At 41.1% G+C, this 72,089-nt stretch overlaps 2 protein-coding genes across 5 annotated transcripts; both read right to left on the reverse strand.

Annotated features, from left to right (window-relative positions):
- Window positions 1–24,492: 24,492 nt before the first annotated feature.
- On the reverse strand, window positions 24,493–38,294 carry TRMO (tRNA methyltransferase O). 4 transcript variants are annotated; one of them, XM_069474464.1, is made up of 5 exons: window positions 38,212–38,294; window positions 35,981–36,155; window positions 32,355–32,512; window positions 28,522–29,175; window positions 24,493–24,968 (listed from the first exon to the last, which is right to left on the reverse strand). In XM_069474464.1, the coding sequence occupies exons 1-5, from the start codon at window positions 38,285–38,287 to the stop codon at window positions 24,706–24,708; spliced, it is 1,326 nt and encodes a 441-aa protein (XP_069330565.1). In that variant the 5' UTR covers window positions 38,288–38,294; the 3' UTR covers window positions 24,493–24,705. The 4 variants fall into 4 exon arrangements, with proteins under 4 accessions (XP_069330565.1, XP_069330567.1, XP_069330564.1 ...); XM_069474463.1 differs by having other exon boundaries at window positions 24,561–24,968; window positions 28,513–29,175; XM_069474465.1 differs by lacking the exon at window positions 38,212–38,294 and adding an exon at window positions 30,495–30,560 and having other exon boundaries at window positions 24,561–24,968; window positions 28,513–29,175; window positions 35,981–36,073.
- A 4,699-nt stretch (window positions 38,295–42,993) lies between these two features.
- On the reverse strand, window positions 42,994–52,680 carry HEMGN (hemogen). Its single transcript, XM_069474467.1, has 4 exons — window positions 52,602–52,680; window positions 50,756–50,849; window positions 45,700–46,841; window positions 42,994–43,100 (listed from the first exon to the last, which is right to left on the reverse strand). The coding sequence occupies exons 1-4, from the start codon at window positions 52,678–52,680 to the stop codon at window positions 42,994–42,996; spliced, it is 1,422 nt and encodes a 473-aa protein (XP_069330568.1).
- Between the last annotated feature and the right edge of the window lie 19,409 nt (window positions 52,681–72,089).

The raw sequence follows: 72,089 nt of genomic DNA on the forward strand, positions 1-72,089 counted from the left end.
ATTAATGTAATCCATTATATTAACAGGCTAAAGAAGAAAAATCACATGATCGTATCAGTCAAAGCAGAAAAAGCATCTTACAAAATTTTTTTTTTTTTTTTGAGACAGAGTTTCGCTTTGTTGCCCGGGCTAGAGTGAGTGCCGTGGCATCAGCCTAACTCACAGCAACCTCAAACTCCTGGACTTAAGTGATCCTACTGCCTCAGCCTCCCGAGTAGCTGGGACTACAGGCATGCACCACCATGCCGGGCTAATTTTTTGCATATATATATATATATTTTAGTTGGCCAGATAATTTCTTTCTATTTTTAGTAAAGACGGGGTCTCACTCTTGCTCAGACTGGTCTCGAACTCCTGACCTCGAGCGATCCACCCCCCTCGGCCTCCCAGGGTGCTAGGATTACAGGCGTGAGCCACCGCGCCCGACCAGCATCTTACAAAATTAACACCCATTCATGATAAAAACCCTCAGAAGACTAGGAACAAAGGGGAACTTCTTTAGCTTGATAAAGACTATCTACCAAAATCCTACAGCTAATGTTATACTTAATGATGAAAGTCTGAATGTTTTCCCCTAAGATCAAAATCAAGGCAAGGATGTTCACTCTCATCACTCTTATTCAATATAGTGCTGGACAATTAGCCAGTTCAAAAAAGCAACAAAAGGAAATGAGTCATATATATAGGAAAGAAAGAAAGGAATCTGCTCCTATTTGCAGATTACCTGATTATCTACATAGAAAATTCCAAGACTCTACCAAAAAAAAAAAAAAAAAAAAAAAAAACTCCTAAGAACTAATAAGTGAGTTCATCAAGGTCATAGAATACAAAATAAACATTGTTGATACAGACAGGATAATCATAAAATTTATTTAAAGGCTAGAATGTAACTAGAATGGTTAAAGCAATTTTGAAACAAGAATAAAAAGGAATCACTTACCCAATTTCTAGACTTGTTTTATAGCTACAATAACAAAGACTGTGTGATATTGGACAAAAATATGGATCACTGAAACAGACTAGAGAACCCCAAAATTGACCCATAAAAATATACTCAACTGATTTTTTAAAAAGATGCCAGATCATTTCAATAGAGGAAAGATAGTATTTTCAGCAAATGGTACTGAACAATTGGACATCAACAAGCAAACCCCCCTACCCTGAAAAACCAACAAACAAAAACCCTTGATCTAAGTCCCACACTTTTTACAAAAATTAACATAAAATAGGCCGGGCACGGTGGCTCACGCCTGTAATCCTAGCACTCTGGGAGGCCGAGGCAGGTGGATCGCTCGAGGTCAGGAGTTCAAGACCAGCCTGAGCAAGAGTGAGACCCCGATTCTACTAAAAATAGAAAAAAATTATATGGACAACTAAAATATATATATACAAAAAATTAGCCGGGCATGGTGGCGCATGCCTATAGTCCCAGCTACTCGGGAGGCTGAGGCAGTAGGATCGCTTAAGCCCAGGAGTTTGAGGTTGCTGTGAGCTAGACTGACGCCACGGCACTCACTCTAGCCCGGGCAACAGAGTGAGACTCTGTCAAAAAATAAATAAATAAATAAATAAAATTAACATAAAATAGATCATGGATTTAAATGTAAAATGTAGGACTATAAAACTGTTAGAAAAAAACATGGGAGAAAATCTTTGGGATGTAGGGGTAGGCAAAGAGTTCATAAAATTAACACCAAAAGCACAATCTATAAAAGGGAAAATTACTAAATATGACTTCATGAAATTTAAAAAATTTGTTTGTGAAAGATCATATTAAGAGAAAGAAAAGACAAGCTGCAGAATGAGAGAAAATACTTGCAAACCACATATTTGACAAAAAATTCACATCTAGAATACACAGACAATTCTCAAATCTCAACAATAAGAAAACAGTCCAAGTAGAAAATGGACAAAAACCATGAAGAGATATTTTACCAAAGAGGTTATACAGATGGCAAGTAAGCACATGAAAAGATGTTCAACATCATTAACCATTAGGGAAATGCAAATTAAAACCACAATGAGAGATCACCACGCACCTATCAGAATGACTAAAGTAAAAAATAGTGACACCACCGAATGCTGGCAGGGAGTCAGAGAAACTGGATCACTCATACATTGCTGGTGGGAATGTAAAATGGTACAGCCACTCTGGTAAACAGGTTGGCCAGTTTCTTAAAAAGCTAAACACACAACGATACTACTCATGAATTGCACACTTGGGCATTTATCCCAGAGAAATGAAGACTTATGTTCACAGTAAAACCTGTAAATGAATGTTTATGGCAGCTTTACCCATACAGTAATAGCAAAAAGAGCCAGATGTTCTTCAATGGGTGAATGGTAAAACTGTGGTACATCCATACCATGGAACACTACTGGGCAATAAGAGGAATGAATTATTGATATACGCAATTATCTATAATCTCCAGAGAGATTGTGTTTATGCTAAACAAAAAAAGCCAGTTCCACTAGGTGACATGCTGTATGATTCCACTTATATAACACTCATGAAATGAAAAACTTACAGAAATGGGGAACAACTTGGTGATTGGCAAGGGTTAAGAAAGGGGTGCAGGTGGAAAGGAAGTGGGTGTGGATATGGAAGCACAATAGGAGGTATCCTGTAGCAGTTGAAATGTTCTGATCTTGACTATATAAATGTCACTGTCTTGGCTGTGATATCATACTGTTGTTTTATAAGATGTTACCATTGAGGAAAACTGAGTAAAGGATACACAGAATCTCTCTGTATTATTTGTTACAAGTGCGTGTGAATCTTGAAAGTAAATGTTGAGCATAAAAAAGAAAGTCGCTGATGAATATATGCCTTAAGATTCCACTCATTAAACGTGCCACATGGAAGGAACTCAACGATATCTTTTTTGTTTAGGGATTCATCCCTCTAGGAGTGATATTAGAAATATTTGCTGTCTAGTTCAGCACAAGCACCAACCGATCTGAGTAGACGCCCCGCCAATCAGAACAGACACTGGCTATAAACAACAGGAAATGCTCCAATGTACATGAAAGGCTCGCTGAATGTCAGTCCTCCATATACCATCACGGTATAACTATAAAGAAATATGTAGGAATAGTTACACAAAATTCTGGTTGGTGGTTATCTCAGGCAAGGAGGAATTAGGAAGCAATAGGGAAGAGGAGCCCAACGGGGTCTATGGTGATGTTCTGGTCACTACAGCAGAGTGGTCATGATCATCATCATCTGAGGTGGTGGCAGTGATAGTGAAGTATGTTGTATTTATTCCCTCTTTTACAAAGTGGGTAGATTTCAACAAAAAACTTTTTTTAAGGAATGCTGGACATCTTACTAACTGAAGATCATAGAGTTTGACCTCAGTGCCTGTGGTAACTGGGTCTCAAACCTAGCTGCCTGACTCCTAATCCAGTGCTCTTTCCTCTCCACTTGATTCCATGACAGAGCATCCTCTTGAGCATGGATGGCTTGTCAAATGTTACAGGTGAGGCCGGGTGCGGTGGCTCACGCCTGTAATCCTATCACTCTGGGAGGCCGAGGCGGGTGGATCGTTTGAGCTCAGGAGTTCGAGACCAGCCTGAGCAAGAGTGAGACCCCATCTCTACTAAAAAATAGAAAGAAATTAGCTGGACAACTAAAAATATATAGAAAAAATTAGCCGGGCATGGTGGCGCGTGCCTGTAGTCCCAGCTACTCGGGAGGCTGAGGCAGGAGGATTGCTGGAGCCCAGGAGTTTGAGGTTGCTGTGAGCTAGGCTGATGCCACAGCACGCTAGCCCAGGCAACAAAGTGAAACTGTCTCAAAAAAAAAAAAAGTTACAGGTGAGAGTTGTTGAACTCTCCTGGACTACCAGGGTACAAAACTTCAGGGTTACCATGTATACACTGCGTAAGTGGCACTTCCTCTGAAGACAATGGAGTGGGGAACCTGCAGCCTTCTAATTTCAGGGTCCTTCTTTTTCAAGCACCAAAGGAAGCAAGAAAGCTTCATCTTTCTCTGTTGCACCCTTTTTAATAAAAGGATTTGTTCTGTAAAATTTGGATTCAGTCAAAAGGCCGCACTTAAGGACCTAGAAGGCCACATGTGGCTTTAAGGCCGTGGGTCCCCCACCCCAAGATGGGTACATAATAGCTGTATATCTTTATAGGGTACATGTGATGCTCTGATACAGGCATACAATGCAACTTAATCAAATCCAGGTAACTGTGATATCCATCACCTTGGGCATTTATCGTTCCAACTCCACTCTTTCAGTTATTTTAAAGTATACCATAACTTATTGTTGACTAGAGTCACTTTGTTGTACTATCCAAAATTGTTCATTCTATCTAACTAACTATGTTTTTACACCCAGTAACTATCCCCACTCCATCCCCCTCCCTCCTTACTACCCTTCCCATCCTCCGATAACCATCATTCTACTCTCTGTCTCCATGAGATCAATTATTTTTAATATTTAGCTCCTACATGAGTGAGGACATGAGATATTTGTCTTTCTGTGCTTGCCTTATTTCAGTTAATGTAATGTTCTCCAGTTTCATCTGTGTTGTTGCAAATGGCAGGATTTCATTCTTTTTTGTGGCTATATGATATTCCATTGTGTATATGTACCACAATTTTTTTATCCATTCATCTGTTGATGGACACTTAGGTTGATTCCAAATCTTGGCTATTGTGAATAGTGCTGCAATAAACATGGGAGTGTAGATATCTTTTTGATATACTGATTTCCCCTCATTTGGGTATATACCCACCAGTGGGATTGCTGGGTCATATGGTAGTTCTATTTTTAGTTTTTTTGTGGAACCTCCATATTGTTCTTCATAGTTGTTGCACTAATTTACATTCCCACCAACAGTGTACGAGGGTTCCCCTTTCTCCACATCCTTGCCAGCTCATGTCTCAGGTGTCTGCTTTCACCCCCAAAATGTCCCCTCCAAGCACCCTACCATCTAGGCCAGCTAAACCACCCAAACCATTTCAATGACAGCGAATGACACACCTCCAATGTAGTCAAGAAGGGGCAGATGAGGGAAACCCTGCCTACAGTGGGTTCTCAGATTGGCATGCCTACCCCAGCCCTCCCACCCTTTGTCATTAGACAAACGGTGAAACCAAGACAGCAGGAAGGACCTACTCAGGATTACCCGGCAAGTCGGGAGCAGTCTAGGACTCTGGCTGCCTGCACGAGGCTGGCAGCAATGGGATCCATCTGCCCACCTTTCGTGGAAGCAGCCCAGGGCATTAGTCCTGATGCTGACGCCTGGCGCTGTAGTTCCTGACACCTCTTCTTGGATCTAGGCCCTTTCAAAAGGAGCATTTCAAATAGGAGCCATCAACACTTACAGAGGGTGCGTCTTAATCCACAGAGGATCATTAGCTTCACCCAAGTGATGGGCCGTCCATCAGCACCTCCCATTCTTCCACCAATTATCTATCTGCTAATTATCTGGGATTAAGAATTGACACAGAGCGACATGGTTATTAACCACATATTTGCACAGCTTATTCATGTTAGTGGGGCTGCTCCGTCTCACCGAGTCCAATTGGACACGCCCACAATGCTGCACAACACATTTACATTGACCTGGCTGTCAGCAGCCAATAAAGGACTGCAGGATGTGTTTACTTCCACAGGGACGTGGCCCTTGGCAAAAGCTTGTTTGCAGGCCAGCTGGGTGTCTTGGCTTTCTGGTGGTATAGACTATGGCTTAACCCAGAACACACATTCAATCATTTGTCAAACATTTGGTAGTTCAAGCTCTGTACCAGGCACAGCAATGGCCCCAGGAGGTTCTACAAAGATGAATGGGACACCGTTTCTACCACCTTGGAGGCTTACTTCCAGTCAAGGGAACGCAGGCAAGCAGAGAGAGCTCAGAGCCGTGAGAGAAGGAAAAGTGGTGTACCATGGGAAGGCGACACAGGGAGAGATTGGGGTAGTCTGAGAAATCAGGGGAGGCCTCCCAGAGGAGGTGGTAACTCCAAACAGCCAGATAAAGAGAAATTCCAGGCTGAAAGGACAACACAGAGACCCGTAAGGAGAAAGGGAAGTGGCCTGGTGGAAGGCACACATGCCCCAGGCAAAAAGGGGTGGCCTGGTAGGCTGCCACACCAACGAGACCTCTGAGTGTTCTGCTAGGATCTGGAACTTTCTCCTCTGGCTATGAGGAACTATGGGAGAGATTTTGTTTTGGTGTGTATGTGTGGGTAGATGTGTTTTAGTAAACTTTTCATTGAAATATACATACAGAAAAGTGCAAAATTCTTCAGAAACTGATGACACCTATGTAAATAGCACCCAGATTTTTAAAAAGTTTTTTTAAATTATTTTTTTAAATACTAAAACTCCAGTGACCGACTTTGGCCTGCTTTTCAGGAACCACCTACACACAAGAGAAATGACTATCCTGACTAATACAATAAATTAGTTTTTCCTAATTTCTTCTTATGTGGCTTCTTTCACTCAACATATGTTTGCAAGACTCACCTATGTTGCTATATGTAAATGTCATTTGGCCTTTTTCATCGCCGTATAATACTAATATCTCATTGTATGGATACACGACCATTGTTGACGAGCATTCTGTAGTTTCTAGTTTGGGGCTGGAATCCTTCCTGTGTACAGCTTTTGGTGCTCATATGGGGTATATCTGTTGGATACATAGCTAGGAGTGGAATCGCTGGGTAATGGAGTATGCATATGTCTACTTGAGTAGATACTGCTAATTTCCCAAAGTTGTTTTACTCACTTACACACCCACCAGCAGTGTACAGGTGTTCCACTTGCTCCACCTTTATCAACACTTGGTATTGTCAGTCTTTTTTTGTGTTTCGTGCTTGTTTGTTTGGAGGGGAGTGACCACCTGGGTTGAAGTATGCCCTCTCTAGCAGGAGTGTGGAGTGTGGTGGTTAGGAAAGAGGGAGGCTAGGGCAGAGGGACCAGTCACCAGGCCAGGCTCAAAAGCTCAAGAGATGGGTAATGAATCCATGGTAATAGAGCTGGAATGAAAAAGAGGTGCCACAGGGTTAGAGAACTGGACTGAAGAGAAAAATCGAGGAAGGTTTCTGTATGGGGTGGCTGGCTGGGTAAGGGATTTCAGATTTGAAGGCGGGAGAGAACATCTCAGTTTGGAACACATCGTGTTTGAAACATAAGAGAATGAGATGAAGATGTCCAGCAAACTATTGGCTCTATGGTCTGTTCCTGAGGGATGAGGTCAAGGCTAAAGATGCAGAGTTAGGAGTTATCACATAGGTGGAGGCTGAAGCCAGGGGTGCGGTTGAGATTTCCCAGGGGGTTGTGTGAAATGAAAGAGAGAAAGGGTGAAGACCAGACGCCTGCCTTTAGGGGATGAGCGGAGGAAGAGGAACGAGAGACAACATCGCTTCCCTCTGAAATGCTGGCAGGGGCTGTGAAGCGTGAGTCAGGCCCCTCCAGCCCCAGCAGCAGCCGCAACAGCCTAGGGTCCATCTCACCAGCCACAGTTTTCTCCTGAATGAACTTGCATCACTAACCTCAGAAGCTGCGTTGCGAAATCCGCATCAGATTGCATACCTCTGGCGGCGTCCTAGGGACAATGGGCACCAAAGACTCATAGCATCTTGGGGTTGGAGTCCTCCTCCCCACCTCCACAGCATCCCCGCCAATTAGTTATCCGGCACCCCAGGCAGAGGCCGCATAACTTCCCATGACAGGCCATGCCATCGCTGGAAAACCTTTTCTTACAAATGCAATCTCATGATGGAAGTCAAAGAAAAAGATAAAGCTCTACTCCAATGGTAATGACCCTGGATAGAATAAAATGCCAGGATTCTGAATTCTGGAAAGTCTATTTCTACTAATGTACCCACCAGCATCTTCTTGTTGGGGTTGGGGTCACAGCATTTTGCTCCCCACAGGAAGCTGCAGTGATTTCATTACCCTTTGCACACGGGATGGGAATGTGCTCATCCGCTGCAGGCATTCCTCTGGCTTCATCAAGCAGCCAGTACAAGGGCCCTGGAATCTGGCCAGTCTCTCAGGACTGAAGCAGTGCATGCTGCAGCACAGACCCACCAGGCTGGACACGTGGGAAGAATGAGCAGCTGCTAGATGAGAGTGAACCCACTGCAAGCAAAGTGGGCATAATGCCATTCTGTTCAACATTTTCTGCCAGCACGTGGCCTCGTGCGGGTCTCTGCAGAAGAAGAAGGAAGACGGATCTGATTAAGAAACGTCTCCCACTTTTGGGGAGATTGACGGAAGAGAGGCATGCAAGAGGAAAATGTGGCTGAAACTTTTTTTTTTTTTTTTTGGTTTCTTTTTTTTCTCTTGTACAATATTTATCTTGTACAGATAAGATGCTTTATTTTTATAAATTTATTTATCAGGATTTTTTTGGCAAGGTAATATTTATAAATAGCTTTAAAAATAAAATAGTATTAAAAGGCTTCTTTTAACAAAAGCCAGTGGTCCCCTGGCCTAGCTTGCTCTACCTTCCTCTCTTGTTCTCTGGAGATAGCAACTTCCAACTCTTTAGGTGACCTTTACTGTTGGTTACCTCCATATTCCTAAATCATATGCTATGTCAGAGACTAACAACAGCCCTCCACAGTCCACATTCTCTTGTTCCTAGGTGTACAACTAGATCCCATTCCTCAGCTCCTGCCCCTGTCTCCCTGCCCCCACCAGCCCCTCCATCCCTGGAGTGGGATGCAGGCATGTGCCTGACCCCTAGCCAAAGAAATGCAAGCAGAAGTACTATGCCACTCCTAAGCCTGGCCCAGAAAACCACCACGTGCTCCTCTGTGATCTTTCTCTTTCTGGCTGCCTGGAATGGAAATCAGCTATGATCACATTGTACGTTTGCACTGGAGCCTGAGTGACAGAGTGAGACCCTATCTCAAAAAAAAAAAAAAAACAGGCCGGGCGCGGTGGCTCACGCCTGTAATCCTAGCACTCTGGGAGGCCGAGGCGGGTGGATTGCTCAAGGTCAGGAGTTCGAGACCAGCCTGAGCGAGACCCCGTCTCTACTAAAAATAGAACGACATTATATGGACAACTAAAAATCTATATAGAAAAAATTAGCCGGGCATAGTGGCGCATGCCTGTAGTCCCAGCTACTCGGGAGGCTGAGGCAGTAGGATCGCTTAAGCTGAGGAGTCTGAGGTTGCTGTGAGCTAAGCTGATGCCACGGCACTCACTCTAGCCTGGGCAACAAAGTGAGACTCTGTCTCAACAAAAAAAAAAAAAAAAAAACCAAAAACAAAAAAAATAAAACAAAACCAGAAAGAGAGAAAGGATAGTACAAAGATTACAGCAGTCTCTATCATAATTGCAGTTTTAATTTTTTAATTTTAGAAGGTATGTTTTGAGTTCCTACAGTAGAAGACAAGGATTTGCTTCTGTACCCCCCTTTTTCTAGTTCACCACCACCACAGTCCACAAAATAGTTATACCACAATTCATAGTTATTCAGTGTTTACTATATTTTGGTTCATAAAACTTGTTTTCTGATAAACCAAGTGGAAAATATGTGTAAGTTCCCTTTCTTGCATAATTTTCATTTTTCTTAATTTCTTTCAACATTTATTTTTTACCAGAATAAGGCAACTGCATTGTTTTAAAAGTCAATTATGAATAATCAAAAAGTGAAATTAAGGAAACAATATCATTTAGAGTTTCATCAAAAAGAATAAAATATTTAGGATTAAATTTAATCAAAGAAATGCAAGACTTGCACACTAAAACCTATAAAATATTGTTGAAAGAAATCAAGAAGACCTAAATAGATGGAAAGACAATTCATGTTCATAGGTTAAAAGACTTGATATTGTTTGAATGGCAATAATACCCAAATTGATCTACAGATACAACAAAAACTCTATCAAATTTTTAACTGCATTTTTACAGAAATGGAAAATTCAATCATTAAATTCATATGCAATTTCAGGAGAGCCAGAATAGCTAAAAGAATCTTAAGAAAGAAGATTTTTTTCTTAATTTCTTTCAACAATATTTTGTAGATTTTAGTGTACAAGTCTTGCATTTCTTTGGTTAAATTTATTCCTAAGTATTTTATTCTTTTTGATGCAATCGTAAATGAAACTTTTTTCTTAATTTTATTTTTTAATTAGTCATAATTGACTAGAGAACCCACATGTCCAAATTTCACAATCTGCTACAAAGCTACAGTAATGAAAACAGTATAGTACTGGCATAAGGATAGACATATATAGATCAATGGAATGTAATTAAGAGTTCAAGGGAAAAATATCTCTATAGTCATTGATTTTCAACAATTGTGCTTTCAATGGGAAAAGAATTGCTTTTTCAACAAATAGTGCTTAGACAACTGAGTATGGACAAAAGAATGAATTTAGATCCCTACCTCACACCATATATTAAAATTAACTCAAAATGGAATAAAGATCTAAATGTAAGTGCTAGTCCTATAAAACTTATAGAAGAAAACATAAATGTACATCTTTGTGATGTTGGATTAGTCACTAGTTTCTTAGATATAACACCAAAAGCACAGTGACAAAAGAAAAAATAAATAAATTGGACTTTATCAAAACTAAAAGTTTGTGTGTCAAAGGACTCTATCAAGAAAGTAAAAAGACAACCCATAGAATGGGAGAATATATGTGCAAATCAATTATCAGTTAAAATTCTAGTATCCAAAAAATATATATTTTTACAACTCTCACAACTCAATAAAAATGCAACCCAATTGAAAATGAGTAAAGGACTTGAACAGATATTTCTCCAAAGAAGATATACAAATGGCTAATAAGCAAATGAAAAGATGCTCAACCTCATTAGTCTTTAGGGGAATGTAAGTAAAAACCGCAGTGAGAATTTGGAACCCTTCTGCACTTCTGGTAGTAATATAAAATGGTGCAGCCACTGTGGAAAACAGTTTGTCAATTCCCCAGAAAGTTAAACATAAAATTAGCAGGTGAGCCAGAAATTCTATTCCTAGGTATACACCCAAGACAAATGAAAGCATATGTTCATACAAAAACTTGTACATGAGTGTTCACAGCATCATTAATCATAATGGCCAAAAAGTAGAAACAACCCAAATGTCCATCAATTGATGAATATTCAGCCACAAAAAGGAAAGAAGAACTGATACACACTACAACATGGAAGACCCTTGAAGACACTATGCTAAGTGAAAGAAGCCAGACCCATAACACCACATATCGTATAATTTCATTAATATGAAATATCCAAAATAGGTTAAATGCACAGAGACAGAAATATGAGTGATTATTCGGGGGTGAGGGGAGGGTGAAATAAGGAGTGACTGTTCATGGGTACAGGATTTCCCTACGGGATGATGAAAAGGTTCTGGAATTAGACAATGGTTATGGTTGTACAACTCTGTAATTACACTAAAAACCACTGAATGATACACCTTTAAATGGTGAATTTTATGGTATGTGAATTACATATCAATTTTTAAAAGTCAGCTGGTACAATAAATCTTTTAACAAAAAACAGCAGTGTCTTGTCCCCCACCTCCTTCTGCCATAAGTCTCCTTCCCAGAGGCTATCACTTCAACCCCTTTTAGCTATTTCTTGTGTTGTTCACCTTCGTATTTTTAAGCAAATGCTTTCTTTAACATTTCTTTTTTTTTTAGAATTTTTTATTTTTTTATTTATTTATTTATTTATTTTTTGTTGAGACAGAGTCTCACTTTGTTGCCCAGGCTAGAGTGAGTGCCGTGGCATCAGCTTAGCTCACAGCAACCTCAGACTCCTGGGCTTAAGCGATCCTACTGCCTCAGCCTCCCAAGTAGCTGGGACTACAGGCATGCGCCACTATGCCCGGCTAATTTTTTCTATATAGATTTTTAGTTGTCCATATAATGTCTTTCTATTTTTAGTAGAGACGGGGGTCTCGCTCAGGCTGGTCTCGAACTCCTGACCTTGAGCAATCCACCCGCCTCGGCCTCCCAGAGTGCTAGGATTACAGGCGTGAGCCACCGCGCCCGGCCTCTTTAACATTTCTTGATTGACTAGTTTAGACTTTGTATACTGACCCCTTAATCTGGACAATGAGAATTTGGCTTTCACCGCTACCCCCACCCTCTTATTAATAATAGAGCTATATCATAATTTTGGGTTAAATCTGTGTTCAGTGTCCACACTAATATGACTACATAACACTTTTTTTTTTTTTTTTGAGACAGAGTCTCGCTCTGTTGCCCAGGCTGGAGTGAATGCCGTGGCGTCAGCCTAGCTCACAGCAACCTCAAACTCCTGGGCTTAAGCGATCCTACTGCCTCAGCCTCCCGAGTAGTTGGGACTACAGGCATGCACCACCATGCCCGGCTAATTTTTTCTATATACAGTTTTAGTTGGCCAGATAATTTCTTTCTTATTTTTTTTTTTTTTTCCAGTAGAGACGGGGTCTCTCAGGCTGGTCTCGAACTCCTGACCTCGAGCTATCCACCCGCCTTGGCCTCCCAGAGTGCTAGGATTACAGGCGTGAGCCACCGCTCCCGGCCCATAACACTTTTCTTAAATGCCTGGTAATCTTTGGCTTTCCGGTTATATTTAGAAATAAGGTCTCAAATGGGAGGCTGCCTGTGTGGGGGGCATTTCACTGCAGAGTGAGCTGAATTTTATGGAGAGACTCTCACGTGTTAGTTTCTGGAGTTCATCACACTAGAACCCTTCACTCCTCCTCGAGCTGGATGCTGCAATCCCCTGCCGGGAGTTATGTGTCTAGCTGATGTCATTCCTGGCACAAGAGGTAGCAACAGTGGTTGCTGGAGTGGGACCCTTGAGAGGGGAGTTCTATTGCTCTGTGAGAGGACTTCTAGTTCATTCCTGCATTTCACCCCACTCTGCTGTGCTCGGATCCCTGAGCTCAAAAGCTCTTGAGTTCGACCTCTTCAGGCAGGGATAGAAGAAGTTCAGAGAAGGAAAGTAATTTAATGTGGGTGGGAATGACCCAGACTTCTAACCAATCCCCCAGTTTTTAGCTGCATGACTGATCTCCACTTTCTTCTTTAATTTGGTGTGTCCCAGGCTTGAGTATTCCAGGATTTGTGGGGTGCACTGGCTAACCTCTGCTAGCCCCCTCTGCAGACACTGAGCTTGGTGACATTCAGAGCTCTGCTAAGGCAGTTACCTCTCCTCTAGCTCATTCCCACTTTCCAAAAGCTTGTTGGCATCTTGTTTATCATACTCTCTGCCCTTCTAATCATCCCTGGGGCCCGTCCGTCTGTCCGTCCTTCCTTCCTTCCTTCTTTCCTTTCCTTTTACTTTTTGTGGAAAGTCGGGAGGGAGAGGAGAGAAACAAGTGTGTTTGATCCATCATGTTTAACTAGAATTTCAAACACTGCAGAGAAACACAAAGTCACACAAGAGAGAAGAGAATGCTCTCCTTGTCACAATGGTGAACTCTATTTACACAGTCCTCTGGGAACAGTTTTATATTATTTCTTGGTGAACTTGCTATCTGGTCTCTAACACCTGCCTCTATGGCTGTCTGCTTTCTGGGACCTTGAGTGTCAATGAGAAGAAAGCTCTGTAGGAAGAGGACAAGGAAAGATCCAGCACGGCCTTCCTCAAGCTAGGCCTGGAGGTTGAGGAGTTCAGAAGTTCTCTTCAGATGGCATCTTTTGGCTAACCTTTGCCTTGGGTTACCATTTTCAAACCTTACAAGGACTTCTTCCTCAGTCTTATCTTTGTGTCCTTGGGGACTACTTGGTTTCCTTTTGTTTATCTAGAACCATGCGTCTTCCCAGCTCCTAGTCAGTGACAGTTGACCAGGACGCAAGTTCCAGGACACAAATTTGCATAAGCACCATCCTTAGGGACCATTGGCATTCTCATGGGGTCTTCTTAATCAAAACTGTACCTCCTCCAGGCCAAACACCTGCTTCTTGTGCAGTTTCTCACTGAAACGTTAGTTTGTACGTATCTCTCTCTTATGGGCACAATTTGCAGCTCTAACCAGGGACAATTTGCAATTGCAACCGACATTTAGGGGAACTTTTTTCTTTTTCTTTTTTTTTTTTTTTCCGTTAGACACCAGGTCCCACTACGTTGCCCAGGCTGATGTGCAGTGCCTATCCACAGGCATGTTCATAGCGCACCGCAGCCTCAAGCTCCTGCGCTCAAGCTATCCTCCCACCCCAGGCGCCAGAGTAGCTGGGACCACAGGTGCACACCACTGTTGGAGAACTTTTGTTATGAACAAGATTGTTCATTTGAGAGGTAGACTAGAAGAAAAAGAAACCTTTGTTTACTTATTTAAAAGATCATTTTGTTTAACGTAGGAAGTACCTTTCTCCTTTTTATACTCCAGGGATTGATAAGTGTTAGCTTTTTAGTTGTAGTGCTTGATAATATTTCAAGGACTTGAGTATTGTCTAAACCAGGTGCAATCCTCTCGTGTGTGTATGTCAAATGGGTTTTCTTACAGCTATGCTTTCTTCCCTCTTCTAGAAAAGGGACTATAATTAGCCTTTACTGGAATCATTTTTTTGTCTAATAGTCTGAAGCTGGCTCCCTCTCCCCCTTTTTCCCCCTGTCCCACTCTCTTTGTTTTTCCCTTTCTTATGGCATTTTAAAGTTTAATTGGGCTGGGTGTGGTGGCACGTGCCTACAGTCCCAGCTACTTGGGAGGCTGAGGCAGGAGGATTGCCTGAGCCCAGGAGTCCAGGTTACAGTTAAAAGACAAAAATTGTATGCCTGTATAGGGCACTTACCATGAATGGAACTTGCAGGACTGGAAGTTGCCCTGGGTGAGTCAGTGAGTGGTGAGTGTATGCGAAGGCCCAGGACATTACTGTGCACTACTGGAGCCTTTATGGACATTGTACACTTAGGCTACACTACATTTATTTAAAAAATCTTTTCCTTTCTTCAATAATAAATTAACTTTACCTTACCGTAACTTTTTACTTTATAAACTTTCAAAAATTTTTAAACTTTTTGACTCTTGTAGTAACACTTAGCTTAAAACACAAACACCAGTTACAACTACACAAAAATATTTTCTTTCTTTGTATCTTTCTTATTCTATAAGCTTTTTTCTATTCTTATAATTTTTTACTTTTTAAATGTATTTGTTAAAAATTAAGATAGAAACACACACGTTAGCCTAGGTCTACACAGGGTCAGGATCATCAATATCACCGTCTTCCACCTCCACATCTTGTCCCACTGGAAGGTCTTCAGGGGCAGTAACACACATGGAGTTGTCATCTTCTGTGATAACAGTGCCTCCTTCTGGAATGACCTCCCTGAAGGACCTGCCCAAGACTGTTTTACAGTTAACTTTTTTTTTAATAAGTAGAAAGAGTACCCTCTAAAATAATGATAAAAATTATAGTATAGTAAGCACATAACCTGTCACATAGTCATTTATTATCAAGTATTATGTATTGTACGTAATTGTCTGTGCTATACATTTATACTATTGGCAGCACAGTAGGTTTGTTTACACCAGCATCACCACAAACAAGTGAGTCATACATTTCGCTATGATGTTACAAAACCTGGACGTCACTAGTCACTAGGCGATAGGAATTTTTCAGCTCCATTATAATTTTATGGGACCACCATCGTCGTATATGCAGTCCATCGTTGACTGCAACGTCATTATACGGTGCATAACTGTACTTTGGTTAAAGATGATAATTACTATAAATGGTTGACTATTCTAAGGAAAGTAATTATAGATAAATACAAACATGCATGCAGTAAAATGGATGCAATTGTTTATTTTAAAAGCTATTTCAGCTTATTCAGCTAGTAAACTTAACATAATATGTATCTTGTTTCATTTAATATACTGATACCTTAATTGCGTTTTAAAGACACAATTATAGACATAATTAGCTTTGTTTGGATCTTTGAAAAAATAATTTTAAATAAAGCTAAAGACATAAACTTTAGATTTAGTCATCATTTGTATATTTATATAACAGCATATTTTAGATACATACTATAAAGGATATTAATAAATTCTTTATTATACACCATTATGTAATTTTTATGTGAAATTACTAAAATATGTCATGCCCATAGTAGTAAATGTTCTTTATTGGTTACCAAAATATTCTTTTAATGCCTGGTGCTTTTTAACATACTTAGTTCAGTTTCTCATAATCATTGTTCCTTATTGCTCTGTTGTTACAATGTTTCCTGCTTTGTCTTTAGATACTTATGATTTATATAGGCATGCCTTGTTTTACTGCACTTCAATTTATTGTGCTTTGCAGATATTGCGTTTTATACAAATTGAAGGTTTGCGGCAATCCTGCATGGACCAAGTCTATCAGCCGTTTTTCCAATAGCATGTGCTCTCTTCATGTCTGTGTTAGCATTTTTTAGCAATAAAGTATTTCTTAATTAAGGTATGTATAATATATTTTTATACATAATACTATTATTGCACACTTAATGGACTACATTATAATATAAACATAACTTTTATATATATATTGGGACACGTAAAAATTTGTGTGATTCTATTTATTGCAATATTTGCTTTATTGCAGTGGTCTGGAATTGAACCCACAATATCTCCAAGGTATGCCTGTATCTTGTCTCTTTTAACAATCTTTTCTTGGTTTTGCCCTTCCCAAATTTGGGTCCCAAATTCAAAATAATAAAATTGTTAAAACGTTTTTATATCGAAACAATATTTGGGTTTTCTATAGTAGTCACTAGGTAACACAAAGATTTGTTCCTCTACCACCTATAAAAGGAAGGACAAAAGGAACAATTAGATTTGCCTAGAATATTCCAAATTTATTCATAACTGTTATGAGAGCGCTTTCATATATCAAACAGTATAAAATAACAAATTTAGAAGATAATTTATCTTCCTAGACACATAAGTCAAATATTTTAATTTAAATATTTTAAAATAATCATGTAGTTTTCACATTAATTTTTTTGTTGTTCTGTTTTGTTTTGGTTTTAGATACAGGGTCTTGCTCTGTCACCAGGCTGGAGTGCAGTGGTGCAATCATAGCTCACTGCAGCCTTGATCTCCTGGGCTCAAGCCATCCTCCTGCCTCAGCTCCCCAGTAGCTAGGACTACAGGTGCATGTTACTGCACCTGGCTAATTTTTTCACTTTTTTGTAGAGATGGGTCTCACTATATTGCCCAGGCTGGTCTGGTCTTGAACTCCTGGCCTCAAGCAATCCTCCCACCACAGCCTCCCAAAGTGCTGGGATTATCCATATGAGCTGCTGTGCCCCAGCTCAAGTTCAATATTTATGTTTAAGCATGAAGACAGGTACAGTAGCCATCTACAAAAATATTTTATTTGTCCAGGAGTCTAAAGTCACAAATCTTTTTTCTTTTTTGTTCATGAAAAGTCTGAACAAGCACTTGGGATACTGATTCCATTACATGGGAATCATCAAGGGACTATTGCTTAGTTCCGTCCTTCATTAGGTTCCATAGCCCAGGCTTAGCCACCTTGTCTGAGAGCCATAGGAGCAATAGCAAAACAGGTGAAAACTTCAGTTGATTTAACTCTGGGGTCTCCACTAAATTTGATGATCCTTCATTCTGTGCAGATTCTTCCACTGACAGCACTGGGCACTTTCCAGCCAGTCGTCCACCTCCTATTGCTTCCCCCTCACATGCCTCTGTCCTGCTGTAGCATTCTAAACCTGGCTCACGCCTTCCCTCACCGGAAGAAGGAGAAGCCCGGGGCTGCTTACCTGCCTTAGGGGACTATCCATACCCTGCACTGACCTCTAGAGACTCCCCTAGATATCTTTAATTTAATTGTATTTGTTGATGATACTTCAAAATTGTCAGGCAGGCTATGCCACCACAGACTTGAACTTGCCCTTGAAATATAACCTTCCCATAGAAATTAAATCAGCTCAGATGGCTAAATGAATTGTCTACATTCAGACTTGTTAGCTAACAGAAAATAAAAGAACAAACATTTAATCAATCATAGGTATAATTTTGGGTTAATCCAAGACATTAAAATACTCTGGAAACAAAAAGACTTTCTGACCTTTACAGGAAACGCTATAAAATAGATGGCAAGTTAAAGAACTTTAAGATGTTTTACTATCTAAGAAGATAACTATAATAAAAGTGGAGTCTAGCAAAAATGCTCATGAAATGACCCATGATAGTGGAGATAAATTGGCAATGACATTGAGCTAACACTGGGGAGTGGGGTAGTTTTAAGGGTATTTCTGATGATGCCTGACCCACCTGCCAATGACACAGTCCTGGCAGCACTGAAGAGGTACAACCTGGGCAGGAATAAAAGCCTTAAAGTCCCTTTAACACTTCCAAACCTTGATGGCAACAAGACCAATTTCCTCTAGGACTCATAAGTTGTCTCATTCTCAATTAATAACAGCCCTATGCATTTGGAAATTGCAACACTTTCAAAGGCTGTGGAATTGGTGGGGCTCAAGCTGTGATCTCAAGGGGCAAAGGACCCAGTTAGTATCTAGGTTCTGGGTGGCAGAAATAGGAGATAGCCTAAGGGATGTATCTGACATGGTGAAGAGATGGAGTTGGAGAATAGGAAGGCCCAGAGCAGAGGGGACAGATTCAGAAGAGGCGGGAGGGATCTCCTAGATGAAACTGTGGGGGGAGGCTATGAGTTCGCCTTGCACTCTTTTTCCCCCTCCTCGTCCCACCCTAGAGAAACTGAGGATCAGCCCCCAGCAGAGATTCTTTTTTTTTTTTTTTTTTCTTGTTCCTCTCTCCACTTTTCTAAACCAGTTAGTTATGTTAGTCCAGAGACAACTGAGATTGGAACTCTCAGGAAAGAAGAGAACATCGCCGTTCCGGACAGGGAGGGGAAAGAGTCTAGACTAAGATTTCTGTCTACTCTCACAGGCCAAAGGTCCCAATTGTGGGACTGATGGAGGGGCTGGAGACTGGATTATTAAGAGAGTTCAGGATAACTGAAGGGGAGCAGAGTCCATGCCCTGTTCATTTGTCCCCTCCATTTGCGTGTGTTTGCCAAGTCTCTCCTGCATGTTGGGGCCGATCTAAATAGCGATGCTGAGCCTCTGAGAGCCCCACGCGGTCCTGGTGGAGCCAGACGCCCAGAGCAAACCCTGCCTGGGATGTGCCCTCTCCACAGAGGTCTGCTCACTGGAGAAAATCAATGGAGAATCCCACACAGAAAACCCTTGTTTGATGGTTTCAAAAGAAGAAAATAGAAAAACTTTTTACCTACTTTACAAATGAATAAAAAGGAAGTAACATAGAGCTCCATTAACTCAATGGGGAACAAACAACTCTCCATGAGTAATGATCTGCCTAGAGCGAGAGAGGGTTAGATCTCAGCCCTCCTTCCCTTCTTGTCTTTCAGCTTCAGTGAGGAGGGAGGAGGAGGAGCAAACAGGGAATATTTGCAGGGAATTGTTTTGGTCATTTGGGCTGCTATAACAGAATACCATAGACTGGGTGGCTTATAGACAGCAGAGATTTATTTCTCACACTTCTGAAGGGTGGGAAGGCCAAGATCAAGGCACTAGCAGATTCGGTTTCTGGTGAGGCCCCCGTGTCCTCATACGGTGGGAGGGGCAAAGGAGCTCTCAGGGGGCTCTTTTGTAAGGGCACTAATGCCATTCCTGAGCACTCCATCTTCATGAGCTAATCTCTTCCCCACTTCCTAATACCATCACATTAGGGATTAGGATTTCAACATATGAATTTGTGAGAGACATAAACATTAAGTCTATTCAGTAAGGTTCTGCTTATTCAGCCCAGAACTCTCAAGGGTTTATCTTAATCTCTTCTCTCCATGAAGGCCTAAACATTCACTTGGAGGAGAAGTTGGGCAGATGTCTCAGGGCAGAGCCCTGTGGGTGTGCTTGGTTCATAACTTGTTGCCAACCACATATCGCCCCCTCCTGGGAAGTCCTGTAGCCTCTCGGGAATCGGGAATCGGGCGCCCTGAATGAATCAGAACACTGCTTGAATACCTCTCGGAAGCTTTCCTTCCCGATCCAGGCACTACACAGGCACTAGAAGTCCAGATGGTGTGGTTTTGAGTGTGGCACAGGTAGAGTTTACCTCTCAAGGTCTTTGAATCCATAAAACTTAAGGTGAAAGAGGCCAAGTGGTGGCCTTCCTCTGTCCACCTTTCTCTCTCAGCCACCCATGTTTCAGAGACGGCTATGAGTTCGCCTTGCACTCTTTTTCCCCCTCCTCGTCCCACCCTAGAGAAACTGAGGACCAACCCCCAGCAGAGATTCTTTTTTTTTTTTTTTTCTTGTTCCTCTCTCCGCTTTTCTAAACCAGTTATGTTAGTCCAGAGACAACTGAGATTGGGACTCTCAGGAAAGAAGAGAACATCGCGGAGCTGAGGTTGCTTAGCTTCCTGAGAGGCGGCCTTGGGCAGGTTGCAGACAAGCTGCTCACAAAAAATTCAGTGCCCACTCTGGATAGTCCTTTCCCTGCCCCCTCAGCTGTGAGCAAGGAAGTCCAGAGGGCTCTGAGATGTGGGCCACGGGCTCACGGCAGGCTCTCAGTCCAAGGAGGAGAGCAGGCAGGCTTTTTAGCTCCTCACGACATCATCATGGACAAGTTGTGGGACTGTATGGGGGAAAAGAGAGGCAGCCCAGAATCACTGCAGGTCAGAGCAGGGCAGGACATGCCCCAAGGGATGAGAGTGGAGCTGTGTCCCAACAGACTCCAGCTGTGGAGGAGCAGTGCCCAGAGGCAGAGGACAGAGAAGAGAAGGCTGGAGGGCTCACCGCAGAGGGGAGCATCTTCTGGGAGTCTCTACTTTAGGGAAAAGATGCTGGACATTTAGGGATTCCGTCAAGAGCCAAAGAGGCCAGGGAGATAGTGAAGTCCAAGGAGACTCCAGTTCCTAAACCACAGTTGTTAGATGTCCTGAAAGCCAGTGAGCTGGGAGATGTCCAGAAGCTAAATGGCTGTCTGAGTGATCAGGGGGCATGGCAGGGCAGAAAACAGGGCTCTTCTCATTTCCCACCCTGCTTCCCAGGGGGCTCCATGCAGATCTGCTGGGAATGGGCATTTCTGCCCTTATTCCTCCCCACGTACCTCATTTAGTGGCTGGAGTTTCACGAACTTCACTCTGCTAATGTGTCCTGTGCTTTAGTATACAGAACTGCTGACCTTCAAATACACCGGTGTGATTGGCTAAGCATCTGCATCTGTAGGGGAAGGCAGTAGAGCCAGGCTGAGAAGAGAGCAGACTCAGGCCAGGCTACTGGGCTGAAATCCTAGATGCGCAGCTGACAAGCTGTGTGAGCTTGCGCACGTTACTTAACCTCCGAGCAACGTACAAAAAGCACATAGCCCAGTGCCAAGGACGTGATAAAAGCACGGTAATTGATGCAGACTTTCTGTATTATTGAGTCCTCCTCTGCCTTCTTTGGGACTGTATCATAAAAAGAAAACTACCAATAAGAGGTTGAATCATGTCAACTTCATTTTCCACTCTCCAAGGAAAAAATCACAAACACATAAACAAGAGGAATGCCTTGTCCACCCATGCCCAGGGGTTCAGCTAATGAGTCTACCTGGTTATGCAGAACTCCACATGCTGGAATAATTGATCCCACCCCATAAGCCAAGCTTATACTTAAGAAAAATTTAATAAATGCCACTCATCCTTCTAATCTCTTGCCAAGCATCAGCCTTTTCTTGTAGAAGTTACTGTTCTTCAAAGCTGGGGCAGGTGGACTAAAAGCCAAAATTACCCAAACAGCTTAAACTCCTCAAGTTTTCCTCCAAACAAGTAGGGGAGGTTGGTGGGTAGGGATGGGGAATCTGCTATCAAGGGCTCCCCCTATAGGCACCAAAAAGCAAAGGCTAAAAATTAAAGTTGGTATCATTTACGCCTAGTAGAGAATTGTTTCCCTTCCTTCTTTTGGAAAAGTTTCTAAAACAGTCCTGAAACTGCAACTTTACTTGTGACATAATCCCTTTTCCAAAAATCTGGCCGAAGAGTCTAACTATTTAAGGCATCAAGAATCAATCAACCTCTTCCTTTTGATGTACTCCCCCCACCCCACCAAGTAAAAAGGACCTCCCAAATGTGATCGTGATGCAAATGGAACACAAAACTACTCCCCAGCTGCAACACTATTTTTTTTTTTTTGAGACAGAGTCTCACTTTGTTGCCCGGGCTAGAGTGAGTGCCATGGCGTCAGCCTAGCTCACAGCAACCTCAAACTCCTGGGCTCAAGCGATCCTACTGCCTCAGCCTCCCGAGTAGCTGGGACTACAGGCATGCGCCACCATGCCCAGCTAATTTTTTTTTATATATATATATTTTAGTTGTCCATATAATTTCTTTCTATTTTTAGTAGAGACAGGGTCTCGCTCTTGCTCAGGCTGGTCTCGAACTCCTGACCTTGAGTGATCCACCCGCCTCGGCCTCCCAGAGTGCTAGGATTACAGGCGTGAGCCACCGCGCCCGGCCTGCAACACTATTTTTGATAGTCATAATTACAGCACTTTGGGGTTATTTTCTTACAGTTTATTTCCATCTCATTTTCAGGATTAGTGTGTATTTGCGTGTATGTGTGTGCGTGTGTATGTGTGAACATACACATAGCCACAGAGGAATACCAAGAGAACCTTGATTCAGGACTTAAAATCAATGACAATTTTTAAACTACTTGATGGAAGGTTTAAGAGAACTTCTGATTTCTTTTGTTCTACAAATCAAGTATATTTAATTCTCTGTTTGTGGAATGAGCTTGGATGGAACAATGCAAACAGTAAAGGATGAGACTAAATTCTCTTAATAAAAAAAAGTTTCCAAGATGAAAAGGAACAGACAGCTTGTTTCAAATTTGTGCTTCAAACTATTTCTCTCTGAAAGATGGAGGTTCATGAACTCCAGATACAAATTTCCTAACAGAGGACACTTGAAGTACACGTCCACAGAGACAAACACTCACATGGGGACCCAAGAAGGACTGGGGTGGGGAGAGGCTTGAGATCACATTACATGAGAAACAGCTGAAGAAATGGGGGTGCTCAGCCCAGAGAAGACCAAGGGGTGGGGTGGTCCGACAGGCTAACTTAGGAGGGTGGGCAGCCTCATTCTGAGTGGCAGCACTAGTGGGTGGGGTTATTGAAAAACAGAGTTGATCTCATTTACAGGAGGAACATTTTAATAATGAGCACTACCCATACAGAATGAGTTGCACAGCTCAGGGTGAAGACCTAATCTCTGAGGGTGTTTTGGCAGGGCCTGGACGGCCAATCACTGGGAATATCGAGGAAACTCATGAACTGGCAGAAAACCCAGCTGGATTATATTTAAGATCCTTTTTAGGTCTAAAATCCTGAGAATGTATAATGAAACCCCAAACAACTTAATAGTCCTCTTGTTAGAGGCTGGTTTATCACCTCCTAGAGTCATTGTTGCATATTAAACACTGACATTTTGTGCTTCAAGCCCTGATTTCGCTTCAAAATAACTTTTAAAAGAAATCAAAATCAAACCAAAGGGTAGACTGCACCAATGTCAGCTTTCTACCTTTAACGTTACACTACAGTTATGTAAGATGTAACCACTGGAAGAAGTTGGGTGAAGGGTACATTGGACCTCTGTATTATTTCTGCAACTTCCTATGAATTTATAATTATTTTAAGATAAAAAGCTCTAAAAAATAAAATTAAAGATGCTTCCTTAAAAGTTCTAAGTAATATCAAAGACAACAACGACAAACCAGTTTGGTTCAGTACAGTGTCACCAGCCACAAATGAGTCTGCACAAGTATCCACAGGCAGTGTGGCTCATTTCAACACCATGATCAATCAGCTATTAAGATTTATAGTTGTGATTAGGAAAGCCTGTCATGTTGACAGGTGCTGAATTTGGTTACAATGATCATAAACCCTCAGTTATCTGAGATCATGTCATTAAAATCACCTGTAGGTAATACATTCTTACAACTGTTTGTGTAGTATTACACAGGAACTGTGTGTACAGACTTAATTACTGTATCAAACTATAATACAGTAATTTGCATATATCTTACTTCTTCCACTAGCCATGACTTGCAACCAGAACTATATCTTGCCCTTCTCATTCTATCGCCAAAACCTCCTAATCCATAGGAGGTTCTCAGTAGTCACAGAGTAAATAAAATTTAAAAACCAGTAATCATTTTCTTGAATTTTGGGGGGTGATCTTCTTTTCTGATACAAAGATATCCCAAGAAATCTCAGAGAGTCTCTATTTTAGAATCAGATTAACTATATATACATATGTGTGTATGTGTCACAAAGTCTCTGAAACACAGGGTTTAATCTCTAAAGATATCTATAACCACTTGTTTTTGATTTGTTAGTTTCCTAAGAGATAGTAACTCAGTTTGATTTAGAATATAATAGAGAGGTCAGGCTTTTCCAGACAGAAAACCAGTGTGCATTGTTGAACAGATCCCTAAACTGGAAAGTCTCTGCTAGAATGATCTCTGCCTAATTTTATCAAGTGTGCCAAGAACAATCAATTTCTTTCAGAAATCGAAGACAGTATCGCCTATGGATTCTTTAGTATCAACAGGTCAAAAAGCACACAGCAATTTCTCTATATATCTCTCAGTTAAGTTTATTAAAATACATGTTTTTCAAATAAATATTTTGAACAGCCCAAATCAATCAAAGCAGTGAGATCACAAAGTATTGCTTATCTGCACATCATCAGCTTGTACAGAAAATCCAGAAGCCACCGAAGGTCAACGAGGCTGTCTAAAGACGTGATGGAGGCTCCAAGGACTCCACAGGCTCAGTCATCTGAACAGGCTCAGAAGCCAGCTTGATCCTTAGAACCTCTGCAAAGCCGTCACCAAACCAGCAAGTGACGTGCGCTATGTCCACAGTAAAGTAGAACAGGCGGTCCTGGCAGAGCTTCCGGCGGTACACAGACCGAGGATCGGCTGACAGCACGGCCTCTATGGCGCGCTTTGCCTCCTCTGCTGACCGAAAATACTTAAATGACGCCTGACCAACGTCTGCAATGAGAAGAACACAACTTAATGCAGGTTGAATTCCATTATAACAAACTTCAGTATGGAATTTGGTTGGTTCCTTAAACAACACTTGAAATGAACGGGGTTTGGAAATCTATTTGGTCATTACAGAGAATGTCACCTTCAAAAGGTATTTACTGTCATTAGATTTAACTTGTGCACCCCCAAATTTTTATTTTACTGAACAAAAAAATCATGGTATTTTCCCTTGGTTTCCTAATGAGGTGAGGTAAGCTTTCATTTTCTGTTAACCAAAATGTTACTTTTCTATACTCAATGTAGACTTCAATTCCTTGTCATTTTCTTCTCAGAACAGAGACAAGGAAATGCATGACAGTCCCAGTATTCTGAGGAAGCCACAAGAAAGAGAACTGAACCCCCACATACCGAGAATACTAACTATATAGGCAAGGAGACTGCACCAGAGAGCTGGTGCCGCAGCCCCACAGTTACAAGTAACACCACATCCCTAAGGACATGAAAGAGTCCCAGGACAAAAGTGAAACAGATACACTGAGAAAGTTCAATGTCATCAGTAGGGACCCAGCCACTGTTCCACCCAAGTGCATATTTCAGGTAAACAGATGCTTACCCTGTCAAGTGGCAAAACTACTTACGTTTGTGTCCTTTCTAATGTATTTTAATTTTTAAAAATAAAGTGTGTACAACAATTAAATTTTAAAAACTAACTGTGATCTAGTTTTTAATAACTACAACATAATATATATCCAAATGAAGGCCAGCCCCTTCCAGGAAGGTATATGTTTTTAAAAAGTCATCCCTGCTCAAAATATCTCTGGAGTGAGTACATCTTTACCCTTCTTAAAGTGGACTAGATTTTTATAAAAAGCCAAAAATCACTCTGGGCTATATCCAACAAGTCAGTCGGTAAACACGGCCATGAAGTAAAACTTTTGGTCAAAAATAATTGATATGGTGAGAAGATTCCGTTATTGCATGGCTCAGAGAAAAGAGGGGTTCATCACAATCCTCAGTGACAGCGTTTCTGGTAGAGGCTCCAGGCACCTCGACTCCCGGCCTACTCATCCTCCCGGGCTTAGCTCAAATGCCATTTCTTCCAGGAAGCCTCCCCACATTCCCCACCCACACTCAAGTCAGAATTCTCTCCCCGGCGTAGCCCATGGCACTCTGCTCAGACCTCTGTTCCAGCACCGATTTCCTCACATTCCAACACCTTTCACCTCTTATAGACTCAGAACTTCCCAAAGTGATTTCCATTTCTGTACTGGCTTTGAATTCTGCCATTTGCTATCAATCAGTTCCTGTTTTATAGTTATATTGCATAATTTCTCCTTTTAACCATTTTCTAAAATCAGTTAAGACATATTTGAAACACCACAGACACAGGCACTGTAGTCTGTAAACCAAAACTTTCCACAGTAGGTAGCATTCAACAGTAACCACAAGACAAGGGGTAAACATAAAGTATCTACTAGGCAGCACTGCTTTGTTCCACCACAAATCCTTTTACACCTGACCTTCCTCCTCCCATTAATGGTATACAGTGATTAAGTGATCTCTATAAACAAAAAATTTTAAATAGAGAGATAAATTTTAAAATCAAAAGCTTCGTTTAAAAATAAAGCCGTGGGAAAGAACAAGCAGCACAAGCCTCAAATGACGGCACTGCTCACATCCATGGGGCTGCCACGTGCAGAGGTGAAGGTCACCAAGGTTGGCCTGTCGGGGCTAAAACCAGTGCCTGAGCCCTGGCAGGTGGCTGCCTCCACGCAGAAGGTGTGCCTTTGCCTTATTGCAAAAGGCAAGAGTGTGGGCTGGCTGTGGCCCTGACAGGAAGAAATGAGGAAACCTCCAGAGTAAACTGTGGCATTTGCCACCAGCCCCAACTTTTATATCTCTTTTCCCCATCAGGATGACTTCCTTCAGGTACCATTCTCAAAGCCAAACCCCCTCCTATCCTCTTCATTCTGTCCCTCCTTTTAAAACAGGTGAAAATCTAATCTCATGGTTGTTTAAACCTTTATTTTCTGGATATAGAATGAAAGGCGTCATTGTCTGAATAAGTAATTCCAGCCTGCCTTTGCATGCCATTGAGGCGTGACATCCCAGAAATCACCCATAGCCCACTCCAGGCAGTGATCTGACTGCAATATCCCCAATATCTCTCTGGGGATATTGATGTCAAATTCCTCTGCCTTCCACTGCCTGCTCCCAAGATCAAAACTCAAGCCCTTACAGTGGCCTATAATATCCTGTGTGACTTCATCCCCTCCCTGTAGCCTCTTTGACCTCAGTTCCTTCCACTCTGCCCTTCCTCAGTCGGCTCTGGCCATGTGACCTCAAACATGCCATGCACTCTCTGCCTTGGGGCTGTGCAATGGCTGTCCCTTAGGCTGGCATGTCCTTTCCCTGGACACTCACTCCTTCACCTCTTTGGCCTTTGCTTGTATGTGTCTACTCAATGAGGCCTACTCTGGCCACCTATTTAAAAGTGGAATACCCCAACCCCTGCTCTATTCTCTTTTAAATTCTTCTATAACCCTTATCACCTTTTCTAACACATGTTTTTATATGTTTAGTACAATTACTTGCTTACTTATTATGTTTTTAGTTTGTCTCTCTCCTCCCCATTAGAATGCAAGCTCCATGAGGGCAGGGATTGATTTGATCTGTTTTGCTCACTGATATATGGCAGGGGCCTAGACCAGTGTCTGGCACCCAGCAGCAGCTCAGTGAACAATTGTAGAGTGAATGAATGAATCTCCCTCTTTATATGGCTACGTTGGCTCTTTACTGAGTTGTAACACAAAGAATAGCTTTCTACCCTTCGGAAACCTGACGTCTCCTCGGTAATTGGCTACTTCTTACTGGCATCACTATATCCACTTCTTAACAGCTCCTCCCTTCATTCTAGATTCGACCCTATAGTTTGGATCTGCTATAGGCTGGGGAAACCAGATAGCGTTTGTTAAGAACCACGTGCTAAAGTAAACAGGCTGCCAGTAAGAGCCCTGTGGCCTCTCTTCTGCAGTCAAGTGCATGTCTCTAGTGCTGGGACTTTGTGGGCACAGTTCTGTGCTCAGAGGTTATTCCCCTCTTACTCTGAGCCCCTAGAGTGCCCTGTGCCAGAAACTGAGCTATCAGCTATGTGACTGTCAGAATAAAATGCAACATTGCTCTAGTCGGATAGTAAAGCATATGAGAAAACTTAATGTACGAAAGTATAGAACAAGCAAAATTTAGCTTCTGAATGACGTCTGGAAACTCCAAGAACTATCGTAACGGGCAGACAAGGGGCAGTAAATCACGGGCTGCCTCACGAGGCAGCACCATTCTCTGCAAACGCTTTACTGAGTACCTGTAGCTGTCAAATCAAAGTTGTCATATGATGGTGATGCCCAAATATTAATCTATACTCCCATGTTTCTTAAAAAGTCATACTGACAAATACTCCCTATATTAATGACTGCCCTCAGAAATACCAAGCTTGGCTAAATCTCATTAAAAGTTCATCCCTCATTCAGAACTAAGAAACCAAAGGTACCTGTTTCACCTCCCGAACTGAGCTGCCCAAGGTCCATCTCAGCGTGAGGAGTAAACCGCACTTCTAATGTGGCCACAGGGGCCTTTCTCACCCAGGCAGGAACCACACTGCGGGGGGCTCCGTCAGCTGTCCTGGCAGGACAGTGAGGCGCGGGCTGGGTCCCTGCACTGCCTCCTTGGGGGACCAGTGCTCCTTCCACTCTCCGTAGCCTCTCATCGGTGCCTTCCTCTGAAGAGCTCTTCTCCAGGCAATCTGGGCTAATCTGCTCTTCTGCCACACTTAGACTTTGATCACTTTTTGATTCCAAACCAAAATCCACTGCTACCTCCCTGTGCTTGGGCAAGGGCTGCTGGATTTTTGCTGTGTCGCTGTGTTTCATGTAGTTGTCTTGTGAAGTTCTGTCTTCAGGACGTTTAGGTTTCTCCTTAGTGCTATGGTGGGGTTGTGGCTCCTTGAGTCCCGAGAGCTGTCGCTGATCACAACTATCAGTTTTGCCATCAGACTGGGACACAGTTTTTGGTTTATGTTGGTTATTCTGCAAATTAACATCCTCTAAAGGTTCCATCAAATTTTGTGGCGAGTCATAATCAGCTATGTAGGGCTTTATGTCTAGTATGGGTGTGCCATGTATCATGTCAATTCCAGAAAGGTATATAGCTCCACCTATCATGTGTAAAAAAAAAAAAAAGACCCTCTTAAAAATACGAACAATGAAGAATAGTGTAAATAACAGAATACAATTATAGCCCAAAATCCTCTCTCCAACACCATCTGCTTACGTCTCATGAGCTTACAATTTTATCACACACACCTGGTGCTGACATAGGCTTTTCTTTCTATCTGGAAACCCACCCTCTTCTTTATCTGTCAAACTCCTACTTGATCTTTGAGGCCCTCACAGAACACATCTTCTATAAAGCCTTTTTGGCTCTTCCAGACATGAGCATTCTTTCCTATGGTCCCCACAGAGGAGCCTGTGCACATACCTTTGCTAGAGCCCTTTCCCCATGGTCGGGCAGGAACCTGCTCGGAGCCCCTATCCCTAGACAGTGGGCAGGCCCCTTGAGCCGGGGTGGGGCTGACTCACCTTTGCTTCACTGGTGCTTCTACCTCTGTTCCAGGCACACAACAATCCTCAGTATCTCTCTGCGAGACCAATGAGGGCTTCCGCTTGGGCTCTAAGGGGGCCCCCAGACCCCCACCTCCTGGTGTTCATGCCCTTGTATAATCCTTCCTCTTGAACGTGCTTGCTTCTAACCAACAGATACAGCAAAAGAGGTGTGATACCCCTGCAGTGGTTGTTCCTATATGACTCCTGCTTGCTGGTGGACTCACTCAAGAGGCTCTCCTTGCAGGCTGGATGCAGTAAGCAGGCATGCAGGGAAAGCCCATGCGGGGAACTGCAAGCTGCCTTTAGGAGCTGAGGGCAGCCTCCAGCCAACAACCGGCAAGAAGCTGGGCCCTCAGTCCTACAACAACATGGAAGTGAATCTGGCCAACAACCTGAGCGAGTTTGGAAGCAGATTCTTCCCTAGTTAAGCCTCCAGATAAGAACTCATCCCAGCTGACAACTTAACTACAGTCTAGTGAGACCCTAAGCAGAGGACCCAACGAGGCTGTGCCCATCCTCCTGACCCACAGAAACATAATAATGTTTCAAACACAATGTAAGTGCGTGTTGTTTAAACTGACGAGTTTGTGGTAATTTGTTACATAGCAATACAAAACCAATACATCCATCAAGACTCAGAACAATTAAGCAGCACGTAAGTCACCATTACCAAATACTAAGGACAGGTCTCCTATTGTCCCACTTGGACAGCTGCTGTCCAGCTCCTGCTTCTGGTACAATGTCTACTATCCAGACCCTTGGGAAACTGGCCAAACAAGAACCAGAAAACTGCATGTGGTCACATTTGATTCTGTCTCCATTTAAGAAACACATGATTAACACAGGACCCTGATTTCTAAAACACACTTACTGTGAATGAGCCTGGAACTTTGGAAAGATGATTCTAGACTTTTTAAATGATTATGCCTCACAATGTCTGCAAGAGAAAGGAAGACACTGAAGCATAGGTAAGAGTTCATGGGATTTAGAGTCAGACAACCACCTGGCTGGATGCTATCAAGAAATTTATCTAACGTTAAGGAGCCTCAGTTTCCTCATCCATGAAAGGGGGACTGCCACCCTATCAAACCCAAGAGCCATCGTGATATAATGTACACAAATACTCTTTTTTTTTTTTTTTTTTGAGACAGAGTCTCACTCTGTTGCCCAGGCTAGAGTGAGTGCCGTAGCGTCAGCCTAGCTCACAGCAACCTCAAACTCCTGAGCTCAAGGGATCCTCCTGTCTCAGCCTCCCGAGTAGCTGGGACTACAGGCATGCACCACCATGCCCGGCTAATTTTTTCTATATATATTTTTAGCTGTCCATATAATTTCTTTCTATTTTTAGTAGAGATGGGGTCTCGCTCTTGCTCAGGCTGGTCTCGAACTCCTGAGCTCAAACGATCCGCCCACCTTGGCCTCCCAGAGTGCTAGGATTACAGGCGTGAGCCACCGCGCCCGGCCCACAAATACTCTTTACTAACTGTAGAGCATCACACAAACACTAGTGGTTGCCATAAAGCTTATGTAGTAACATCTACGGTACCGTTGTGCCTGTCTTTTGAACTTTTTGACTTAATCTCCCCCCCAAGAACATTAAGTTCTTTAGGGCAGGGATTTTTATCTGATTTGTTTACTACTATATCTCCAATGCCTAGAACAATGCCTGGCACACATTCAGTGCTAGAAAGTATGTGTGAGTTATGTGAATGATCATAAAATGTTCCAGTACAGTTACCCAAGTTGTTTAGCCATTACAAACTGATAAAACTCAAGGTGCATCAGCTACTGAGTTTTTCTGAGAAAACGACCTAAGGGCCTGTTGAGTATAATCCAACGGGGAAGATCAGGTTCTGGGAAAGAACAAGCAAAATAACTGCTCTCATCTCTTTAGTGCCCAATGGCCTGAAAAGTACTCCTAGAGCTTTTATCTCATGAGATCCTCAAAACAATATCCTGTGGAATCACAGATTGGACAGGTCCTTCTTCTTGGTGCACTTTACAAACAGTAAGCCAAAGCCTGGAATGGCCTGCGACCCCCAGACTACCTGCCATTTCACCTTTTGCCTTTCTAACAAGTGTACTTATTGGGTCAGAGTGATTCAAGAATGGAATGCTTTCCAAAAGTATCTAAGTAGGTTATAGACGAACACATAGTTAAAACTAATCTGGTATTCTATACAGATACTTCTACAATCTGACCAATGTTCGATCCTGTAGTGTGATCCACCCCTGACTCCTGCCACAAAGCACAGCTGACAGCTACACTGCAGCCACGATGTATGTCCACTTCCTCAAGCCTGCAAGGAAGGAATGTCATACCACCACCCTACGTGCCTACCACACGTGCATGTACAACTAGTTACTGTGTGTGAAATCTGGAAGTATCCAATTATTTTTAATCATTTTGTATTTATTGCATTCCAAGTCAGAGAAAATTTGGTTACTAATTTAGTGATTATGAAATCTATGAGTTATTTTAAAACAATAATAGGTTTTGTATATGCAATGATATAAACAAACTCTGAGAATCCTATGAGAGCTTACTTCAAAGAGTTTTGAGTGCTGACTTTCTTTTAATCACTGTGTTTTCTTCAATGTCCAGTGGTTCTCAGGAGTTAACACTATTGGTACCTATCTGAATAGCAGCCAGTGGTGAATGGTATGTTTATTTTATAAGATTTTTTTAGGGTAATAAGAAAAAGGTAAAAGCAGAAATGAAATGGGTTACCTTCCACCTTTTCCAGCTTGGCCAGGGTCAGTCCTATTGCATTGGGACGATGAGGGCTTCTTGTAGAAAAAACTCCAGTCTTTGCACCATTCAGCCTAGGAGGCTGCACTTTTGCTTTACAGCTCAAATGACCATTTTTGTGAAAAACAAACAAAATCCTATTGAAAAAAAACCAAATCACTGAGTAAGAAAATAGTAGAAGTTATTGTATCTAATGATTTGAGGGGGAAAAAAAATGTAATCCCCCAAAAAAAGTAACAGAAAGAATGCTTTTAAGGGTTTTTTTGTTTGTTCATTTTTTAGAGACAAAGTCTTGCTTGCTCTGTCACCCAGGCTGGAGTGTAGTGGCATAATCATAGCTCACTGCAACTGAACTCGGCTCAAGAAAGCCTCCCACCTCAGCCTCTCAAGTAGCTGGGACTACAGGCACAAGCCACCATATCTGGCTAATTTTTTAATTTTTTTTAGAGACGGGGTCTCACTACATTGCCCAGGCTGGTCTCAAACTACTGACCTCAAGCAATCCTCCTGCCCCAGTCTCCCAAAGTGCTAGGATTACAGGCATGAGTCACTATGCTTGACCTCTAATAGTATTAAACTGTAATTAGTTGGGAAGAAAATAACACCATTCCCCTTCTTTGAAGGAAGAGAGTCTCATATTTACATCCTTTGCACCTAACACAATGGCACACAGGAGAAACTTAATAGATGTTTGTCAAGTGCATGAATAAACAGTATTTACAAAGTGTTTGCTGTTCGCTGGCCTGTATGACAGACACTTTTTCACTCATTTCATGTAATCTTCTTAACAATCCTAAGAAGTATAATTTACTCCCCATTTTAGGGATGAAGAAATTGAAGCTCAGAAATATTAAACAACTTCACCAGGCTTTCCTAAACAAGATACAAAAGCAAGAAGCCATCAAAAAACAATGAACAGATTTGAATTCATTAAATCATAAGATGTATGTATTTAATACTATAAAATGTCAGCCTAAGAGAAAATGTTTGCTACATATATTAACAATGGGTTAACATCTGGTATATAAACTGCCCCTACAAATCACTAAGTAAAGGACAACCCAATATAGGACACTAAGCGAAGAATATGAATAGGTGATTCACCAAAAAATTACAAATAGCTAACAACCATATGAAAAGATGCAGAGCCTCGCTAATAATTAAGAAATTAAACTGAAAAAATACTTTTTCTCCATCAGACAAAAGTGTAAACAATTGACACCATATCTCGTTGGAGAGGGTATAGGAAAAAGATCATTTGTACACATGATTGAAGGACAAGTTGGCTAATTTTAGAGGGTCATTTGGCAACAGCACCCCAAAATTACAAATATGCATACCCTCTGGCCCAATGCATCCACTTCTGATATCCTATCCACAAAAATACACAAGTGGCCAAGAATATGTGTCTGCGGGGGCTTGCTACAGTTTTACTGTAATAACAAAATAGCTCTTGATTTGTAATAAAAGAGTGTATGGTACATCTATATTTTGTGATAATAGGCAGTTACTAAAGCAAAAAAGGCAAATCTATATGTACTATACTATCATGAAGGCTCTCCATGATATATACTATTAAGTGAAGAAAACATATTCTATTTTTTAAAACAAATGCTCATTCTATGTGTCTATATTTGTTTCTATGTGTATTAAAAAAAGAAAACATGAAAAAGTCTGGCAGGATCTACACCAAGCTATTAACAGTGAAAATCTCTGAAGAGTGTTGGGGGTGAGAGAGGACAAAAACAGAAGGGGTAAGGAAACATCTCTACAAACTTCTGAATCTATTTTTTTTAATTTATTCATTTTTAGGACACAATTAAAATTTGCTTTAAATATTTCTTTGGGGAAGGGGACACCACACGTCTACTCAATGAAGAGAAACATTTTTACAGTCCAGTGATCTTTTTTTTTTTTCACCTATTATGCTATGAATTCATAGGGACTAGGTTCCAGCAGCTCAGGCTGCTTTCCACTGGTTCTCACAGAGTGTGCTTCTCTGGGTGGAGCAGGCTGGCGCTTCGGCTGAACCCAGGTACCTTTCTCTTTGGCTTCCTTCTTTTCTGATAATTTTCCTTCACATGTTTCAGGAAGCTGTCTCAGCTCTTAGAGTGCTTAATATGCTCAATATACACATAAATCCTCTTGGAAAGAATCGTGCCCTTATCTCGTTTGTTTACAACAATGCCTGGGTAACACTGTAGACTCTTCCAATTTTGCCATGGTAAAGGTTGTGGAGCATGCCTTTTTGAACAGTACCCATTCTCTTCATGTCTACAATATTATCTTTCTTATAGATTCCCATGTATGTGGCCAAAGGAACAACTTCATGTTTTCTAAAAGGCCTAGAGAATATAGGTCAGTGCCTCTCCTCTTTCCCTTTGTGTTTGTCATTTTGGCAAATTACTGGAAGTTGGCAGTTTTGGCAGAAAGGCTGAATCTATTTCTAATATCAACAATGTTTTAACTTAAATCACTCAACCAAGATCATGCAAACAAGGTCGGAACACCTATGTTCTTTCTAATCTACCCATGTCCCAAAATTAACATGAAAAATAAACTATTTCAGAACAAACACTTAATTTTAGGTCTCCATCAGTAAAATTAGACCAATTCAGACTGCTGATGTTGGAGTGAGGAAGAATGAACAGAGACAGAATTCCAAATGACAGCAAGTAACCGCAGTATAACATGGGCCCTGATGTAGGTAATACTTTATTTAAAGTATCCAGATTTCTAAGGTCTTTTGTCCTTTAGGAGGAGTTGACTTAATTCTACATAGGTCTTAGTTCTACAAACTTTTTCTGTAAAGGGTCAGATGGTAAATATTTTACGATTTGAAGGCCAAACAACCAGTCACTATTAGAACTATTCAACTCTGCCACTGTAGCACAAAAGCAGCCATAGGCAATACATAACAAATGGGCATGACTATGTTCCCATAAAATTAATTTACAAAAACAGGCAGTGGACCATATTTAATCAATGGGCTGTAGTTTACTGAGCCCTGGTCTATAGGACAGAATAATGACTCAGGGTAGAATTAACAAAGTCTACAGGCCGGGCACAGCGGCTCACACCTGTAATCCTAGCACTCTGGGAAGCTGAGGCGAGAGGATCACTTGAGGTCAGGAGCTCGAGACCAGCCTGAGCAAGAGTGAGACCCCGTCTCTACCAAGAATAAAAAAAATTAGTTGAGTGTGGTGGCGCACACCTGTAGTCCCAGCTACTCGGAAGGCTGAGGCAAGAGGATCACTTGAGTCCAGGAGTTTGTGGTTGCTGTGAGCTAGGCTGATGCCGTGGCACTCTAGCCCAGCCAACTTAGCAAGATTCTGTCTCAAAAAAGTCTAGAGTTTCAGCTCAACAGAAGGCATCCTCACAAATAGAACCAACCACAAATGGAATGTGCTCCCTCAGTGCATCCCAAGCTTCCTTGAGGATGTCTAAATGATGCAGGCAATCATGTGCCTGAATGCAATACAGGAATTCTGTGCAACAGAGAGGGTGGTCTGGATGGCAGACTTTAAGGTTGCCTTTCCCTGGAGTACCTTACTTAGGGGCAAGTTCTGGCCTAAAGTACTACTTCTAACTATAAAACAACTTACCAAACATGCGAGAACTGTTCTAGGCCCATCAAGGAATGTTCAGGATTATTAAAGATGCTTTTTCTAATCTTCAGACAAGCCCGGGAATGGCTACAAATGGATGGCTGCCGTGGAGTACCATTCTTGGCTGAGAAACAGGATTCCAAGTAGCCTATTGGCTCAGTTAAAAGATTCCCTACAGAAGAAAATTAGGTAAATCATTAGTCAGTAGGTCAAATCAAGCTGTAAGAAAACATGTTTTCTCTAATGTACTGATTCCATGATTTTAAAATCTGCTAGGTGTTATACAACTATAAAAAATGATTTTTTAGCCAGGCATGGTAGTGTGTGCCTGTAGTCCCACCTCCTTAGGAGGATCACTTGAGCCCAGGAATTTGAGGTTACAATGAGCTATATGATTGGGCCACTGTACTGTAGCCTGGGCAACAGAGCAAGACCTTGTCTTTAAAAAACAAAACAAAACAAAAAAGATTTTTTATAGTATTCATGAATACATATAAATATTCCCATCGTTACATACACATAGTAATATCCCTTTAGATAGACTAGAATAAGGGTGGGGAACCTGCAGCCTTCAGTCATTAAGTACAGCCTTTTGACTGGTTTCAAATTTTACAGAATGCTTTTATTTTTATTAACACATTCTTGCTCATCTTTTATATTTTTATTTTATTTTTAAAGTGAATGTATTTAAAATACTAAAGAATAAAGTAAGTTTCAACAAAATAATCCTTCTAGATTGACCGGCACAATTAGAACGCTACAAGAGAAGATACCAGCAAGGAGTGGTTTCTAAAAGCCCTTGTTCAAGCTTTTTCCTCATTTTAACAACATTACAACTGTATTATCTGTGTAATAAGTAAAAAATCAGTAAATTGGTAATTCAGAGTTTTTTTGTATAAGGCTTTTCTACAGGTCTTACTGTGAAAGAAAGTTCAGGTCTTTTTCATCTCTGCCTGGACTGTTAGATTACTCTTGTTATACTTCCCCTCTCCAATGCAAGTCCCTCCCTTGTCAAAACACAGTAGACCAAACCTCTACACTCATAGAGTTTCTTGTATTATGCCACTCTCTAACTTTAAACTGTTCATGTTCCCCACTGTTAACAGATTATTTCTTTGTCTGGTGTTCAAGGTTCTCCACAATCTGAATCCAATCAAAGATTCCCACCTTCCTGTTCCATCCAACACTTGAGACTTACGGCTCACCAACCTCATGCTTTGTAGACCTCTGAACCCTGGCTTCTGCTCTTTCTAGCCTGTCAAAATATCAGACCTGTAAGCTGGCAGAGCACAACAAATTTTTTACATGAGCACAATCTTTGACCAGGTAATAGCACTTCTAGGAAATTTAACAAAGTTCAACATTTAGAACAGTGCACAAAGTTTTCAGTTTCAAGAACTTTCATTTAAAACAATGAAAACTGGCAATAACCTAAATGCCCAACAATAGGGAGCTGTAAGTCTAAATAAATTAGAGCATATCTCTAAAACAAAATAGCATGCAACCTCTTAAAATTAAAATTAAATTGCCACAGAAAGATTTTCATAAAATTTCAATTTAAAAAAAAGTATAAAAAAATGGGGTTGCATAGGACCTCATTTTCCTAGTGTGCACGAAATGAAACAAGTATGGAAGGTAGACACCAAAATATTGACAGCGGTTTTCTCTGGGTGATAGCAAGCTATTTTAATTTCCTCCATTTGCTTCTAGTAGTTTTAAAACTAATATATTCTGCTCTCTATAAAGAGGTGTAAATAAATAGAAACAAACTCACGTCTATTCCGAACCCAGTTTAAAACTATTTCCTCCTCCAAACTTTCCTCCTCCAAACTTTCCTCCTTCTCCCTTTTCATTTCCCAAAGCGCAGTATACATCTCTCTAGTGCCATTTACTAATTTTTAAATGGTATAACAATAGCTGTACACATCCCATTTCCTCTATAGCTGGGAGAACCCCATTCGCAGCACGTGCCTGTCCTAGCTACTGTGCCAAGACTAGGCAGACAGTACCTGCCAAGTACCAAGAACGAAGCATGCGAGATGACGTCATCCCACTCGCCTCACACATCACGTGGTCACCAGAACACGTGACCCGTGCCTTCGCCGTAGGTAGGAAGATGACGCACGTCAGTTCAAAATATCGCATTTTACACCATTCTCGGCAATTAAGTCGGCTGCCTGGGCTTAGTTCTCTCCTGAGTGCGGCACCGCCAGTCTCTTAGAAGTTACCTGTCTCCAGAGACGGCTTCACGCAGCCGCACGGGGTCGCTATGGGCCGAGGCCCCGGTTCCTCCAAGCCGCGCATGGCTCCTGGTCGCTCAGGAAATCTACCCGACCCGTCAAGACTTCCGCTTCCGCTCTCTGTGCCTGGCGCCTGCGCAGTAGCCGCGCCAGCGGGGTACCGCAAGCAGCCCGGAGGTCGTAGGTGGGGTGTCGAACCCCTGTCTGGGATCTGTTCGCGTCCGGGATCCAGATGGTAGTTGTCTCGGGCTGAGCCCCAGCGGTGGCCCGCCCTCTCAGGGAAGGCTGCAGCTCCGAGTTCCCGCGCTTTCCGAGGGGGCCATCTGTCAACGAATAATTACGCGCAAAGATGTCCCTCTCGAAACGTTAATAATAAGCAACATACATGTCTAACAAATGACCCTAATTTTTTTAAAAAAAGGATGAGTATATGTAATTACCACAGAGCGGAAGGATCTGACGTTAAGAAAGCTTAAGAATTATCCTTTGGCGGAACACAGTGGCTCATGCCTGTAATCCTAGGCTTTGGGAGGATCGCTTGAGCCCAGGAGTTTGAGGTTGCAGTGAGCTATGATGATGCCACTGCACTCTAGCCCCGGCAAGTGAGCAAGACCCTGTCTCAAAAAAAAAAAAAAAGAAAGAAAGAAAGAAAAAGAAAAAATTCTTCTTGGGTGGCGGGAATGCAGAGGTGATTATACTCTGTATGCTGCGATTTTTCCATAATAACAACGTTTTGTTAGAAACTCCAAGTAAACCTTATTTCAAATGTGATGGATGCTATAACGCAGGCCATACTGCGCTAGGCTTAAGTAAAGACTATTTCTTATGCTCAATACTTCACTGGCACTAAAATGAATGAAATTATGAGCGTCAATCTGCCACGTACGTTGAGGGGATTATTGTCGTTTATGGGCGGCTCTGAAAAGTTGAGGGCCAACAGGAATTATTTTCATCCCATGCAATGACCAGTTTTCCCCGCACTAATAACTTACCCTTTACCCACTTGTAATGACATCTCTCACCTATATCAGCTTTGTCTGTACATATAATTCCGTTTCTGCGCTTTTTATCCTGTTGGTTCAGAAAAAAAAATTTATTACCTGCAATATAAAATATTAAAAATATACAAGTCCACAGATTAAGAAACCTAACAACCATGAAAAGCTGTTTCTGTCATTTGCCATTGATTGCTAGCAGAAGATAACCAGCAGCAAGAGCTAAAGGTTTAAAAAGATTGCGGTTTTAAAAACAATTAAAATTGATCAAATTCACATAGTGTCTTCTGGCACGTCTTTTCTACGTAACAATTTGGAAAAGTCTGCCATTATTCTGGTTTTAGGAGGAACAGTTATGTCCCGCTGGGAAAAGAGTTTGAGAGCCATTGAACTATATTTATGTGTGTATATATATACACACACACACATACATATGTGTGTATAAATATAAAATATATGTATGTATGTTCTAAAACTGGACCGAAATAATTGCACTTGCCACTAGATGGTGGTATTGCTGAAAGTGATAGTCTTGCTTTAACTTGGGGAAAGACTGGTGTTGAAAGAGACAGTTGCCGGCCTGGAGGGCTGATAGATGTTTGCTAATCACACAAAAAATACATAATTACCGAGTGTGACAAGTATTGAAATGCAAAGATGACTTGAAGACACTAGTGAAGTATGTTGTTACTTCTTTTAATGGTAAAATTTCTCTTTACTGAAAACAGGAACTGCGGCACTTTTAGTATAGTCTATGATTTCAAGTTTTTATCATCCTGTTTAGAGTTATATTATGCTGATTATAAACTAGAAATAAGTTGTACTGGTTATTTCTAGTTTCTAGCACTACCACTCTACCTACTGTGAAAGGAGGGCAGCACAGAGTAGGGCTGGATGGATTCTTCCAAAACTAATTCTGACTATGATCTCAAGGTTCAAAGCCAAGAATAAAACCGGAAAAATTCTAGATGCACACTGGTGTTTCAACAAGAATGGTGAGACAGCAGAGGTTGCATGTGTGTATAAGGAGTGGTGTAAGAGGGCAGGCAGAAGGGGTCCTAACAGGTAAAGCAGGAAGTTTCTGCTTCCTCTAACTTACTGTATTCCTCTTTCCATCTACTTCTCTATCTCTTTCACCTTTGTGACCCTTTACATCTCTTAAGGTTCATCTTAATGCAACACTATTAGAACTTGAGACTTCAGTTTACTCTTTCTCTAATCTTGACCCACTCTGGTAGGTGAAATTGAGATAGAAGCAACATTCTAAAGATGGAGCATCATAGTTATAGGCACTGAGGAAGTCAGATGTGACCTTGGACGAGTACCCAGCCTCTGGTTATATCCTCATCTGTAAGTAAAATGGGAGTGACAATCACTGCCCAGCCTATTTCACAATTTTTTGTGAATTAAATAGTTCATGTGAAAGTATGAATACTGAATTGTATATAAATCCAGATGTGAGGAACTGTTATGTGATTGTGCTTCCCTCAATATGTTACTTAAGTAATAAATATAACAGGGTATGAGTAATTGTACAATGAATATATTTTGAGGGGAGAAAATTTAATGTACCCCCAAAAGGGGGTAGCAAATAGGAGGGAAACAGCATTGTAACTTCTCACTATGCCAGTGGTTCTCAACCCTAGGTGCACATTAGAATTGTCTAAAGAGCTTTTAAAATAAAAATACCCTAAATTCAATGCCATATCCTGGATTGTGTCCTGAAGCAGAAAAAGGACATTAATGAAAAAAATTAATGAATAATATCTGTAGTTTAGTTAAGGGATTTCTTAGTTTTGACAAATGGACCATGTTAACATTAATGTTAAGATGTTAGGCCAAGCAAGGTGGCTCATGCCTGTAATTCTAGCAGTTTGAGAAGCCGAGGTAGGAGGATCACTTGAGGCCAGGAGTTTGAGACCAGCCTGAGAACCATAATGAGACCCCATCTCTACAAAACAGAAAAATTAGCTGGGAGTAGTGGTGCATGCCTGTACTCTCAGCTACTCAGGAGGCTGAGGCAGGAGGATTGCTTTGAGCCCAGGAGTTTGAGGCTGCAGTGAACTATGATGCCACTGCACTCTAGCCCAGGCAACAGAGGGAGACCCTGTCTCAAAAAAAAAAAAAAAAAGATATTAATGTTAAGATGGTAACATTAGGGTAAACTTAATGGAAGGTATACAGGAACTTCTGTACTATTATAACTTTTCTACAATCCCAAAAATATTTCTCCAAAAAATATTTAAAGCATAAAACAATTAATAAATATACCTATGCCTGGACGTTGCCCTAGAGAGGTGAATCAGAATCCCAGGAGGAAGAGTCCGGGCATCTGTATTTTTCAAATCTTCTCCAGTTAGTCTAATACACTATGAGGGTTGAGAGCACCACTGCTCTATACCATGAATGCCCAAGGGACTGGGATCCTGTCTTGCTTTTAATGCAGCCTAGTATCTAGCACAATGCCTATATGGAGAGCTTATGCAATTGTATCCTTGCTGAATGAACCTTTTAGTCCTCTGTAATAACAAAGAAAACTGAAAAGAAACAAAAAAATACCAGGGGAGATTTTCAGACATCTTCCCATCCAGAATAGTTCCTATTCCTGCCCCTTGGTCTCTTTGTCATTTTCTGTTAATCCTGACCATTATTATCATATTTATCATATTCCTAAAATCCTAAAACTGCCACTCCATTGTTCAAAAATCTTTCTTAGTTCCTATTACCTAACAAGTGATGTACTTCTTAGGTATGCAGAATTCTCTACGCTCTGTCTAATAATACAAGCTCTTCAGCATGCAAGCCTACTGTTCCATATGAACCCCACATTTACTACAGTTTGCATACAGTTCTCTTGAACATGTCTTGAACTCACCCTTCTCTGTGTCATACACAACATTGCTGCTATCTTCATCTACACAAATCCTCTCCATCTTTCAAGGCTCCACCCATGTGTAATTTTTTTCAGGTCACTCCATCAAAAAGTGAGCATTCTCTCTATTGTATCTACTATTCAAATAGCACTAGAATTTATAGTTTTCTTTTGCACTATTTGTTTTCTGTTTTATTCCCCGCTGAGACTAAATTAAACTCCTAGTGGGCAAGAACTATGTGTTAGATAGGTTGCCTAACCTTTGTAGTGTTTAACATCATGCCATCCACACAGTTAAGAGTGTAATAATGATTTAATGTACAATTTTCACAAATACAATATTTAAAAAGTAAAAATAGATAAATCAAAATTCAAATACAAAAGTAAACTACATTTATTACTCCAAAATATCTTTAAGGAATCCCAGAATAAGAATTGCTAAAATTAACTAAAAGAACCAACTAAAGTCTGAATAAAATGATGCTATTGTTACATGAATAATTGAATAAAATTTACAAGAAAACTATATATGCCCGAAAATATTAAGTGTTCAGACTTAATCACTTACCTACCTATTCTTAAGAATTAACCAAATAAATGTTTGTTCTTAGGGGAGAAAAATCAATTATTTGGTCCTCCCCCTTGTTTGTCTCCTCTCTCCACTATTCTCCCCACCACAAACACACACACACACACACACACACACACAGAGAGGCAGGATATTGTTTATATGATAGGGCCTAAAAAAATATTAGTTCTCTTTTCAGATATCTGTAAATGGAAGAAAAGACTAAGTTAAAATATTAATGAACACTGTAGAAATTTCTACAATATTTTGAGAAAAATCACACAAAATATTATGATGTATATTCCATTGGACTACAACTTTATGGTTGAGCAATGTTAAAACAAAACATAACTGTAGACATCATTTTCTGGTGAAATCTCTTGAGGAATGTTCAGAATTGCTGGTATTTCTGGTTCTTCTGCTTTGGGTTTTTCTTTCACTTCTATAAAATCAAATAAAATACAAAAATAGGCTCAACAAGTGGTAATGGGAAAATTGAGTACCCATCTGAAGAAAAAAATTCTTACCTTACACCATGCACAACAACAAATTTCAGATGGATTAAAGATTTAAATATTGAGATACCATAAAGTTATAGAAATAACAGTGTTTTTATAATCTTAGGATTCTAAGCAGGACACAGAGACCAGAAACCATAAAGGAAAAGATTGACAGGTATGAATACTTAAAAATTAAATCCTATATAGCAAAAACCACTATAAATAAAATTAAACCACAAACAACTGGAAAGAATATTTATAACATATATTTAAATAAATGTTTAATAACTATTTAAGAGATTTTTTAATCAATCAAAAAGTAGCTATCACAAATTTAAAATAGGACAAGGATTCAAACAGGCAATTCTCCAAAAAAAATTCACATTCTTAATAATCAGGAAAAGATGCCTAGTTGTATTCATTCAAAAAGGGTAACTAAGACAAATAGGTAGGTTTTTATTTTTTAACCTAGCAGATAGGCAAAAGTTTTTAAAATGTCATCGTGTACAGTGCGGCAAGGGTGTGGGGAAAAGGCACTTGTCTTGGGTGAATTGCTGCATTTCTGGGGGTTGGTCTGACTAAATGTATCCAAACTTTAAATGGGGGTTTTGCTGGACCTTTTGGCCCAGCAATTTGACTTTTATGGATCGATCCAAAGGAAATAATCAGGCAAATTTAAGTTTCCAGTGCCTAGTTTCCTTATATATAAAGTGGGGATATTATTTCTCCAGTTGGTTTTTTAACATAACATAAAATAAAATAATTCACATAAAATATTTAATGCACTGTCTGGCACATAGAAAAGTGACAAATAAACGTTAGCTAAATAAATGTTACCCCCAATGATGTGCATTGAGCACTGTTGTAATAGTAAAACTTGACAATAACCTAAATGTTCATTGTTACAGGGACTGGTTGAATAAATTATTGTACACACATATGGCACAATACTATACAGTTGTTATGAAAGATATAAGATGGATTATATATATGTGGAGAAAAAGTTACATAATAGGATGTATAGCGTTATCGCATTTATTAAAACAAAACAACATTAATGGCCGGGCGCGGTGGCTCACGCCTGTAATCCTAGCACTCTGGGAGGCCGAGGCGGGTGGATCGCTCGAGGTCAGGAGTTCGAGACCAGCCTGAGCAAGAGTGAGACCCCACCTCTACTAAAAATAGAAAGAAATTATATGGACAACTAAAATATATATATACAAAAAATTAGCCGGGCATGGTGGTGCATGCCTGTAGTCCCAGCTACTCGGGAGGCTGAGGCAGGAGGATCGCTTGAGCCCAGGAGTTTGAGGTTGCTGTGAGCTAAGCTGACGCCACGGCACTCACTCTAGCCCAGGCAACAGAGTGAGACTCTGTCTCAAAAAAAAATAAATAAATAAATAAATAAATAAAACAACATTAATATTGGGGATTAGAGATACAAGATGGTATTAATAGGGGATTTTTACTCTATATCCACTTATATATTGCTTTAATTTATTTTCATGACCATTTATTACTTTTATAATCGGCCAAATATAGATATTCCCATTTGTTTGGTAAGACAAAACCAAAAAATAAAATGAGCATTAATTAATTGCCCATATCTACCTTTCTGGGTTTAGAATGAAACTGTTAGGAATCCAGATGCTGTGTTGATTAGAGCTACTTCTCCAGCAGGGTACTTGGTCAGGGCAAGCAGCGCTTCATACGTCTGCTTTATATGGTAATTCATTTCTTTGAAGTAGTTCCTCAAAATATGTATTACTTGGAAGCCAACTAACACCATGTTTTTGTTGCACTTAAATTTTAGGAGAAAAAGCAAAGGAACTACCAAAGGGATTTCTTTAGAAAACAGTTTCCTGGGGATAACTATGGTCTGATAGACTCAGCCCAGTTTCTTATACTAGCTACAGTACCGTACAAAGAATTGAAGTTCTCAGTTATGTTTCTGAGCTAAGTCAAATTAAAGAAAGATCATCCACTCTTTTCAGACAGATATGAGAAGAAAAGGTTGCATTATTTTCAAAATGCTATGCTTAGCAAAAAGCTTTTTAGGAACAAATACGGAAACAGAAATACTTTTGGTAAACCTGGTAAATCCTACAAGAATGAGTTCCCTAGTAAGAGGATCGTATTTTACACCTTTGTATCGCCATCAGTACCTTGTACTATGAATTTATTTGCCTTTAGTTTATCAGGAAAATTAAATTTCTGAGAAAAACTTCATTCATCAAGCCTTCTTGTTAATCTAGACTTATGTCCTTTAAATTATTTTGCACATAATTCATTTCACTGACTATAGCTTCTCAAAATGGATAGTATGTCCAAGTACCTACTGTATATTCTTGCATTTTGAAATATTTTCTTGAATTCTTTGGAAATGTGCCAAGACAGATGTTGGTTGCATGAAAAGTATTTATTACTTGAAACTAGCCAATGATATTCATAGTACTTGTTGAGATAACCTATGATTTTCAAAGAAGGTTGTAAATCATGACTCTGAGATATACCTACCTTGATGCTATAATTAGTCCTTACCGTGAGGAAAAGTATAAATGTCCTTAGCATCTTTCTGGTGTACTTTAGGATCCTGGCCTTTGGGCCCACCTATTTCTTGGTATGGTTCTGGAAAGCATTCATTAGGCACAACCTTATTTTCATATATCTTAGTAGAGAGGTCTTCAGGCCCCAGTGTTTCTTGGTTAATTTCAGGTGAATATTCTTGGAGCCCAGGTGTTTCTTGGTATATTTTAGGTGAATATTTTCCAGGTGCAGGTGTTTCTTGATATGTTTCAGGTGAATATTCTTCAGGCTGAGGTGTTTCTTGGATTGCTTTATGGGAGGGGGCTCTAGGCACAGTAATTTCTTTGTATGTCTTATGAGAAGAGTGTTCAGATTCAACTGTTTCTGGGTATGTTTTTGTAGAAAGGTCTTTGGGCACAGCTATTTCTTGTGTTTTAGGAGAGAAGCCTTCATTCTCAGCTATTTCTTGATCTGATTCAGCACTGTATTGCTCCGGTTCATCTGGTTTTTGGTACATGTCAAGAGTTGTAGGCACATCTGGTTTGGGATATGCTTCGGGAGAGCATCCCTGCAGGTCAACTATGTGATCAGAGGTTGTACACGGAAGAGCTTTGGGTACAGCTGTTTCTTGGCACATTTTAGGAGCGAGGTCTTCAGGTTCAGCTGTATCCTGGCACATTTTGAGAGGACGGTCTTGAAGTACAGCTATTTCTTGACTCATTTTAGGAGTGTGGTCTTCAGGTTCAGCTGTATCCTGGCACATTTTGAGAGGATGGTCTTCAAGTACAGCTATTTCTTGACACATTTTAGGAGTGTGGTTTTCAGGGTCAGCTATTTGTTTGCATGTTTCAGAAGAATGGTTTTGTACTACTACTTCTTGGTACTCAGAAGAATTTTCCTGATTTATAATGCTTTCTTGATGTATTCCAGAAAAATGTTCCTTGGGCACAACATTTTGCGGGAAAGCTACCGAAGGAAGGGCTTCACTCACACTCCCAGGTAGCTCAGTTTCTTTCTCTGGAGGTGCCAGTGCTTGTTCCATAATTTCCTTTTCCATTTGTGACTGAGGTTCCACCTTCAGTTCTGTATTTTGTTGTCTCTTTCTGCCTCTTTGATTACCTTTTCCTGTTCTCTGCCACTTGCGTTTTTTCTGTTCTCTGCTGAGAGATCAGAATTAGTGTCAGCAGTGGTGCTACAGAATTCATATAAATGCTTGTAATAACAGTCCCAGGTCCCTGACTGCCTTGTTGCACAACGACCTTGAACAAGTCACTTAATCTTTCTGCTCCTCAATCTCCTTGTTTGTAAAATGAAGGAGCAGTGCTAGATGTTCTCAATTTTTAGGAGAGGGAATGTCTCCCCAGGATGTTTTGGCTTTGACGCCTTCCTCACCAGAAGTCTTCTTGGTGAAGGTAATGTGTGTGTATTTGATAGCATATACTTAAAGTTTGGTTATGGAAAATGAATATTTCCCATTATAAATTAATAGATTGGCATTCTTATTTATACACTAGTCTCTTTAAGTTTAGTCTGCGTGAATTAGCTTCACTACCCCTAGGTATACTGAACAGTTGCATTTCTAGATCTGCAATCCAGGCACAGCTCCTCATCTGTGCAGGCTGCAGGTGGATGATGTCTATGGCTTGCTTATCAAATACGGTGTCTTGTGTAGAGAATGCTAAGTTGCTACAGTACACATCAAATGAAGTATACCATAAGCTGGGTCAAAATCTGCAAAAACATTTCTGGAGGTTAAGAAGCCTGGTGGAAAGGCATGAGTGGCCACTTTATACCTACTCCTCATAAATAGATTAAAGATGAAAGGATATGCATGGAAATTGCAGCCAATGACAAATTGTTAAGCACTGCAAATATAACCAAATACAGATGGCTAATACAGATGGGCTGGAGGGGTGGAGGGAAGTACTATAAATAAGCATTTCATCATTTTTCTAAACCTACTGAAATTCTGTTTCATGCTACCCGTCCCACAGAGCCTTCTCTAACAGACCACAGGCCTGAAATGCTCTCCCTGCTTAGCGCTCTGAGTATCACGCAAAAGGTAAGGAACACAGGCTGCCTCATACTGTAGTTATTTCTGAAGAAACCATATTTCTTTTAGTAAACTAGACATTCTTTCAAGATAAAACCAGTGTTTTTCCTATCTTTATAGTGTTCATGGTTCCTTGCACATTTAAAAATGTATACCCCATTCTACTTTTGTGTGTGGTTGAAAATTTCCATAATAAAAAAGTTTTTAAAGATGACCTCATCAAACACAGTTTGAAGTCAATATCAAAAAGCTATATATGTCATAGGATAGTCAAAAATGACTATTAAAAATCATATTTTAAAAAAGAGAATCTACAGATAATGGTTATGGCACCTCAGCATTTTTAACTGTTATTCCACATAACCAAGACAAGATAATTATAAAGTTGTCAGATTAAAAAAAAAGATGGTATATCTTAATTCTTTAGGAAATGATTATTTTTTCCTAGATATTAAATCTTAAATAATTTGTGATTTAGATCTTTATATGAGGAGATCTGAGTAATATAGTGGTTCATATCTTCCCTGGTAGTTTTTCAAAAGATAGAAAAACATCTATGTGGCCTGAACTTTAGTCTGTACTCTATTATGATTGCGGGAAAGTCATTTAAACACTCTGTACCTTGGTCTCCTTATTGGTAAAATGGGGTAGATAATATCTGCGCGACTTCATGTGGTGGTTATAAGAATTACATATAATAACTTACATGAATGAATTATTCAAATACAAATTATTACTCTAGTTATTAATATAGGAAACACTTATAGTGCTTCCTAAATGTCAGGCACTTTCGTAAGTAATTTATTTATTCTGTTATCTCATATAATCTTTACATAAACCTATGAGGTAGATACTCTTATCTCCATTTTGCAGATAACAAAACTGAGGCACGGAGAAGTTGAGTAACTTGCCCAGGGTCAATGCCTAGGAAGTAGGACAGACAGGCTTCCAGTTTAGTCATTCTGGCTTTAACGGCTGGGCTCATCACCATACATTCTGCTGCTTCTCTCTGAAACTACTAAGGTTTCACTGTGTGCAGTATGTTTCAGTGAGAAAAGAGGACATGGCCCTCGGACATATAGAGCTGTGTCACCAGAGCAAGTCCAGCCAGCTGCCAAGAGGCTCACCGAGGTGTCAATTACTTCAGTGAATTCTCAGCCTTGTCCCCTTGGCCCAGCAAGCTGGAAAGCCAATTCTGTCAGCACACTGAGACTAGCTCCATTTATCAGCTCCTCAGCCAGGCTTAAAGAGACTGATGTGTAAACCTAAGGACCAGTTTTTAAATTAACAGTGAGAAATACAAGTCTCACAGTAGAGAATACCTGGGCTGGCAAACAAATGTACTCTCTCTGTAGGTAAGTGCTTGGGAAGCCAAGTAATCATCAAAGGCTGCTTAGTGGGTATGGAATTCAGGGAACTAATTGGATAATCTTCAACAGTCACTCACCACAGGACCCAAATACAGAAGTTTCTGCTATAAAATGATATATGCATTCCTGAAAAAAACTTCACTTTCTGCAAAATCATGCATGAAATAGTAACAGTGGTTATGGGTGGGGAGGGGAGGGGGGAGAATAGACTTGGGACAAACAATTCAAAACTGATGCAACCTTTTAACACTAACAAAAACAACAATTGATACCGGGGAGCAACTTGGACGATACAGACAGGCAGCTTGCAGTGGCTAGAGGCTGCCTCAGAGGACAGTAAAAATGCAAAAAAGCGACAGTGTCACTGCAGGTTCTCAGATGAAACACTGAGACCTGAGCTCTGAGCCAGCAGGGCTGCCGTGCAGTTGAGCACAGGAGGCAGTGCTGCAGCACACATGGTAGAGAGCCCTGCCAGGCTGGTGTCGTGCCTCTCTGGGGAGGGAACCCTGGACGCGGGCTGGAAAGGATCCTGCCTCTACAGCAGTCAAGCTGAGGCTTATTTCTTTATAGGTTTACATTCTGTTCCCACTATTCTGGCCTTTTCTTTTAACTAGGAAAAATCATGAACCACACAACTCCAACATTATACCAACATCATTCTCCTATTTACCAATCATATGTAAGCTAATTGGTGTTGTAGAAACATCTGTTGTAGCAGAACAGACAGTACTCAGTCCATAGTGGGAGTTGGAGGACTGGGAAATGCCCTTTCTTAAGAAGAGTGCTTTGCATAAATCAGCGGGGGTGATTTTGCCCGCCTCTTCCCAACCCTATCCCAGAAGACATTTGACAATGTCCGAAGTCGTTTTGGTTGTCACAACTGGGGAAGGAGGTGCCATTGGCCTCTAGAGGCCAGAAAATGCTACAAAGCAACAACAATGCACAGGACAGCCTCCCACAACAAAGAATTATCCAACAGTGGACTGAGACACTTAGGCTTAGGTGGATGCTGCGCTTTTGACTCTTTGGGCTCCCTTTTCCAAACAAGCAAGTCCCCCAACTGTCACATTCATATTCTAGATAGATGTAATTTGGTGCTGCCTAATGTATAATCATGTGCATACTCCCTCCATGAGTTTACATGCGGGTGACTTTGGAGATTTAGAAATTCCCAAACTCTGTCACTCATTTACAGACATTTTGGTTTACTTCATGCAGAGTTAATCACACCCATTCAGTAAGGATTTTACTAACAGGAAGCTCCAAGAACAATGTTGGAAGCTTTCTCAGTGATGTTTCCCACTCCCAACAACAAGATGCTTGTATGTTTATATTACCATAGTAGCTCAATGCCAGGCTTCTCTACAATATAATTCAGTTGCCTGCTGCTTTAATTAAAAGAGACTAGGGATAAAATTCTGTTCCCACCACTTAATAATAGCTATGTGACTTTAGGCAACAGATTTAACCCATTGGAGAGTTAGTTTCCTTTTTTTTTTTTTTTTTTTGGTAGAATAAGGATAATGATGCCCAATTTGCAGAATTACTGGAAAGATAAAATACAGTGTATAAAAGTGCACAGCACTACTTGACATGTAACATATGCTCAATAAATATTAGTCCTTTTTCCCTTGTGATGATACCATACCCAAAGAGCCATTGTGAAGTTTGATTTTCTTGTGATTCAGCTTTTCTTTTTCTGAGTTGTTCTCTGTTTCGCAAACTCCAACTTCCAATGACTTCTGTAGGATCAAAATGAAAGTTATTAGAGAAAGTGATGAACTATGCCATTTATCAGTAAAAGGATCCTATAGCCAAGTGGCAGAATCCCTGTGCTGGATTTTTCTCCCCGCTTTTTGAGGACAAGGACTGTATCTTACTCATTCTTATAATCCTTGTATCTCTAGAGAAAGCCTGGGAGCAGACATTCAGTAAACATTTTTGAATGAGAAGGTCCATAGTATTTATTTGCACATAAGTGTGCTACCAACCTATTAATTCCTTTAAAATATTTTTTACATGTTGTACAGATAATGGAAAAAATCATCCATGTTCTATAATCTTTAACATGTTAACCTGTTTTCATTTTATTACTCATTTCCGTAGAATCCCTATATTACACAAAGTTGTAATATAGGGTACCACAATTTTATCTTTTTTTAACATAACATTATATCAGAACTATTTTCCATGAGATAGTTTTCATAATTATAATTTTAATGATGATATGATTCTTAATCTAGTTGATGTATTCTCATTTATCCAGTAATTCCACCTGTATTGAGCATTTAGGTTGTTGCCAGTTATTTTTTGCCATGTATATCAATTTATAGTAAACATATTCATTGCATACAGCCTTTTTATTCTTTTGGATTTTTTTTTCCTTAGGATCATATTTCTTCCTGTTCTTTGGAAAATTAAGGGTATTATCAAAAAAGGTTCTACTGCCATTCAAATTTGAGAAAAGTTAATGGGTCTTTCATGTAGAATCTCTTAGAGCCTGTGGCATGATGCAAATCTGCACTGGGACTTCCAAAAAATAGAGCATTCGCCTGTGGATCATTGTACCTTTTGTCCTTATGACACAGGTTCTTGATGGGGAAAAAAAATCATACCTTTATTTTTACCAATCTCTAATTAAAATTGCCATTTCCTTCAATTATGAATGTAGGTATCAAACCACAGTAGTTTAAGCAGTGTGTGACTCTGTCACCCAAAAAAAAATCACAGATTTTTTTCATCCATTACAGTCATTGCAGATACCTTAAAGTGTAATTTATTGGTTATGATTTATTTGATTTGATTCAATGATTATTAGACCCACCACTGGGTCTTGTTATTTAACACATCTACACATAAGCACATATATTACTATATCGCTATTTTTTAAGGCTGATAATTGTATCTCTTTACTTTGTAGTTCTATATATTTAATTTTATACATTTAAAATTCTTTATTCTAAGAAGGGGTTCATTAGAATGCCAATGAGATCCATGGACCAAAAAAGTTTTAAAACACCGTCTTAGTGTATGTCAAGGCCTAGGATTCTGCAAAATACTTTGAGAAATGCTGCTTTAGCCAGATCCAAGGACTGAGATTAGTGAGTCAAAGAATAAGCAGTATTATAGTTCTTGTTACATATGGCCAGACCTTTTTCCAAAAGTTATACCAAATTTACACTACCATAGATATGTATGGGTATACTTGTTTTACCACAACCATCCAGTATTGGGTATTTTCATTATCTTTCATTTATGTATATTTCTTCTTAACAATTTATTTATTATTACCTTATGTTTCTTTGGCTTATTAGAATTTTAGCACTAAAGGACACCTCAGGAAGTTATACAGCCCCAGTTTTTCCCAAACTATATGAATGTATGCAACTATAAGTCTTTTTTTTTTTTTTTAGCCAGATTCATAAAGAAGAGGAAAATAATCATAGTCCCAACTCTTCCCAACAGCCACTACCTCTTAAGGTCTCTTTCATTACCTGGAGTATGGTTCTCTTCTTGATGAGGATCAGATGTCTGATGGTGCTTCACATGAGATCCGTCCTTTCCCAAATCCATCTTGCTGCAATGCCTTCCTACTATTTGCTCTGACTTCCACAAGCAGCCTAAACGCTTTTTTAAAATATCAAAAACAACTAACACTTAAAAAAAAAAAAAAAAAACCACACACACAAGTTTGCCTGTCACTTGACTTCCCGCCTAAAAGTTTTATCTGGTTGGACCACGACTGCAGGCTGATTCTGTTTTCTTTATCACACTGCACAGGTGTGAGTAGGGGAAATGGCTGGTGCTAGCAACCTCTAGCATAGGTTGCTATTTATACGGGGAGCCCCCTGGCCACAGCCTGGCAGGGCACAGCCTCCAGTTCAGCAGTCATCTGGGTCTATCTGCCAGGAAATATGTGGATCCAATGTTTCTTTTCTCAAGTGGAGATGACCTAGTGTAGAAGGAACACTGTGTCTAGGCTCCAACCAGCTCAGTGACCCAGGGCAAGTTACCTTCCTTTTCTGTGACTCTCTTTCCTCATTTGCAAAATGGGTAAATAATTCCTGTCTTGCCTACTTCATACAGTTCTTGTGAAAGTGAAAATAATGGATGTGGAAATTAGGAAGTGTGCTATATGTATGTGAAATTAATCTTACACTGTTTTCCTGTATGTGGCTCTTTTTTTTACCTTAATCTGTTGCAAAATAATGTAAAGTCTTGCTGTTTATGCTGTTAGGTAATAGACATAAAGAACCAAATTAGAAATTCAAAGTAAATTTGTACCCTTTTTGCTCACCCAGTCATTCACAAGTGATAAGAAATACCTAGTGAAATCCTTTGTTACTCATCCAGGGGAAGGTCAAAAGGCATTTCTTAATGAAAATATCATGTCCCAGAAATTAAGCTGAAATCAAAGGAAGCATTCTCTCTCCAATCAGTCACCCCATTTGTGAAGGCAAGGAGCCACACAGGACCACGGTTCAACTAAGGAGGAAACACTGAGTACCCCAGATACAGGCAGCCTGTCTGGGAGACAGGATTAACATATGTGTTCTCCAGTCATGTTGAACTGAAGAGCTTGGAGTGCAGTGTGGCCATTTAGGCAAGTTAGATCTACCTGTCTATAACATGGGGACAATATTGGGATCTACTTCATAAGGCTACTGGAATGATTAAGTCAGATAATCCATATAAGGCCTTTTATATGTGCCTAGCATATTGAGCTTGCTTAATAAACGTTAGCTGCTTTTATTAATAATTAAAATGTAGTAACCGGATTTTTGGTAAACCAAATCACAGTTTAAATGCACCAAAGAAACAAAATCTGAAGGGAATCCTTTATAAAGACTGGTATAACATGAAAGGACCCCCTACTTCCGTAGAGTCTTAAGGCGTTAGAACTGGAAGAGCTCGAAACCATTAGTCCCTCCCCCTATTTTATATACTTATTGCCAGCAGCATTTTACAGATTATGAGATGGGTCATCTTTTTTTATGCTTGATTTTGTCTAGGTATGAAAATGTGTGTGTGGTGTGAACGTATGAGAGAAACAGTTTTCAAACACACTGAAAAGTACTGAGACTGATAAAACACCCAAGTACCTGCCACTAAAATTGAACTTTGTTTTTAATTACCAGTTCTTAAAGCTTAGCCTTATCTTTCTCAGTTCCCCAGTCTTTCTCTTAAGTAAATCTCTATGTCTAAAAATTCAGATAACCTCAGGGTTATCAAAGGAATCCTATATGGAATGGCAGACATTCTTTATAGCTTATCTCTTGAACATTTTATATTTTCAGATATGGGGTTTAAAGAACTCAAATTAGGGTAACTTTAAAAATGATAAAATAATAATGTTTTAGAATTTAAACTGGCATTTTAAATATTGGTCCCTTTATTTGATATGTTTTGATTCTTACTAGTCAGGTCATTTCTTACATTATGATAGTTTAATAAAATAACCCTATAGAATCCTTCTGGGACACCTTCAGAGGATGCAGAGGTACTTCTTCAATAGAGTTATCCCTACTCAGAGCTTATAACATCAGTTCAACAATTCAGCAAATGTTATTGAGTGCACGCTCTGTACCACATAGAGCAAGGCTGTCAGGCTGTAGAGATGGACAGTGTAGTCCCTGGGGTCTGTGTACTGTAGGCTCACGAGGTGAGAGGATATATACCTTTATTGTAAGGAAATAATATTTAGATTCTTTATATCCTGTGGCAACCTTCCTAAGTCGATTCCGCCTTGCCCCATGTTCTCTGTATCTAGAAGCAGAATGTGGAGGGACTTTAAGAGGGCGGGATCTCCAGATAACAGTAAATTGAAGGTAATATTGGGTGGAGGGGGCCAGTGGAAACACTTTGGAGCAAACTAGATTGGAAGTCAGGCAAGGTGTCTCTGGAGTGATAAACAAGCCAGAGTGGGAATTTTAGACAGAAATGTCCATGCAGTAAGTCTACAGGCCATAGTTCATGGCTTTTCTCTGTAGAGAACTCTAGTTACCAGAATGTGAGACTTTAGGCATTAAGGCCAGATATTTTTTAACCAATGCTGCCTTGTTCTAGAGTTATTTTCATATAGACACAAAACCTCCCTCTAGGCCACAAACTCTCAAAGGGCAGTTATGGCTCCTGATTCACCTTTCTGTCTCCACAGTATGATATACTGGGAGGCCTGGCCCACTGGAGTCCCCATAACGACCTCACTCCCTGCATGCAGGGCCAGATGCATGGCCATGCAGCCTGGGAAGGGACTTTATACACTCGGAGGGGTTGACACTGCTGCGACTTAGTAATACCTTCATCTGTGCCAGAGCTCTTTCCACTGTCATTCATTCTGTGCCCAGCCCTATCCTATGTGCTGGACATACAGTAGTTAAAGGCCAAAGTCTCTGCCTTTATGAAGCCTACATTTTAATGGGGAGAGATAAACAATAAGCAATAAAATATCTAATGTGTCAGATGGTGATAACTGCTTTGGAGAAAACTGAGCCAGAAATAATAGGATGAGGAGTGAGGATGAGATCGATGGTGTCTGCTGTTATAAATAGTGTGGTCAGGGAAGGCTTGACTGGTAGGGTGACAGGTGGGCAGAAACAAAGGAGATGAGGGGCTAGATGTCCCCTGCTGACATGTGGAGGGTCATTCCAGGCAGAGAGGCATCAGCAAATGGTCTGAGGAGGGTGTGTGGCAAGGAGGTGGGTTCAGAGAGGAAGCTTATAGCCCCTTGCAGGATTTCTGCTCTGAGTGAGACGGATGGTCGTGGCATGGTTTTGGACAAAGGAGTGATGCAATCTGACTTATGTGTTTAAGGAGTTATTCTGAAGGCCAGGCATGGTGGCTCACGCCTGTAATCCCAGCACTTTGGGAGGCGGAGGCTGGAGGATCGCTTGAGCCCAGGAGTTCAAGACCAGCCTGTGCAACATAGCGAGACCCTGTCTCTACAAAAAATACAAAAATTAGCTGGGCATGGTTGTGCATGCCTGTAGTCCCAGCTACTTGTGAGGCTGAGGTAGAAGGACCCCTTAAGCCCAGGAGTTGGAGGCTACAGTGAGCTATGATGACACCACTGCACTCTAGCACGGGCAACAGAGCAAGACCCTGGCTCAAAAAAAAAAAAAAAAAGGAGTTATTCTGGCTACTATGTGGGACAGGGGAGGAGAGAGGAGGTGGAAGTGAGGAGAATAATCAGGAGGATGTTGTAATGATCCAGGTGAGAGATGATCAAGGCTTGGATGATGGAGGTGGTAAAGTGGTGGTCAGATTCTGGATTAATTTATAAGTTGTGTATGGGGTGCAAAATGAAGCAAAGATAAAGGTTTGGTATGAGCAATTGGAGTATGGAGTTGGCATTAACAGACAAGGAGGACCGGAAGGAGCAGGCTTGGAGGAGATGATCAGGGGTTTAGTTCTGGATGTGGTCACAGACTAGGGAGAAAGCAGCAAAAGAGCAGCCTGGGAGGCAGACGAAACCAGTAAAGTACAGTGTCCCAGAAGCCAGGAGGAAAAAATGTTTCAAGGAGGAGGGACTGATCAACTGTGTCAAATTTTGCTAAAGGCAAAGTAGAGAAAGGATTGAGAATTGTCCTAACAATTGATTTCCTAACAATTCAAATCAATTAATTATAGATCCTTGAGCCCAGAGAGGTTGAGTGATTTGGCCAAGGGAATACAGGTAAAATCAGATATATAATTTGCTGGGGCCCAGTGCAAAATGAAAAAATTAATACTTATTAAGAATTTCAGGACAGCTACAGTAGAAGATTAAACTCAGCACAGGGCCCTCCTTTCACAGGTGCTTCACTGGATCCTTGCAGCAGACTTATAAAGTAGCTATTATTATCCTCATTTTCCAGATCAAGAAACTGCTGCTCAATATATTGAGTGATATAACTAAGGCCACAGAGCTAGACTGGTGGTTTGAGCCTGGAGACTGGGCCTTCAGCCTCCAAGACCCTCTTCCTACTACTACAACAAAGTAGGTATTAAGGGAGAGAGTGCTTTCCTGCCTCCTGGCCATCTGGAGCAGGCCTTGTCCATGCGTTTCAGAGATCTGATTGAAGCGGGCAAACATAGGAGGGAAGGAAACACATTGCTGAGAACTTCTGTACTAGGGCCCTTTATGATGGGGGTGAAAAGGGAGCACAGGAAAGACAGCTCAGGCTATGCCCCAAAGTGCCCCAAAGCTAATGTCATTTTAGGCTATCTTGATAGAATAATAGAGCCTCCCAAATCAGGGAAGTGAGAGTCCTGCTCCACTTTGGTTTGTCTTACTGCAGCAAGAATGTGCTGTGAAGACTACGTGAGTGGTATTTGAAAGCATGTACTGAAAAAGCAAGGGGTATAGGGCTCTGCCATTTTCTGGCTGGATCATCTGGGGAAAATCACTTAATTTTTTCTTTCTTTTTTTTTTTTTTTTGAGACAGAGTCTCACTCTGTTGCCCAGGTTAGAGTGAGTGCCGTGGCGTCAGCCTAGCTCACAGCAACCTCAAACTCCTGAGCTCAAGGGATCCTCCTGTCTCAGCCTCCCGAGTAGCTGGGACTACAGGCATGCACCACCATGCCCGGCTAATTTTTTCTATATATATTTTTAGCTGTCCATATAATTTCTTTCTATTTTTAGTAGAGATGGGGTCTCGCTCTTGCTCAGGCTGGTCTTGAACTCCTGAGCTCAAACGATCCGCCCACCTCGGCCTCCCAGAGTGCTAGGATTACAGGCGTGAGCCACCACGCCCGGCCTTAATTTTTTCTGACCCTCAGTTTCTTCCCTTGTAAAATAGATAAAAGAAATACCTCACAGGAGTTCTGTGAGTATAAAAGAGATCATGAGAGCTTTTAATAAATGAAAAACACCGTGCAGATGTAAGTCCCATAAACTTGGGCAGTATTGACAGTATTATCAGAGTTTTCTAATGATGCACCTGGACATTTTCCTAAAATAGATTTTAGTGGAAAAGTCAAGGAAGGGAAGACATTGTACACTCATTTTTCTTAGCATTCCTTCATTGCTGAAAGACTTTTTCACAGCTTTTGGATACTTTTCAAAGAATGGGTCACACTTTGTTTTCCTAAGTGAGCAAGGAAAGTTTCTTGTTTCCCTCTCTCAGTCTGTTGATGCATGATAAATGAGTTCTGTCTGCTAAAACAGATGCTGCCGTACACATACAGATAACATGTTCTATAACTTTAGGGTGGCTGTAGCCTCACTTTCAATCTAGTTTGTTCCGAAGTCCCTCCTCTAGCCTCCTCCAACCAATTTCGCCTTCTCTTGAAACATAGATAAATAAGTATCTCTGCGTAAACATTGGCGAGTGGTCATTTATCTGGGGAAGAACAATTCTGCTCCCACCTTGTATCACCACATATCTCTGTCCTTTCATTCCTGAACTTCTTGAGCCAATAATGTATTCTCAATACCTCCTTTCCCCCCCACACTGCTCCTTCCCTTGCATCTGCAGTCTAGTTTTTTCTTTCACATATTATTCTCTCAGAAGTCATCAATGGTTCCTAACAACCAAACCCAGTGGTCCCTTTTAAGTTCTTTCTTTGTGACCTCTCTGCTGTTCAGGATTCCCCCCAGACACTTCTATCCTCCTTGAAACTCGCGTTGCTCTTGGCTTCTGTGATGGTGTGTTCTTCCCCTTTCTCTCCCACCTCCTCATCCTTGTTCTCAGGCTTCTCTTTCCTGCTCCTAGATCTGGGAAATATTTTCCAAGAGTCCCTGATCCTTTTGACTTTATACTCTCACTCTAAGACAGTTGATCCAACTATATACTTTTAGCTACTACCTCTATGCAGATATCTTCTAAATAAATACATCCAAGTTCTAAGATCACATTTTTATGTGTTTCTGGGTTATCATTCATTACCTGGATATCCCACTGCACCTCAAACTTAGCATAACTAAAAGCAAATTTATCTTCCCCTAAAACTAGGCTCCCCTATGCTTTATTTCTGTTAGGACAGTAGTACCATGCTCCTAGCCATACAGTTTCTAAACCTTCAGAATCATCTTTGACTCTGACTCTTCACTGTGTCTCTCGCATCCAGCTGGGTGCAGCTCTGCCAGTTCATTCTTCCCAGTGTCCCACATGCTCATGCCATCCCCTCTGTTCCTTTTCCACACCCCCATCCCAGAGAGGGGCTCAGTTTCTCATTGGAAGCATTGGAAAAGCTTCCTAAGTGGCCAATCTGCTTCCATTACCCCTCAGCCTCCCCAGTCCATCCTGCACAAATGGCCAGAACATTCCCGTACAGCTGGCTCTGAACTAGTCACTACCCTGTTTAGGATCCTGTGAAGTCTCAGTATTATATGCAGAATGAAGACTAAATTTCACAGTCTGGCATTTAAGGCCAATTTCCCAATGTTCTCTCCCATTACTCTGCTGAAACTATCCAATGTTCCAATTAAACAGTGCCACATGCCCTCTCTATTTACCTTGAATCTTTCTAACACCCACAGTACCTTTCTTCATAACATCTGGTTGTTCAGTGCTCTGTTCTGTGTTTGCTCATCCAGATATTGAGTGCCAGCATCACAAAGCCTTTGATGATGATGATGATGATGATGATGGCAATGTGATGAGATATTAACCACTCCGGTAACTCATAATGGGTAGCTGACACTTTACATGCATTATCTCATTTAATTTTTCTGAGTAATATTATTCACACTTTACTGATAAGGAAACTATTGTTTAAAGAGGTTAGGTTATATCCCTAGGTCACATAAGCTCATAAGTGGCAGAGTTAGGGTTTAAACCCAAGTCTATCTGACTCTAAAGTTCAAAGATTTAACCACTCTGTTCTACTGCCTTTTCCTACCTACATGTGCTATCTCTTTTCTGAGCTATAATCACACTTGATTTGAGCCTATTTTATGGTACATATCACATAATATTTTTATTTTATTGTTCATGTATACACATCTTTTCTATTGTATTTATTCAGCAAACATTTATGAGGAACTTATTTCTTGTCAAACCCTTTGCTAAGAATTGAAGACAGAGAAACCAAACAGGAGTCCTTTCCTTCAAGGAACTCACAGTCTAACTGAGGGTGAGAGACAACAATTAAATCTGCACGTAGAATATAATACAGTATGATTATTTTACCACGAATATTTCTAAATGTTCTGAGAGTAGAGATGGAATACTTAATGCTGCTACCATGGGATTGGACAGATGAGGATATTGCATTGTTCACCCTATGGCTATAATTGTCTTTATTCATAACTGCCTTGGAATGACCCTGGCATCAGTCAATAAGTACAGTTGAGAAAATAAAGAAGTTCTATATGTACATAATAGCTTTACATACTTTTTTCACTTTATAATAGTGTTTTTTCACTTTTATCTCACAGAAATAATAATAATAATAGCCAATATTTATTAAGTACTTGCTTACCATATCCCAGGCACTGTTCTAAGCACTTTACGTACAATAATTCATTTAGTCTTTACAACATCCTTTAAGGCAGTTATCATTGCTATCCCTATTTTATAGAGGAAGCAATTGAAGCACAGGCATTGAATCTGTGCCCTAAGTCACACCCCTGGGAAGTAGCAAAGCTGGGTGGTTTGGATCTAGCGGCCACCTTCCTTTCCTATTGCTCAATTCTACTTCTTTAGTATTTAATATAATAAGGTAGCAATATATTTTCTTTTGTAATTCCTTCCCTCTCCTTTCTTCCCTTTCTCCCTTTCCTTCATGCCCTCCCTCATGCTGCAGTCATCTGCTGACTACCTACTCCGTGCCCAGAACTGTGCAGGGGGTACAAGGGCAAATGAAGACATACGTAGAAAAGTACAGAAACACAGAGGAGCGACATCTAAACAAGACAGAGGGATGCAGTCAAAGAAGCCCTCCTGAAAGAGATATTCTTGAGCTTACTTTTGAAGGGTGAATAGGAATTAACTACTGGGACACAGCAAGGCTTGGGGGAAAAACACAGGCTCTGGAGTTAGATCTAAGTTAATTCAAATCAAGTCCTATGTGACCTTGGGTAAGTTTCTTAACATATTCCAGCCTCAACTCTCTCATGCATACAATGGGCATTATAATACCTACCTTTTAAGGCTGTTATAAGAATTAAGAATGATGACGTATGGAGAGCGTCCACACAGTGCCTGCAACAAAGCGGACCTTAATGCGCTGGCTGTTACCATGATTGCTCATAATCTCAATAGTTAAAAAGTAAAATAGAACCACCAAATGATAAAGCTAAGCAGGCATCAGAGTTATCTTATAGATAAGGAAATGGAGACCGAGAGAGAAGCCAGTGTCACACAGGCTTGGTGGCAGCTGGACCAGGAATCCAGATTCTCTGGTAGTTCTACTGTCTTCCCTTCCCCTGTCTGGCATTCCAGACTCATTTGTCTGTAAGTCAGTCCACCTCATCTCCTGGGTTAATGAAGTAGTTCCCAAACTTTCCAATTGTTTACACTCCATCTGTGTAATGTTTGCCATGTTCTTGTGTTGTATCACCATTATAAATGGGAAACCAACAATATCACCTGTGAAATCACAGGTTTATGGTATAATAAGTTATATTTCTTATAAGACACATTAAAATAAATACTGTTTCATCTAACATTATCTGCACTGCCCCAAATGGAATGCATATCACATCTTAGGAAAATGCTGGCCTGTGTAATTCCTTTCCTTTCACAGAACTTCTAGATCATGTCCAAATCTATACTAAAACCAAACTGCCCTTTGCAGTGGCTGGTATACAGAAGGGACAGAGCATAAGACCCAGCTTACTCCCTGGCCGGTCACTGACCCACTGTTATTCATATCAGCTTCTCACCACAAGGTCTGTAGTTGAATACTAGCCTCTCCTATTTTAGCTGACTTCTTCATCTCTTGGAGTTGTAGCTTTCCTGGCATAGAATAGTAATAGATGTAGCCCCATTTGTTTGGGAACTTCAACACCCTGTTTCCAGTAGATTCTATCCCCTGACTTGGAGTTTGGAATTTAGAGTCTAGATCAGTCCCTGCCCAAAAGGGACTGCTGCTGGCCAATTGCAGCCTTCCAAATGATTCAGCTCCTGGTGTCTGCCAGAGGGCTTGGTACGTGGTATACATTCAGCAAATAGTTGTTGCCTCAACCAATTGCAGTGCAGGTGCCTCTGGCTAGAACTACTGCCACTCGATGTAAATGGCAATTGCACCATTCTGACCTGTCAACTAGATCATGAGCACTGGCTCCAGTGCTTCCCCCTAGAGGCAGCCTGCCTTGCTCCCTCACTCGCTAACACCATCTGTTCCCCCTCCCGCCAAGTCCTCCTCTGGGTGAGCTAGCTCTGGGGATGTTTGCATACCAAACGCTTAGCTAATTGATATTCTGTCACAATCTGCTCAACAAATGTTAGGCTTTTTTGTATTTTGTTATTATTTAGTGACACTTCAGTTATATTTTTAGCCAGGTTGAGGAGGGAAAAGAAGGAGTTACTTTAGCAGGCAGGAAATGTATTGCCAGGTCTTTGCTTGCCTGGCATTCTCCTAAACATCTGGGAGTATCTCTAACAGACAGAGTTCAGGATATGATCTGATCTGACGTTATCAGCATATATCCTGGGCAAATTCAGTGTGAGGATGAAGACCTCCTTTGTGCTTCTTTGTGTTCTATATCGTCACCCTTTATGGATGATACTAAAGCAGCCAGCCTTGCTCAGCTTTGGTGGACACCTGTGTGGGAGTCACACAGCAAGGTCTGCTGCTCTGCTGGAAGTAGAGAAGGTAGCAGGCCTGGCCCAGAACTTTGTAATGAGGATCCCTCCATCAACAAGAAGCACATCTTATTCTTGTTTAAATATCACAATGTTCTTGGTAATCAAGAGAGAAATTAAAACAAACCCAGACAAAATATTCATCCTCAAAGGCTGCTAGCAACACCGAGAATTACCCACAATTATTCTATCTGAAGGGCCTTGGAGTTCTTATTGAAAAGGAAATCATTTTAATGATATCCTACTTTTTAACTTCTCAGGGAACACTAACTAATAGGAGCAATTATTGCCCCAGAAAGTGTGTGGTGCAGTGGACAGAGCCCAGGCTCTTGAATCAGGAGACAGTGGGGTATCTGTTTCCACTGAGCTGCTGCTAACTTCCATTTTTACCAGGTTCAGATGGATGTACAGTACTTTGTTCTCATGCAGGAAGGCTGAGGAGAATCCTGTCGAGCAGAACTCGTCCATCCAACCAAGGCAGACTGTGCTTCCTAAAAAATCATGCACCTACACTGACCCATCAAAAACTCCCTTCATATCCCACTACCAAATATGGCAATCAAATGGATGTACTCATCTCTCCGAGAAGAAAGGAATAGAGTGAACCTTCATGAATCCAGTCAATATAATTCCCCTTTAATGGGAATTAAATTACAGTCTCAATAATGCCTGGTGACAGTTCTGCTTTCTAGTCTTATATAGAAGTTATTCCTCTGGCTTTAAATCCTGGTTATCTCTGATAGAGGAAATGAATGGTCAAGTAACAGGATTGCCATGTTCTAAGGGATAGAAGGAGTAGAAAGAATAGATTGATGAGTAGATGATAGAATAAGTAAATAACAGGCTTGAGACTCTTTGGTAAGTCAGATAGGGATGCTGGGCTGGGTGGGAGAGCTATTTGTTTTGGAAATTACTTGAAAGCTGATAGTTTCTGGAGTTACATGATCCTGGGAAATAGTAAACACTAAATTTCACAGAATTTCATAGCTGGAAGAAATCTTTAATGTCATCTGGTCAGATTTCCCAAGAGATGCCTAAAAGTCCTGTACAGACTCAATTTACTAGAAACTGTTTCTGATTTTAAGCATTTTATTAACAAGAAATCCCAACAAAGATTTTAAAAATAACCTCCATATGTTACAGTTCTGATTGTTACTTCATGATGCTGGGAAAGTGACTTTGCCTTTATGGGCCTTTGCTTACAATGGGTATGACCTTGGGCAAGTCACTTTACCTTTCTAGATACTAGTTTCCTTATCTATAAACAACCCCAGCCCTGCCTTGGCTGCCTCTCAGGGTAGATAATGGGCTAAAGAAGATGCTATTAGTAGAAATGTCTTGCTAACCACTAAGGTATGGTGCACATTTTAAAATACTGTGTACAAGTGTTATTAGCTCTTGCTTTCCACAGCCAGGGACATACCACTTGCTATGTAAGAGTAGCAATGTTTCATCCTCTCCATTCTACTAAGAGGTTTCTCCCCTTGCCCAGAATTCTCCCCCATCGAGTTGGCCACAGATGGGTCCCTAGAAGAGCATTCTTCAAGGGGTCCTGTGTTTTTTCATGAAAAACAAGGAATGGGCTTGTGCAGCCACACCGTCTGCCAGCGTAACAGCCAGCAGACAGTGAGGCTTTCAATGGGAACAGCTGCAGGCCTCTCACTTTTCCCCACATCGTCAACCACCAGGCCACTTGTCCCTAGGCCTCTATCAGTGTGGGTGAACCCCACGGAGCACGGCAACAACGAGCCACACAGAGGATTCTCAGACTCTTCGTTCTAAGTCACAGTAGAACCTCATAATGGCACAGATTGTTGTTCATTCTACTGGGCATTTAGTAAGTGTTTATTATGAGTCAGGTCCTGTGCCAGCCACTGGGGATAAGAGATGAGTCAGATGTGCCGCCTGCCCTTGAGACCTCACAATTTAGTGGGAGAAACAGACTCATGAGTGTCATACTCAGGATAGGATATGACCAAAGCCTGCAGTGTCTGGGCACAGCTAATGGATCACTTAAATCTGTCTGAGGGCTCAGGCTCAGGGGACACTTCTCAAAAGAGATAAGGTCTAAACTGGATCTTAATAGGGGTGTAGAAATTCACCAGGCAATCAAGGGGAGGGGGCACACTGCAGACAGAGGGAGCTGCAAGGACAAAGTCACAGAGATGTGAAAGGGCATCTTGTTCTGGGCACGGTAGTCGTTGAGGCTGGAGAGTATGTTACATATCAGGAAGTGGAAAGACCTGAAACAGGACAGGTAGTGGGGTCCAAGGAGCCTGGCCTTTATGATGTCATGGAGACCACTGAAGGGTTTTAGGGAGGAGAATGTCACGGGCAGGTAAGGCTCTTACAGCACTTGGGTGGCAGTATGGGGGATGGGTGGGAAAGGAGAGAGATGAGAAATGATCTGAGGGTATTGAAGGAAGGGACAGATCCTAGAAAGATGTAGAAGGTAGAATTGATAGATCTTATTAAAAATTCTAGGAGCTTCTGGGACAGGAAATTAAAATAGAAAGAAGGCAGACTGAAAATTTAGTGAGGGCCCACAGGTAAGATGACAAGATATCTTGCATCCAGCAAATCAGACCTTGACTTCACCTTCTTGACTGCCTGGCCAAGATGGTCTGTGTAATGTTTGTGGACGATAGGTCAAAACTAGTTGCTTTGTCAAGGAAGAAGCCCTCCCCAGGCAGAGGAAGGTTAAGGATTGACAAATAGCTGTGCCGGGATCTCCATATTAAGTCCTGTCTAGATCCATGCATTACCATAAGGACTGCACAACTCAGAATGCTCTGCTGCCTGTAGGATACAACTACACACCAAGCATAGGGACAGATTCCCGGAAGACTTGGTATTTAAGAGGGGTCTTGAAGGAAAGCGAAGGAAAAATAACCACCATAAAATGCTATCCTACCTGGTTGGCCCTTTCCTAGAAGTATACCTGGAAGGCTCTAGGACAGCACTGTGCAACAGAACTTTCTGTAATGACAGAAATGGCCTTCTGTGTTGTCCACTAGTCACATGTGGCTACTGAAGCACTTGAAATATGGCCAACATGACCGAGGGACTGAATTTTTTAAATTTTATTTTACTTTCCTTTAAAGGTAAATAGCCACAGGTAGCGAGTGGCTGCCACGTTGGACAGCGCAGCTCAGAGTCCACTGAGCATGTCCAGACTCTGCTTCACAGGATCCTTCCCTGCTTTGCTCCCCTGGGGACCCTCGCCTGTCTCGTCTCACCTGGCATAGTCCCTCCAGTCTGATATACTGATTGGCTACCTTCCAGCTTCCAATGGTGGCTCTGTTTCCTGGTCATCGATTTCCTCTCTGTCACCACAGCAGAGCCTGGTGTCGGAGTGTGACACAGCCTTGCTGCCTCCCTAGCCTGTGCTGGAGTGTGGGCCTAGACACAGCAGCTTCACAGAAGCTATCCTGCCGCTTCTGGCCCTCCACTAGGCCTTGGTCATTCCCTCCCTTCTTTTCCTGGCTACTTCAGCCAGCCAGTTAGTAATCTGGAATATTCTTTGATGTTTTCCCTCCCTGAGAACTTGAGTCAGAGGATGGAACAGTTGGGATAGAGATGTGTGTGATTTGGGGTGGGGTGTGTACGTGTGTAACTGGTCGCACAGATGCTTTGAGGTTTCTGGAAGTAGGTGAAGGGCTCCATCCTCTGGGGGCTTTTCTGTCAGGCATTTTTAACTCTGATTTGTATAAAAATAGCAATAATTGATAGATTGATTACATTTGTGGATAGAAAAGATGGCTTCAGGATCCAAGAAACAAGAAGTTTCTTGACAAGCCAAAGCACTGGGCCAGATTTAACTTGATTATATGTAATGATGACAAAGTTCCGATCCTGTATTTGGGTCTAAATGGCTAACTGCCTAGGTAGCAATATGTGATTTAGAACAGCGGTCCCCAACCTTTTTGGCACCAGAGACCAATTTCATGGAAGACAATTTCTCCACAGGCCAGGGGTATGGGGAGTGGAGTGTCGTGGGTCGGGGGACAGTGGTGCAGAGCTCAGGCAGTGATGTTTCCTAACGGGCCACGGCCTGGGGATTGAGGACCACAGATTTAGAAGACTTGGTGGTTTTAGCTGACTGTGAATTAGTGGTGGATAAAAAGAAAATTAAAACACTCTTGGAATGTGCCAATAGAATAGCATCCAACAAGAGAGTGACAGGCGTGCTCACTCCCCCACTGATTAGACCACACCTAGATCATTGTTACAGGTTCTGAGAGCCTCTCTTAAAAAAAAAAATAAAATAAAAAAGGACTGACAAACTCAAACTGAGGGGATTGACCACACTGGAGAAGGGAATGGTAACCTGCCATACAAGGACCTGGGACAAGTGAGCCTTAGAAGAGCAGACCATGGGGACAGAGTCATTGTCCTTAGTCTCTGGAGGGCAGTCACAGAGGGCTGCAGAGGGCAGGGCAAAAATAAATAAGTGAAAACTTGAGCACATTTCAACTCAGTACAAGGAAAATGTTTCCAGTTCTCAGAACTGTGATTTCTAGTTGTCTGAGCTGCCCAGGCAGAGTTTAGTGGAGACCCTGGAGGAACGATCTCAAACATGCCCCAAAGCCAGCCTGCTCCAACACTGCCTGTCCCCACAGTGATGGATGGCTAACTCAGAGTGTGTAGGCCCTATACCGGCTGACCCTGTTTAGCTTACGGGTTCTATATTAAGTGTCAGACTCTTCTCCTTCTAGCTCAGCATTCTAATTAAATAACCTTGGCTCCTTGCATGTGGAAAACAGGTTTCAAGCACAGAACCCCTAGCACCAAGCAGAATGGCAACATAATTTTAGCTCCTGAGCAAAATGAGTCTCACAATAGCGTCAGTACAGTGTGCACATTAACATTTGAATATGCTGTATAATAAGCGTGTTAATTACTCTGAGAAGAATACTTAAAGAATAAAATAAGCTGTGATCATTAGAGGAGAAAGGGGTTAGCAATTTATGGCATGGGCTGCTGCTTGATATTCAAAAATACATGACGGCTCTCATCACAGGTAAAAAGAGAATTATTAGGATTATAAAAGTGTAATGATAGTGGTAGGTAGTGATCAAAATTTTAAAGGAAATAAATTTGTGATAGAGGTTTGTTTTTTTTTTTTTAACACATTCAGATTTACTACTAATAAAAATGTGTCCCTCTTTGGTTGGTTCCTTTGGGTAGTTTGAAATGTGGACCCATTGCTGTAGGACTAACCTCAGCTTTGTAGAAATGACTGGCAGAGTCTTCACCAGAGATGAGAGGCTGAGATGGAGAGGCTTCATGTTGGACACAGGGACTTGATAATCACCTTGTGCTGGAATAGAAGCTGTAATGGAGAGCTGGAACCACACATCTTAGATAACATAGACCAGCTGTTCTCAAAGTCTGATTTACATACCTCTCAGGGATCCTGATCCTCTTTCAGCAAGGCCATAAGGTCAAGATTATTTTCATAATAATATTAAGATGTTGTTTTACTTTTTCACATTGTTGAATGACTACATATTATATAATTACATTTATATGAGATGTCCAGAATAGGCAAATACCTAGAGAAGAAAAGCAGGCCAGGCATGGTGACTCACACCTGTAATCCCAGCATTTTGGGAGGCCCAGGCAGGAGGATTGCTTGAGGCCAGGAGTTCAAGGCTGCAGTGAGCTATGATGATGCCAATGCACTCCAGCCTGTACTACAAAGTGAGAACCTGTCTCTAAGAAAAAATAATTCACATAAGAATTTTAAAGTACACAATTCAATGGCATTTAGTACATTCACAATGTTGTACAAATGCCACTGCTACCTAGTTCCAGAACATTTTCATCACTACAAAAGGAACTCTGTACCCTTCAGGCAGTCACTTCCCTCTGGCCTATTCTCAGTCCCCAGCAACTACTTATCTGCTTTTCTCTTTTTCTTTCTTTCTTTCTTTCTTTCTTTTTTTTTTTTTTGAGACAGGTGGTGATGTGCCACCAAGCCCAGATAATTTTTTAGTTTTTATTAATAGAAACAGGATCTCAATATGTTGCCCAGGCAGGGTGATCCTCCCACCTCAGCCTCCTGAGTAGCTAGGACTATAGGCATGTGCCACTATGCCTGGCTAATTTTTTTTTTATTTTTATTTCTTTGTAGTGATGGGGTCTTGCTACATTGCCCAGATGTTATTTGAATTTTACCACACACACCAAAAGTAAAGTTCGTATATTATAGCACATGGGAGATTCTTCCCATTTAGAATAGAAGCTTCTTGAGGGTTTTCTAACCCTGGAAGTTCTCTTTGTATATGTGTTGTTTGAAGTGAGCACAAGAAGTTCTTCTCTTTGGAGGTTTCTCAAGAGCCATAATTCTTAAAGTAATGAAATATTTTCCTTATTCCCCCGACATTCTAGGTCCTTTAAAACTGCGGACCCCAACCCCGGGGCCATGGCCTGGTATTGGTCCGTGGCCTGTTAGGAACCAGGCTGCGCATCACTGCCTGAGCTCCACACCCCCGCATCCCAGTCTGGAAAAATTGTCTTCCATGAAACCAGTCCCTGGTGCCAAAAAGGCTGGGGACCACTGCTTTAAAACACTTCTTTTGACTTTGCCTATGCTCGTTCCTCTACCTGAAATATCTTTTCTGTCAACCTGGAAAGCTACTGCTTGTCCTTTGAAGCCCATCTAAAATGACACTCCCTCCATGAAATGTTCCTGAGCCACCACTCCCCACACACCCCAGGAATTGGTCCCTTCTGCCTCTCTGGGTTTCTAGAGTACTTTGGTCCTATTCTTTCTTTATAGCTCATTCCTGATATAAGACCTTGTCACATTGTATCACAGTTAGAACACATCACTTTTTGTTAATGTCTGTTTCCCCTAAAGGCGACTCTTAAAAGCCAGAGTGTTTTCTTACTATCCCTGAAGTGCAGCGTGCATGAGCGCGTGTGCACACATGTACATACACGTGCACATGCACACACACGCCAAATAACGTGCTAATTTATAACTATATGTTAAGTACTTTTTTAGAGGCTTTAGAAATATTAACTCATTTAATCTTTATAACCTTACATACATTTTACAGATGATTCAACTGAGCAAACAGAAACTTTCAGGTCAGGAAGAGATGTTAAAACAGCAAAACCATGTGATAGCATCTGGTCTCAAACATGGCATGTGGTTGGTACTCAATAAATGCTTGTTTCTTCTGACAGAAGAAAAATGGCTAATAAGTAAATGAAAGAGATTCATTTTTATGACTTGTTAAGTAACATTTAGGAAGATGTTTCCATATTTTTCAGACTTCATAGTGTGTTAGAGCTGGGAGGGACCTTGGGGGTGTCCTGGTGCAAGACAGAGATAGGGTGGGAGAGCTCTAGGGTAATCTCGTAGAAGTAACAGGGATCTGGAGCTTAAGGGGAGAGATTAGGAGGAGGAAAAGAAGCCAAGGGAGTGAAGGAGCTTAAGATTATTCAGCTAGCACTTTGGAAACACCCTACCCAGAAGAAAGGCCCAGGAAGGCAGGGGAACGAGGAGATGGGAGAGTCCCAGAGCAGTGCGGGGTGCCCAGAGCATGTACTCTCAATGCAGGAGACAAAGTTTCAAAGTCAAAGAGCACTTCAAGGCTTAACAACAAAGACCAGTTGAAGTCCTTTGTCCCAACCAACCCCGATAGAACTCTCCAGGGGCAACTACCAGCAACTGTTTTAGCTGTTACTTCTGATGTTTGCATCCATACTTATAAACACGTTTCTATTGCTATTTCTTGATTTTTCCATTTTAGACATTATCTATTGACTTCCTATTAGACGTTTAGGATTTTACTCTCTCCTACCATCCCTAAAAGCCAGGTGGGCACTGGTGAATTGGAAAGCAAGTGACCCATCTAAAAGGGAGGCAGCTACTACTCAGCAGGTTATTGCCAGGGAATGTAGCTCCACGTTGGCAGATTGTGTCAGTCAAAATAGGTTCATTTGTAAGTAATAAACACAACAGAAAGACTGACCTAACAATAAAAGCTCACACTAAAAGTCTAGGGTAATTCAGGCTTCAGGGTTGGTTTGATTTTGCAGATCACCAATGTCATCAAAGCTGACTTTGACGTGAGATGGCCGCCAACAATTCCCAGAGCTACATAAGTCCTTGTCCATACCCAGAGAGATTAAAAAGTCACCTCTAGAAGCCTCTTTCTCAGGAGCCTGTAGCGAACATCTGTTAATGTAAATTGGGCAAGACCTACATGTAACATACTATAAGCCCTGCTCGGGTTGTTGTAGAAAGAACCTGGATGTCTGGTGAAAAACAGGGGCTTCCTAGTAGCCCCTTGCTGTCTCGCAACTTTTCACTAAACAGCATCTGAAGAAATGGGAAAATTAAGACTCTCCAACACCGTAGAAAATCTGACAGAAATCTAATGCCAGAATTTTGGCAGCATCTCTGTTCTGTTAAAGTGCATGTTGCAGCTGTATTAAGAAAAAGTGACCCAATTTAGAGCTCACATCATACCCACCCTCATTTCATGAATGGACTGCCTGAGAAAAGGGAGGAATGCCCTGGGACTCTAAGCTGTCCCCTGCGGCTGGGACATCAGCCCTCTGGGAACAGATCTCTGGGGCAGGCAGAGCACCTTTTCCCAGCATCTGCAACCATGGTCAGGACCCTCCTCTGCCAGCTTGCTTGATTTTTTAACTTGAATTTCATTTGTTTCAGAGTAATACATGGGCAGACTTTTAAATGTTAAATAGGACTACTCTAAAGTGTGTTATCAAAAATGGCAGGCCCCTGCCTCAGCCCTGCCCCCCTCACTCATCCTCCAGAGACTGCTTTCAGTTCTTTCAGCAGTTCTTCTGGAGTTTGCCTCCTTTTATATGAACACTGTGACTATTACTCCTTTGTAAAACAAATTTCAACTTTAATATTAACCATTGACTTCCTACTATGAAAAATAAGAATTTTGCTCTCTTCATTCTCACTCCTGCACATTTTTTACTTCTCCTCCCTTTCAGTATTGGTCATCCATGTTAATGTGGCTCTGTATAAAATATTTACAGACCTACATGTAACATTATAAGACCTACATGTAACATACTGTAATTATATTTCTTTCCTTGTACAACTTTTAATTTTTCCTGGAGTTAAGAACTACCTCTTTTTGTTTTCCATTTGCTTAATTTTCTATGTCTAAAAGAGCTGTGCAGCAGCCCTGGCTGTTATTCCCTGGCACCCGTGGGAGCCCTCGGCCCTCGTTCTAGTCTGCACAGGAT

This window comes from Eulemur rufifrons, chromosome 7 (genome assembly GCF_041146395.1).
Source record: "Eulemur rufifrons isolate Redbay chromosome 7, OSU_ERuf_1, whole genome shotgun sequence".
NCBI classification, from domain to species: Eukaryota; Metazoa; Chordata; class Mammalia; order Primates; family Lemuridae; genus Eulemur; species Eulemur rufifrons.

What these genes read in the sequence shown, in the direction of transcription:
- HEMGN (XM_069474467.1), bottom strand. Translation starts at nt 52,680, where the DNA reads ATGGATTTGGGAAAGGACGGATCTCATGTGAAGCACCATCAGACATCT. An exon ending in AGAAGAGAACCATACTCCAG is followed by an intron (nt 50,850 to 52,601) that starts GTAATGAAAGAG and finishes TTGATCCTACAG; the next exon opens with AAGTCATTGGAAGTTGGAGT. An exon ending in ACTTCACAATGGCTCTTTGG is followed by an intron (nt 46,842 to 50,755) that starts GTATGGTATCAT and finishes ATCTCTCAGCAG; the next exon opens with AGAACAGAAAAAACGCAAGT.
- TRMO (XM_069474463.1), bottom strand. Translation starts at nt 38,287, where the DNA reads ATGCGCGGCTTGGAGGAACCGGGGCCTCGGCCCATAGCGACCCCGTGC. An exon ending in GAACAGTTCTCGCATGTTTG is followed by an intron (nt 32,513 to 35,980) that starts GTAAGTTGTTTT and finishes TTTTTTCAATAG; the next exon opens with GATTTTGTTTGTTTTTCACA. An exon ending in CAGTTCGGGAGGTGAAACAG is followed by an intron (nt 24,969 to 28,512) that starts GTACCTTTGGTT and finishes TTCTCATTGCAG; the next exon opens with ACGTTGGTCAGGCGTCATTT.